We start from the raw sequence: 71,549 nt of genomic DNA, 5'->3' as shown, positions 1-71,549 counted from the left end.
ACTTAAGGTTAATAGCTTAAAAGGGTGTTATACTGTTTGTGTCACTATCTCCCTGAACACAGCTACTCAGTGTGTCCCTGGACTGGTACCAGTCTGCAAGCTAGTTATTGCCATTTCCTGATGAGGTACAAACAGAAATTGATAGTCAAGGTTTTTTTTTTGTTTTTGTTTTTTTTTTGTGTGGCACTGGGGTTTGAACTCAGGGCCTCACACTTACTAAGCAGGTACTCAACTGCTTGCACCACTCCACCAGCCCTACAAACAGAAATTGAAAGTCACTGCTTAGGGTTGGGGGTTCAGCTCAAGTGATAAAACACTTGTCTAGCAAGGCCCTGAGTTCAAACCCCAATACTGCTAAAAAAAAAAAAAAAAGTTACTGCTCAGTAACTCAATTTGAGTTAGATTAAATCTGTGGAATCTAATTTAAAGAAAGGGGACATATTTTTCTGTCTTTATAAAGTTTTGCTTTTATAATAATATAGTTTTAGCACATTTTGAAAAGCATCATTCCAAAATGGATTGGAATTTTAAACAAACCAAACTCTTCCTTTATTATAGGCATTTTCAGAAGTATTTCTCTAGAGATTTACAAGTAGATACTATAACCAGTACTTTAAAAGTGCTTTTGCTGAAAAACACTGACTCCTTGCTTGGGCCCGTGAATTAACGAAAAACTTGGCATTCCTGCCTATATTTTGTAACTGTCTTTGCTCTGAGACACTCACCTTGCAACCATCTTGGAACCTAGGACAGAGAATACTGATGGATAACAGAATAACATCTTTACAAGAAGGGATGGAAAAAACTCCCACACCCTACCTTCCCCACCCCCTGCAATGAAAAGGAACAGCAGAACCTCCACGAACAGGCCACCTACCAGGAAGTAATAACTTGTTTTTCCTGACAAGACATTGTTCCCCTCAAGTGATGACAGTGATAACAATTTCCCCAGATCCCCGCTCCAGGACCAGAACTGAGATAATGATCAACCAGGCCACACTGTGACTGTGACTGTTTAATAATTACACATACCTTCCCCCTACCACAGCCCAAAATTCTTTTTCTATTTAAACTTAAAACTCGTGCTTGTACCCTGAAGATGGGCTGAAATGCTTACTTTGCCTCTTCCTGTAGCTTGCCTGTGCCGTGTTAATAAACTCTTTCCCTGCCCTTCACCACGGCCCAATATTTGGCTTATTGGGGTGAGTGGCTGGAACTGACAGTGGTACCCCTGGAGTTCTCACTGTGGGAGACTAGATAACTCCATGGCATGATGAATGAAATGGAGCCAAGACTAGTGAAAAGATCACATTCTAGGCTTGGTTGTACTCTGTGTTCGCTGTAGGCCTCAGTTTCCCTGGCTGTAAAATTAGATCAGTGTATGTGCTTATTTGTCTGTCACTGCTGTTAAGACACAGACCTCTTTCCTCAAAGCACAGAACCTAATCCTACAAAGCTGCTCTCACGGGAAGTTGAGATGAATACATAGAGAGCCTGCAACTCTCTTGATCTCCCCGACTCTCTTTCCTGGCCTCCTCCTCCCCCAGTGATCAAAGCAGTCACTGACAGCTCTAGGGTTCAAAAGAACAATATAGTGAGGAAAGAAACCGGTCTACATAATCTCTAAAATCTCTCCCAGCTATGATTCAAAGATTGAGGTCAGATAATTAGTGCTATCTCTCAAGGATTAAAATGCCCATATTCTAAGCCCCAGTAATTCCACATGTGGTAATGGATCTTATAGGTATATATCCAAATATGTTTGCCCATCCAGGGGTCTTAGCAACACTGCTTTTAAAAACCTGGCAACAACTCCATGTCTATTATTAGGAAAGTCGTTAAGCAGGTTGAGGTTGCTGCTCAACATTCAATGAAGTTACATTCCAATAAACCCATTGAAAATTGCAAATATCCTAACTCAAAAATGCATTTAATGCAAGGTGCCAGTGGCTGATGCCTGTAATCCTAGCTATTTGAGAGGCTGAGACTGGGAGGATCACAGTTCAAGGCTAGCCCGAGCAAATAGCTCGAGAGACCCCATCTCCAAAATAACAGAAGCAAACTGGACTGGAAGTGTGGCTCAAGTGGCAGATTGCCTGCTTTGCAATGTCGAAGCTCTGATTCAAACCCTAATCCCCCACTCCATATCCCCAATGTCCAACTTCTGGAACATTCTAGCTTAGCAACACAGTATGCTGTAAAGTGTCAGTTGTTTTCCCCTCATGAACATGTGTTTGACTGAGGGCTGCATCTCAGTGCTACTGCCCAGCATTGTGAGAGAACAGTACTGCAGTATCACTAGCTAGGAAGAGATTCACATTCAAAGTACAGTTTCTACCAAATGTATATCACTTTCCACCATCATAAAGTTGAAAAATTGCAAGTAGAAACCTCATAAATTGGGAACTGTCTGTGCTTGAATTCAGGGACACTTTGCATTTTTTTTTCAGTAACAGGGCTATGTTTGTGCTGAGAGCAAAAGATGTCAAGATATGCAGTAAGTGAGAATATTGAGGCATAAAATAGAACCAGCACATTTGTTGAGGGTGGTGGTGGTGCAATATGTGTACTTTTTCTGAATACCTGGATGTCCATCGACATCCCAGGAAGGATGGTGTGAGTGTAGCTGCCTTGGGGAGGCTTGAATCATACCATGTAAGCCTTTCACTGTGCTCATGTTTTATTTTTGTTCACATTAAGTTTTCAATAAATAAATGAATATATATATATATATATATATATAGAAACAAACTTTCTTAGAAACTTTTTTTTTTCAGTGCTGGGAATGCAAACCAGGACCTCATATGTGCCAGGTGAGCACTCCACCACTGAGCCACACCCCTAGCTCCAGACATTTTTAGTGAAGTTGTACTGGTTCTGAAGCTATTTTCCCTGGGAGAGAAGGACACCAAGTTCCAGGACCTTCTTGACCACTTCCATGTTTTTGCTCCAAGGCCATCTGCCCTTGGCCTGGTTGCTCACTATACTCCCCAGCAGGCTGTAGACTCCTATGCTTGGCAGGCTGCCCTATGTGGGAATCACTGTGAGACTCTTTAGAAAGACTAGAAACAGACCTCTAAAAAAGCTCACAGGAGAATCAATTGCTTTCAAGAAAAGCAGCCAAAAAAATCAATGTGCTTTAAATACATAAGGCTTTTTCCTGCACACTGCAGCTTAGTTAAGTTGCTGTCAAAGCCCTATTCATGTATGAATTCACCAAACTCTGGAAAATCAAAACTGAGCACCTTTGTTAACTTCCAGTAAGCAGCTAACACAGGGTCTTTGTAAGAGCCACCAAAGAGCTGTAGTCAAACCACAGGACATGGAAATGCGACAGTTTTTTTTTTTTTTTCCATTTTTCTTTTATTATTCATATGTGCATACAAGGCTTGGTTCATTTCTCCCCCGTGCCCCCACCCACTCCCTTACCACCCACTCCACCCCCTCCCGCTCCCCCCCTCAATACCCAGCAGAAACTATTTTGCCCTTATCTCTAATTTTGTTGTAGAGAGAGTATAAGCAATAATAGGAAGGAACAAGGGTTTTGCTGGTTGAGATAAAGATAGCTATACAGGGCATTGACTCACATTGATTTCCTGTGCGTGGGTGTTACCTTCTAGGTTAATTCTTTTTGATCTAACCTTTTCTCTAGTTCCTGGTCCCTTTTTCCTATTGGCCTCAGTTGCTTTAAGGTATCTGCTTTAGTTTCTCTGCATTAAGGGCAACAAATGCTAGCTAGTTTTTTAGGTGTCTTACCTATCCTCACCCCTCCCTTGTGTGCTCTCGCTTTTATCATGTGCTCATAGTCCAATCCCCTTGTTGTATTTGCCCTTGATCTAATGTCCACATATGAGGGAGAACATACGATTTTTGGTCTTTTGGGCCAGGCTAACCTCACTCAGAATGATGTTCTCCAATTCCATCCATTTACCAGCGAATGATAACATTTCGTTCTTCTTCATGGCTGCATAAAATTCCATTGTGTATAGATACCACATTTTCTTAATCCATTCGTCAGTGCTGGGGCATCTTGGCTGTTTCCATAACTTGGCTATTGTGAATAGTGCCGCAATAAACATGGATGTGCAGGTGCCTCTGGAGTAACAGTCTTTTGGGTGTATCCCCAAGAGTGGTATTGCTGGATCAAATGGTAGATCGATGTCCAGCTTTTTAAGTAGCCTCCAAATTTTTTTCCAGAGTGGTTGTACTGGTCTACATTCCCACCAACAGTGTAAGAGGGTTCCTTTTTCCCCGCATCCTCGCCAACACCTGTTGTTGGTGGTGTTGCTGATGATGGCTATTCTAACAGGGGTGAGGTGGAATCTTAGTGTGGTTTTAATTTGCATTTCCTTTATTGCTAGAGATGGTGAGCATTTTTTCATGTGTTTTCTGGCCATTTGAATTTCTTCTTTTGAGAAAGTTCTGTTTAGTTCACTTGCCCATTTCTTTATTGGTTCATTGGTTTTGGGAGAATTTAGTTTTTTAAGTTCCCTGTATATTCTGGTTATCAGTCCTTTGTCTGATGTATAATTGGCAAATATTTTCTCCCACTCTGTGGGTGTTCTCTTCAGTTTAGAGACCATTTCTTTTGATGAACAGAAGCTTTTTAGTTTTATGAGGTCCCATTTATCTATGCTATCTCTTAGTTGCTGTGCGCTGGGGTTTCATTGAGAAAGTTCTTACCTATACCTACTAACTCCAGAGTATTTCCTACTCTTTCTTGTATCAACTTAAGAGTTTGGGGTCTGATATTAAGATCCTTGATCCATTTTGAGTTAATCTTGGTATAGGGTGATATACATGGATCTAGTTTCAGTTTTTTGCAGACTGCTAACCAGTTTTCCCAGCAGTTTTTGTTGAAGAGGCTACTATTTCTCCATCGTATATTTTTAGCTCCTTTGTCAAAGATAAGTTGCTCATAGTTGTGTGGCTTCATATCTGGGTCCTCTATTCTGTTCCACTGGTCTTCATGTCTGTTTTTGTGCCAGTACCATGCTGTTTTTATTGTTATTGCTTTGTAATATAGTTTGAAGTCAGGTATTGTGATACCTCCTACATTGTTCTTTTGACTGAGTATTGCCTTGGCTATTCGTGGCCTCTTGTGTTTCCATATAAATTTAACAGTAGATTTTTCAATCTCTTTAATGAATGTCATTGGAATTTTGATGGGAATTGCATTAAACATGTAGATTACTTTGGGGAGTATCGACATTTTTACTATGTTGATTCTACCAATCCATGAGCATGGGAGATCTCCCCACTTTCTATAGTCTTCCTCAATCTCTTTCTTCAGAAGTGTATAGTTTTCCTTGTAGAGGTCTTTCACATCTTTTGTTAGGTTTACACCTAGGTATTTGATTTTGTTTGAGGCTATTGTAAATGGAATTGTTTTCATACATTCTTTTTCCGTTTGCTCATTGTTAGTTTATAGAAATGCTAATGATTTTTCTATGTTGATTTTATATCCTGCTACCTTGCTATAGCTATTGATGATGTCTAGAAGCTTCTGAGTAGAGTTTTTTGGGTCTCTAAGGTATAGGATCATGTCGTCTGCAAATAGGGATATTTTGACAGTTTCTTTACCTATTTGTATTCCTTTTATTCCCTCTTCTTGCCTAATTGCTCTGGCTAGGAATTCCAGTACTATGTTGAATAGGAGTGGAGATAGTGGGCATCCTTGTTTGGTTCCTGATTTTAGAGGGAATGGTTTTAATTTTTCTCCGTTAAGTATAATGCTGGCTGTAGGTTTGTCATATATAGCTTTTATAATGTTGAGGAACTTTCCTTCTATTCCTAGTTTTCTTAGAGCTTTTATCATGAAATGATGTTGGATCTTATCAAAGGCTTTTTCTGCATCTATTGAGATGATCAAGTGGTTTTTGTCTTTGCTTCTGTTAATGTGGTTTATTACGTTTATTGATTTTCGTATGTTGAACCACCCCTGCATCCCTGGGATGAAGCCTACCTGGTCGTGGTGAATAATCTTTTTGATGTGTTGCTGAATTCGATTTGCCATTATTTTGTTGAGGATTTTTGCATCAATGTTCATTAAGGAGATTGGCCTATAGTTCTCCTTTTTGGAGGTGTCTTTGCCTGGTTTTGGGATAAGTGTAATACTGGCTTCATAAAATGTGTTTGGCAGTTTTCCTTCCCTTTCTATTTCATGGAACAGTTTAAGGAGGGTTGGTATCAGTTCTTCTTTAAAGGTCTGATAGAATTCAGCAGAGAATCCATCAGATCCTGGACTTTTCTTTTTGGGGAGACTCTTGATTGCTGCTTCAATTTCATTTTGTGATTCAGGTGATTAATTTCCTCTTGGTTCAGTTTTGGATGATCATATGTATCTAGAAATCTGTCCATTTCTTTTAGATTTTCAAATTTATTTGAATATAGGTTCTCAAAGTAGTCTCTGATGATTTCCTGGACTTCCATGGTGTTTGTTGTTATCTCCCCTTTTGCATTCCTAATTCTACTAATTTGGGTTTTTTCTCTCCTCATTTTAGTCAGGTTTGCCAGGGGTCTATCGATCTTGTTTATTTTTTCAAAGAACCAACTTTTTGTTTCATTAATTCTTTGTATGGTTTTTTTGGTTTCTATTTCGTTGATTTCAGCTCTTATTTTTATTATTTCTCTCCTTCTATTTGTTTTGGGATTTGCTTGTTCTTGTTTTTCTAGGAGTTTGAGATGTATCATTAGGTCATTGATTTGGGATCTTTCAATCTTTTTAATATATGCACTCATGGCTATAAACTTTCCTCTCAAGACTGCCTTAGCTGTGTCCCATAGGTTCCGGTAGGTTGTGTTTTCATTTTCATTGACTTCTAGGAACTTTTTAATTTCCTCTTTTATTGCATCGATGATCCATTCTTCATTAAGTAATGAGTTATTTAGTTTCCAGCTGTTTGCATGTTTTTTGTCTTTACTTTTGTTGTTGAGTTCTACTTTTACTGCATTGTGGTCAGATAGTATGCATGGTATTATTTCTATTTTCTTATATTTGTTGAGGCTTGCTTTGTGCCCTAGGATATGATCTATTTTGGAGAAGGTTCCATGGGCTGCTGAGAAGAATGTATATTGTGTAGAGGTTGGATGAAATGTTCTGTAGACATCTACTAGGTCCACTTGATCTATTGCATATTTTAGATCTTGGATTTCTTTATTGAGTTTTTGTTTGGATGACCTATCTATTGATGATAATGGAGTGTTAAAGTCTCCCACAACCACTGTGTTGGCGTTTATATATGCTTTTAGGTCTTTCAGGGTATGTTTGATGAAATTGGGTGCGTTGACATTGGGTGCGTACAGATTGATGATTATTATTTCCTTTTGGTCTATTTCCCCTTTTATTAGTATGGAATGTCCTTCTTTATCTCGTTTGATCAATGTAGGTTTGAAGTCTACTTTGTCAGAGATAAGTATTGCTACTCCTGCCTGTTTTCAGGGGCCATTGGCTTGGTAAATCTTCTTCCAGCCTTTCATCCTAAGCTTATGCTTATTTCTGTCGGTGAGATGAGTCTCCTGTAAGCAACAAATTGTTGGATCTTCTTTTTTAATCCATTTTGTCAAACGGTGTCTTTTGATGGGTGAATTAAGTCCATTAACATTAAGTGTTAGTACTGATAGGTATGTGGTGATTCCTGCCATTTAGTTATCTTAGTTGTTTGAAGGTTTGATTGTGTGTACCTAACTTGATGTTACTCTCTACTGTCTTGCTTTTTCTTATCCTGTGGTTTGGTGCTGCCTGCCTTTTCATGGTTAAGTTGGGTGTCACTTTCTGTGTGCAGGATCCCTTGCAGAATCTTTTGTAATGGTGTCTTTGTGGTCACATATTGTTTTAGTTTCTGCTTATCATGGAAGACTTTTATTGCTCCATCTATTTTGAATGATAGCTTTGCTGGGTAGAGTATCCTGGGGTTGAAGTTATTTTCATTCAGTGCCCGGAAGATCTCACCCCACGCTCTTCTTGCTTTTAATGTTTCTGTTGAGAAGTCTGCTGTTATTTTGATGGGTTTACCTTTGTATGTTACTTGTTTTTTCTCTCTTACAGCCTTCAATATTCTTTCCTTAGTTTCTGAACTTGTTGTTTTAATGATGATATGTCGTGGAGTAGTTCTATTTTGATCTGGTCTGTTTGGTGTCCTGGAGGCCTCTTGCATTTGTATGGGAATATCTTTCTCTAGATTTGGGAAATTTTCCGTTATTATTTTGTTGAATATATTACGCATTCCCTTCGCTTGCACCTCTTCTCCTTCTTCGATGCCCATGATTCTCAAGTTTGGTCTTTTGATGGAGTCAGTGAGTTCTTGCATTTTCTTTTCACAGGTCTTGAGTTGTTTAATTAATAGTTCTTCAGTTTTTCCTTTAATTACCATTTCATCTTCAAGTTCTGAGATTCTGTCTTCTGTTTGTTCTATTCTGCTGGATTGGCCTTCTGTTTTGTTTTGCAGTTCTGTTTCGTTCTTTTTTCTGAGGTTTTCCATATCCTGGCTGTTTTCTTCTTTATTGTTGTCTATTTTTGTCCTGAGTTCATTTATCCATTTATTCATTGTGTTCTCTCTTTCACTTTGGTGTTTATACAGTGCTTCTATGGTTTCCTTTATTTCTTCTTTTGCTTTTTCAAATTCTCTATTTTTATTGTCTTGGAATTTCTTGAGTGTCTCCTGTACATTTTGGTTGACCCTATCCAGTATCATCTCTATAAAATTCTCATTGAGTACTTGTAGTATGTCTTCTTTTAAATTATTCTTGTGGGCTTCATTGGGTCCTTTGGCATAGTTTATCTTCATTTTGTTGGAGTCTGGATCTGAGTTTCTGTTCTCTTCATTCCCCTCTGGTTCCTGTACTAATTTTTTGCTGTGGGGAAACTGGTTTCCTTGTTTTTTCTGTCTTCCTGTCATTGTCCTTGGTGTTGTTACTGTCCCTGTACTGTGTGTAATTAAGTATTTTCTAGCTTGTAATAATAACAATGGTAATATTGAGATTGGAAGAGTGAGCTGAGATGGAAAGCAAGAAGTTAAAGAAAAGGGGAAAACAAATATACAGACAAGAGGGAGAAAGCAGAACAAGGTATCAGACAAGAGAGTTTCAAAGGTATAAACAGGGAGTGTTAGTGTACTAATCGACAGTAAGCTGGTCCGCATCTTCCCAAGCCGTATGGGCGCCGGCCACTGGCGGCCCCGGGGGCCCTCCTCGTTTCTCCGTTTAACGTGAAGTGGGGATTCTCTGCACCGGCTGGAGATGTGGAGGGGTCAAAGTTATGTGTTTTCTCGGTGATTATGCCTGCAAAGTGTGTCTCCAGCGTCTCTCCAAGATTTCACTATAGGAGGGTCGCTTTCTGCTTCCTACCTCTAGCCGAAATGCGACAGTTTTAAGACAAGTGCTATTTCTTTTTTTATTTATTCCCATGAAGCCTGATTAGCCTATGTAACTTTTTCATAGTTAACACACACACACACACACACACACACACACACATACACACATACACATATCTCATTTAATTTTTAAAGGGAGATGAAGTGAGATACAGTTACTACAAGGGAGCCTTAGACCTAAGGTTTGGGGAGGTTAGCTAATCACAATCCAAACAAAAACTGTATTTCTGATGTGAATCTGGCAGATAAAATGTGAAAGTCTTGTTAAAAGGCACAAGGAAAAGTGATGAAGGCATGCTTGTAATGACAGTTACCAGAAAGAAGCATCTTGGGTTTGAATTTGTGCAAATGATTTGACCTCTCCAAGTCTCAGTATCTTCGAGTATCTAATGGGGAAAATAAGGATACCTCCTGCTTCAACCTATTCAGGAGAGTAAATGGCACAGTCCAGGTTAAGTGTCTGGCAGAGAGTGAGGCTCAACCCAGCTAGCGATGATTGCATACTGGAGTGCATGCCATGTGTCAGTGTGGCACTGGTCTTAGTGGCCACAGCCCTATGAGGTAAGCTTGATGTCCCCATTATGGTGCATGAGGAAGGGGAGGCTTGCAGAGGTGTCCCAAGGCCACACAACAAGCTGGTAGAGCCGGTGTTAGAACTCAGGTGTATTCTCATTATGTCCACATTCTTTCTAGATAAACCATCTCTGTGGATCTGTGTCAGGCCTGTTCATGTTTTCCTCATCACTGTCTCCTAGACTTTGTGTGTGGGTTCATGGACAACACCCAGTAGGTGGGAAAATCAGGGATCCAAGGGGTTATTTGATCAAGTTCACCATACAGGAGGGCAACCAACCAAAACCAAAATCCTTTGTCTTCTAGACCATGGACTTTTCCATCACAACTTTTTTCCTCATGCTCTTGCAAGAACTAAACCCTTGCTATCTGAGATGGGGAAAGAGTCAGGGAAAGAAAAGACTTTAAATATAATCTCATTTTTGTTAAGTTTTGAAGTTAATAGAAGGCTTATTAATAGCAGTTGAAGTATTTTTGCTTCTATGCATGAAGGCTAAAAATATCTTTTAAAAAAATAACATTTAAAAGCAACCAATTTCTCCATTGAATAAAAGTAAAAACTTGGATACTTTTTCAAATTAGTCCAAAATCGCATTTAGGAACTTCATTGTGTACTGTCATGCTCATGCTAAGACAAACCAAAGTTTAGGATTGGATTTCTTTTGTTTCTTCTTTTCAGTATCCAATGTTCATGGATTAAGTTCTGGAGACATTCTAATTGTGAGGCAGAGAGCTGTTTGGATTCTACCATGGGTATGATACTTGGGTTGGATACAGGAGGGTGAGGTACATTTTTTCAAACCCATATGGACTACATAGTAGTTTCCAAGGTAAAAAATTAATTACCTCCTCCTTGGTATTCCACTCCCTGGAGAACTACTCAGTACTGCAAAAAAACTCCAATTCTACCAAATCTTTCTACAAACTGGGGTCCTTCTGGTTACTTACCTGTGACATTTTTCAACATAGTTTCAAAAATTTTTATAGTCATTAGCAAACCATTCAAACGAGGCATGCTCTCAATCAGCTCAAATTCTTGTCCTGTCTCTTTGTAAAATGAGATTTATCCTTCTATTGTTCTGGAGTTAGATTATTTTCTCCTCTTCTATGCCTTAACAATGAAGGACACATCTCAACATACCCAAATTTTCATAGTGTTAGAAGTTCTACAGCTTCCATTTTCAAAGTTTTTAATGTATCTTCAAATCCAAAACAGTATTTGCCCATGTTCTGACTGATTTCATCAAAGTACTGTCTATTAATTTCTTTTCTTTAATGAATTTCAAATTGGAGAGGACTTCAGTAGACAACTCAATAGCTTGCTTGAATCTGTTTTCACCTCATAGAATTTATCAACTAATTTAAAAACTTTTGATTATAACCTGTGGTCAAACATGTCAGTTGACTTAGTTCAGTTTTAAAGTTAGATGGGTCAGATAAAACAGGACCAGCCACATTCACTTTGTCTTCAGAAACAAACATCTGTACAGCAATCTCTAAACATAATTATATAGTATTTCCATTCTTTAATGGGCAAAACACAAGGTTGATTGACCTCTGTTGTGTTTCTCTGAGAGTTCTACAATGGATTTGTGCAAGCCTTATCTTATTTCCTTAGGGCGTGCCAAAAAGTACATACTAAGCTGGGTGTGGTAGTGTATGCCTGTCATCCTAGTGATGGCCGGAAACCTAAAATGGGAGGTATGGTTCAAGTGGTAGAGAGCCTGCCTAGCAAGTGTAAAGCCCTGAGTTCAAACCCTAGTACCTGCTAAAAGAGGGGGAAGGGGCACACTGCCGTCTGTTTCAACAAAACTGCACTAAGCCATCACCTGGCTCAAGTGGTAGAGCCTTTGCAAAGTAAGCACAAGGTCCTAATTCAAAACCCAATGCCACCAAAAAATAATAAAACAATAAAACAGAAAAAATAAATGATAACTTGTATAGCTTCTATATGGAACTTCCTGTCACACAAACACAGTGATTGTTTAACTGGGTTGAGAGGTTCAAAGTCAATGTTGACTTTCCTTTCTTTCCTTCTTCTGTTACAGTTGCTCCATAGTAAACAACCAGAGCATTTGGAGGTCTTTGCTTTAAGCTTGAGCCCTTGTTACACAGGTATAATGGCTCTCAGGAGTGAGAGGCAGTTTACCCTGACTTAATGTTAGCTGTAGTTCCAATCTCATCTGATAACACTTTTCCACTAGTGAAATCTGGTCTTTGGGAGGAATGGTCAATAGTACACTGGAGCCTTTGTTCGGGCCACCTAGAAGCTCTTAAGGAGCTTCTGGATCTTCCAGATTTCTACATTCCTGTCAGCAGTACTGAAGCCTGCTATCTTCTCAGTCCTCCTTCCACCAGTCCTGAGTCTGACTCTCCAGCCCAGCTCCCTTTCTCCAGGTCCCTGCAAGTGATGCAATCCACTCACATGGGGCCTCAAAAGGAAAGTCTTAACCATGAGACCATGGGTGTGTCAGTCACCTTAATGACACCAAAACTACTACTACTTCTCCTTTCTTCTTTTTCTTCCTTCTCCTTTATTCTCCTTCTTCTTATTCTTCTTGGCAGTACTGGCAATTGCACCCTCCTCATTGTTTGCTAGGCAAGAGCTCTACCACTTGAGCCACACACCCCAGTTCCAAAACTGAATTGACCAAGTGATGGGCAGCTCTTTCCTGACCTGGTGCTCACTGAGAAAATGTCCTAATCAGTTCAGTCTCAAAGACTGGGACACTTAAGGGTGATGAGCCAGAGCAACTAGGGCCCAACATTTCTCTAACTGTCCAGGAGCTAAAGATAACTTCTGGCCTCTGACCTAAGGGCACAGCTCAGAGAGATGAATATTAAAGCAGCCAAAGAAATGAGAGCTAGTTGAAGTTGGTGGTGCCTGAAAACTTGTGTCATTTCTATTCTGGTTCCTCTTCGTCCAACTTTCCATAAGATACAGGTTCAGCTTGTATGTGAGCTGGAGAAAGAGTTCAGTGGGAAGATGTCAACCACGATAACATGAAAAGGCTGTACTTTAAAAAGGTGCCCTTCAACTGAAGGAGTGGCTCAAGCGGGAGAACACCTGCCTAACAAGCATGAGGCCCTGAGTTCAAGCCTCAGTACTCGGGGTAGGTAAGGGAGGGGGCAGGGGGAAGGGGGAGAAATGACCCAAACATCGTATGCACATATGAATAAAAGAAAAAAAAAAAAAGCCCCAGTACTGCCAAAATAGGAAAAGTGTCAAGCTGTCAGGCTATGGTTGTAGCTCAGTGGTAGTATGTTAGCATGTGCAAAGCCCTGGATTCTACTTCCAGGGGAGAGAGAGAAAGAGAGAGAGAGATTGAAGAGTGTTTCTGACAGCAGCATGTGATACAATCTTGAAAACTCACTCATAAAGTTGCCTGGGTGAAAGAGTAATGTGAGCGAGATGACAACAGGTTACAGTGGTCATTTTGGATAAAGCACAGCAGACAAAATAGATTCCAAGTTTGAAATCTTTCCTGGTATATAGAGGAAACTCACAGAAAAAGGTGTTAATTTTGAAATCCCAGAGTTTAAGACTGAAGTCTTATCATTCATTATCATACACACACATACACAGCCCTTTATTTTCAGGCCTCCTGGAGAAACTGATAGACTATTTCACAGTCTCAACCTTCTTACAGGGAAGGCACTGGGTTAAAACTTCATTTAGGACAGGATTGGTGTGCTAACTCATCCTGTGAGCCTTGGCTAAGGTCTGTTCAGTCATTTGACAGGTTCTGTAGGCCATTTGAGTGCCAAGTCTGTGTACTCTGCATCATATCCATATCCCTGACAGATCATTTCAGCATCTCAAAAGTGATCGTGCCTCATCTTTAGAATGAGACAACTGGATGAGATCAGAGATCAGAAACCAAATGCCTAGAGAGCAGGGTAGCACCATAAATGAGAGAACAGGGCCGGGTGAACAGAAGAACTCTGAGTGGTGGAGAGTATGGCAAACTAGAGAGCTCAAGCTGTGTCCCAAAGAGGCAGCTCTTTCTCAGCTCAATCAAATTTACCCTGTGGGGCGATATATACAGGCCTAAAGTACCAAGGAGAAATCCCCTTGGACCATCAATATACATTTAAAAAAATGAAGGGCAGGAGAGAAAAATAGAGTACCAGTGGGAGGTGGGTAGTCACAAGGAAAGAGACAGTGAGGGTGAAAATGGTGGATGTATTTTGTATCCACATATGAAAAAAGAGGAATGAAACCTGTTGAAATTGTTCTAACAAGAAAAGATGGAGAAAAATGGAGGTCAATCTAACTAAGATATATTGTAAGCACATTTGTAAATATCACCATGTATTCCCCTGTACAACTATTATATGCTAATGAAACATTTCTTTAAAATTTACCGTGTGTGATAGTGGGTCCAGTTTTGATTGATTGGGAATCCAAATATTTATGGGAAATTTTTGGTTATGTATTAGCTATCAATTCAATTTTTAAAGATACAAACAAAAAAGAAAATAACTATAAACTTATGCAGCCAAACAAGTGTATCTGTTGACTAGAATTGGCTATCAGATGGACCATTCCAGACTAGCTATGGAGGTTCTTTCTAGTTCTAGTTGCTTGTAACTTCCAGATGGACAAATATTTGAGCAGGTTTCTTGATCTCTCTTCGACTCTTTCCTCATCTGGGAAATGTAGATATTGATTCCTGCCTGGAATACCTATCAGGTTACTATAAAACACCAGCAAGGTATTAAAAACATTTTGCAAATAACAGGTTTGGCGATTGTGAAGAATTATTGTTACTCAAGGAAAAAACTTAATCTAGAGATAATGAAATGTCCTATTGTGTCTTTCATTGAGTTTTGTTAAATATTTGTTCACGTTGAAAAGGTCAGAGAGAGACTTACCCTTCCATCTGGAGTCCTGGGACCAGAGTAGGGTGGAACCTCACCCATTAGAACTGGCCACACATCAAAAAATTCCTAGGAGTGAAAAAAATAGAATTACATGTTTTGAAAATAGATCAAGGAAAAGAGATTAAGAAAAGAAGACCAGCTTATATGAGTCATCTATCACTGAAATTTGGAAGGTGAGAAGAGTTTACTGAGACCTAAGTATGGAAGGGCAGTAAGACCTTCTAGAGTTAGAGGATAGTCACATCTACCCTATAGAATCATTAGCCAAAACACAGGAACTGAGTTGGGGTACCCTCAGTGTTGTGGGATGTGAAAGCAAAAGTGGGGTGTTTATGGCTAAGAAATTTACCTTAAGGACATACTAGGCACATGGTTGATATTTTAGCTAAAAAAATGTCCCTTTGCAATATCATTTATAGCAGTGAAGAATCAAAAATAATCTAAGTGCCCAACCAGAGGGAACTTACTGGATCAATGAGCCCACATCTATTAACAGTGATTCTACAGATGTGTGGGTACTAATTGAAAAGGCATCCATGATAAAGTAATGAGTAAAAAATAGCAAGAAGTGTAAAAAAAAATACCATGTGCTGGGTGCCAATGGCTCACACCTGAAATCCTAGGTAGTACTGGGGAATCAAGCCCAGAGCCTTGTGCATACTAGGCAAATACTCCACCTCTGAGCTACTTCCCTAGCTCACCCCAGCTACTTGGGAAGCTAAAATGGAGGTTCCAGGCCAGCCTGGGGAAAAAACTTTGAGAGATATCATATGAACAGCTGTCATCCCAGCTATGATGGGCAGCCTAAAGTAGGAGGATCTCGGTCCTGACTGGCCTAGGCCAAAAAGTGAGACCCTCACTCCAAAATAACCAGAGCAAAAAGGGTTGGAAGTGTGGCTCAAGCAGAACACCTGCCTAGCAAGTGTGAAGCCCTGAGTTCAAACCCCAGTACCAAAACCAAAACATATATAAGCACAAATATATACTATTATAAAACAAATATATATTTATCATGTGACCCCCACTCTTCATTTGCAGAAAGTGTGAAAAAATTCACAAATCATTAAAAATTAGTTTTCTATGGTGATTGGAATGAGACTATAACTTGATTAGGCTCGTTATTGCTTTTGGAATCACATACAAAAAAAATGTTTCCCAAGTAAGAAAGAGGATAATAGATATCTGAGGCCTAACAAAAAAGGCCAACACCTGGAACACAGGAGCTTTTCAAACAATAAGCAGGCGACCATTAGCCTGAGGCTGCCTCTGTACTTTGAGTCCCCGTACAGCAATTTGTGTCCCTACATAGTAAGCTGCAACCTAACTTAGTGCGTGATCAAACAAAAAACCTAGGCTGGCGATGTAGCTCAGTTGTAGACCACTTGCATGTGCAAGGCTCTGGGTTCCATCATTGACACTGAAAAAAATCCAGGTTAAGGGTATGTTTTTATAGGGGAGCAGGCAATAGAGAAAAAGTAAGATTAATCTGATTAAAGCACAATATATACATCTGTAAAGTGCTGAAGGACAGGAGGGTAAAACAGGACCTGTCCAGGGGTGAGTACCACTGTGTGTGGGGGTGATAAGTGGAGAGGGTGAAGGAGGGCAAATCTGGTCGCTGTTCTCTGTTTTTTTGACAGGGTCTTGAACTTAGGGCTTTACACTTGCAAAGCAGGTGCTCTATTTCTTAAGCCACACCTCCAGCCCATTTTGCTCTGGTTATTTTGGAGATGGGGGTCTCACAAACTATTTCCTCAGGCTGGCCTTGAACCTTGATCCTTTGGATTTCAGCCTCATATGTGGTTGAGATTAAAGGCATCAGCCACTGGCATCCGGCTGATGGATGTACTTTGTATAAGAGTATGACAATAGAGCAATGAAACTGAAATTGTTCTAAGAAGGTGAGGAGGGGAAAGAGGGAGAATGATGGGAAAAGGAAAGAGGGTGACTCTAATTAAGATACTATAAGCACATATGTAAATGTCACAATGAATTCTCCCTATACAACTATTATATGCTAATAAATAAAAATGAACAATAAAAAAGAAAAAGAAAATAATTTTAAGACAAAAAAAGAGTATTTTGTAACAAGTAACAGAGTTTCAGCCAATCACGGGCAGCCAACTGATCAGATCACACCCAAATCAGGCAAATGTATAACTATAGCCAATCAAGTTACTTCTTTACTTTCTTTTCCCCAAGTTCATCCTAGAAAATATTATTGCCCACACTGTAGAGCAGAGCTTTCTGGACATCATCTAGGTTGGGTGCCAGTGGTTCATGCTTGTAATCCTAGGAGTCAGAGATGAGGAGTGATCATGGCTCAAAGCCATCCCAGGAAAGTGGTTCTTGAGACCCTGTCTCGAAAATACTGTACATAAAAAAGGGCTGGTGGAGTGACTCAAGTGGTAGAGCACCTGCCTAGCAAGCATAAGGCCCCAAGTTCAAGTTCAAACTCCAGTACTGCGGGGGGGTGGGGGGGGGTGGGGGTGGGGGTGGGGTGGACATCTGATCTTGAGTGCTGTATGATTCACAAATCATTCTTTGCTCAAGCAAGCTCTATTTAATTTATTTTGTCTTAAGTTTGTCTTTTAGCCTGGCCCAACATGTAGGCAGAAAAAAGAGCCAAGAAAGAAGCTGCCTCACCATGTAGAGAACCACTGAGACACACACAGGCTCTGGCCTGCTGCTTCTCCACCAGTTTCCTTTGCATGCAGAATGGCAAAGCTTGTGTTGATCCAAGTCTGAACCTAACAGAGAAGGCCTCTCTCCTCCAGGGCCTTCTTTGTTCTTCATTCAGCTGTTAATATTTAGGGACAAACAATCATCTATTGACACTGGGCTATTGTGGGTAGGATGCCAACCTTCTTCCTTTGCATGTCTCTCACCATGCTTTGCTTACCCTAATCTCATTCAGGGGACAAGCAGAAGGGAATCCCCATGAAATTCAACTCTTTGTCCTCAGTGTTCTGCCCAGTGGAATCTTTTTCTAGACTAGTAACAACAGGAAGAAATTCAGTTCTGGATGAAAAGTGAACTGGGGGCCTACCTGAGCCCTACATCCTGCTTACTACTAGATATACAGAGATGGAGAAGGCACAGTTCGAGGCCTAGAGGAAGGAGATAATCAAGTTCTCAAGTAAGGCAGATGAAGTAAGAACCAAAACAGGAATGGAAGGAGAGAATACATCTAAAGAGTCCAGAAGAACAAGTGTAGTGATTGATATCTTCTGTCACCAAACACTTAGTGGATCTGACGATTGTCCCAAAGAGAAGAGAAATCGTCAAACCAGGGGTTAGGTAGGAGATGGAGCATATTTATGACCTCTCCCTCTATTCCTTCTCCCTTCCCTTTGTTCCCTCTTTTCTCCCTTTGCAGTGCTGGAAATTAAACCAAAGACCTCAAGCATGATAGGCAAGTACTCTGCCATTGAGCTACACCTGGAGCCCCCTCTTCTCTTTCTTAATAGCTTCATTGAGATATAATTCATATATCAGATAGTATGATGTGGATATGGTTTGAATCTGTTCCCCCACCCAAGGTTCATGTGCTGGAAGCTGGTTCCCAGTGTGACATTGTAAAGGTGGTAGAACCTATCAGAGGTGGAGCCTCGTGAAAGGGGTTTAGATCATTGGGGATGTGGCCTTCAGAAGGGATTAAAGTAGTTTTGATGAACCCCATTAGTTAGTTTCCAAGAGAGAAGGTCGTTATGATGAGAGCAAACGTGGTCCCTGAAGCTCTCTGGCTTCCTGTCTCACCATGTGACGTTTTGTACACACATCTCCATCACTGTGATACCAGCCACCAGGCCTTCACCAGAGGCTGAACAGATGGAGCTGCCCAATCTTGGACTTTCAGTCTCCAAAAACTTATTTTGTTGTAGCAACAAGAAATGGAATAAGACACCATGCAATTAAGTCATTTAAAGTATACAGTTCAAAGGCTTTAAGGATTTTTTTCATAATGTCAATAGCTCAGGTAACAGCTTAGCTACCTGGGGGGCAGGTACTTAGAGTGATTGTAGGCAGCCTTGCCTACATCTAATTGCTAAGTTGTTCCATCTTCTGGGGATGACTAAATTCCACAGTTGCTTAACTGTGGTTTTAACTTGAGAGAGTTGAAAAGGATGAGAGGTTAGAACATTGCAGCATGGCGCAGGCTGAGCCTGGGGTCAGGTCCTGCTAACTGGGCACCTAGAAATGAATTCTCTTGAGTTTGAGTGCTCAGAAATTCTTTTGATGGGGCTGAGGATATAGCTCAGTAGTGGAATATCTCCTTAGCAGCACAAGGTCCTGTGTTTGATCCCTAGCACCGGAAAAAACAAAACAGCACAATGTCTCCCACCTGCAGTCCCATCTAGTTAGGAGACTGAAGCAAGAGCAATGCTGGAGCCCAGGAGTTTACGGCTAGCCTGAGCAAGGCAGAGACCCATCTCAAAGAGAGGGAGGGAGAAGAAGGAAGGAAAGAAGGAGGGAAGGAAGGACGGAAGGAGGGAGGGAGGGGGGAGAGAGGGGAGGAAGGAAGGAGGTGGGGACAGAGAGGAGGAAAGAAGGAAGGAAGGAGGAGGGGGGAAGGAAAGAAAGATTATTTTGGTTTAAAAAGAATCATTAATGTCCCAACTGCACCAGAATCGCTTAGGAAGCTATTTTAAAGGTAAAAAAATCAGAAAAATAGACCCATGTGTATATGGCACTATGATACATGATAAAGTGGTTTATCAAAATGGTGGCATTTATGAGCAGTGCATTCTGACTGTTATTAAAGTTAAGAAATACAGAGAAAAAAGTTATCCCATTTCACTTCATATACATACTTAATTTCAAGATACATAAAAATTAAACTAGCCAGGTGCCTGTGGCTTAGCCTATGATCCTAGCTTCTTGACAGGCTGAGATAGGGATGATTTTAGTTTAAGGCTAGTCCATCTTTGAAATAATCAGAGCAGCTGGTGGATGGCTCAAGGGTTAGAGCGCCTGCCCAGTACGCATGAGATCCTGAGTTCAATCACCAGTACCCCCAAAAGAAATTTAGTAAAACAAAATAAACAGAGCAAAAAAGGACTGGAGGTGTAGCTCAAGTGGTAGAGCACCTACTTTGCAAGCACAAAGCCCTGAGTTCAAATTCCAGTCCCACCAAAATAAATAAATAAATATTAAACTATATCAATCCAACTATGAAAAAAACTAAAAGATAACATGAGATTGTTTACGATTGGCAGCAAGAAAGACTTTACTAAATAAAGCCCAGAACTCAGAAGTCATAAAATAAAATTTAAATCTTCTGTATGATTAAAGATATCATAAACAAAGTTAAAATGTAATCCATAGACAGGGAAAAATGTTTGTAGCATACATTCTAGATATAAATCTCTATCCTATATTAAACACTTGTGATAGTTAATCTTGATTGTCAACTTGATGGATGAGAAGTGCCTAGGAGACTAGTAAAGCATGCCTCTGGGTGTGCCTGAGGGTTTTTCCAGTAACCTGGATGGAATAAGGGGAAAAAGAGAAAGCCAGCTGGTGAAGGCATTCTCTCTCTCTCTCTCTCTTTCTCCCCTACCCCTTTCCTAGCTACCATGAAGTAAACTACTCTGATCATCACCCCTTCCCACCACCTCTAAAACTGTGAGCCAAAATAAACCTTTCCTCCTTTGAATTACCTTGCTCAGGTATTTTGTTAAGTGATGAAAATTTGACGAATACAGCCCTCCTATGAATTAATAGGAAACAGACAATTCAATTTTAAAAATCAACAAGTGCCATGTTTACAAAACATGGAACAAGAAAATCACATTACAAATATAAAATTTTTACCCTCACTAATAATCAGCAAAAAAGAAAACTGGGAGAAAAAAAGATGTTACTTTTTGCGTACACACATATATATATACTTGCATATATATATACATATATATTGTCAAAAATTAGTATGAATTTCAGGAAATAAAATTTTCATGCAGTATGAGTGTGAATATAAAATTCTATAGTCTAAAATTAAAGGGCAATTTTTGGGAAACAGAAAATAAAAATTTGGGGGAAAACAAAATAACGATTAGTAATTCCACTTCTACAAGTCTGTTGTGTAAATATTTTGCTTAATGTAAAGACTCAACTCCAAATTTACTTTTCCAGCATTTTCTTTAATTGCAAAATTATTTATTTATTTATTTATTTATTGGTGGTAATAGGGCTTGAACTCAGGACCTTGCACTTGCTAGGCAAGTACTCTACCACTTGAGCCCCACCTCCAACCTTTTTTGCTTTAGTTTTTCTCTTCTTTTTTTTTCAGTACTGGAGTTTGGACTTAAGGCCTATACCTGGAGCCACTCCACCAGTCTCCTTTTTTGTGATAGGGTCTCATGAACTATTTGCCTGGTCAGGCTTTGAACTGTGATCCTCCTGATCTCTGCCTCCTGAGTAGCTACAATTAAAGGCATGAGCCACCAGTGCCCAGCTGCTTTAGTTATTTTCAAATAGTATCTTGTATTTTTTCCCAGAATGGCCTCAGAACACGATCCTCCTACCTATGCCTCCTGCATAACTGGGATTACAGGTGTTTGCAACCATGCCTGGTCCATAATTGCAAACATATTTAGAAATACTTTCAATGCCCAGCTGTAGAGGAAAGGATAAATTAAGTATCAAAAAATCACCCAGTATAATAATAATATGATAATAAAAAATTGGAGAAAAAATCAGAAAAATTCCATATAGACTATGGAACAAAGAAAGAGGATTTCCACTTCTATTTATGATGTTTATGTTGTTTTCACGTCAATCCTCCAACTAGAATAATCGTGAAATCTGGGTTGAGTGTATGTATATGTATAAGCATTTATTTAAAGGAATCGTAGAGCTAGCAAGGCAGCAAGGACTTAATGGGGCAAGATCCCAGAAAGAAGGGAAAGTCAGAGTCGTGAGCCAAACATCTGGTTGAGCTTTTCTTTTTGACTCACTTACTGATACCAAAGATGCTGCCAAGTAGCTAAGATGCTGAGTAAAGCTTACACACGACTCACTGAGCAAGAAGGACAAAATTAGAATTCAGGGCCTGCTAATGAAGTAGGAGCCTGGAAAACACCCTAAACTGGAATCCACACAACACTGCAAAGATTTATATCTTAGCAGTAAGGTGAACCCGAAGTAGAATGGCCCTAAAAAGACAGACCAGCTTCAAATCAGCTCATTCTTGACTGGATTAAGGTGTGCTGTCTTTGCTCTAACTTCGTCCAGAGGTAAAATAATCTACTTTCAAGGAAAATAGCATTCCTAGAATTCCAAATCATCTCTAGAATTTTTCATGCCTATCTCTAATATTCAAGTTTAAATAACTAAACACATGAAAGGTAAGAGTTAACTGGAAAATTAAGAGGGAAAATAGATAAGAGGAACAGGGCACAGATGAAATCTACAGATTCTATTACTCTCAGACATAGACTCTAAAATAACTGCAATTATGTCCAAGAGATCAAATACAAAATAGAGGACTGCAGCTCACTTGTAGAGCATTTGCCCAGCAAATGTGAGGCCCTGGGTTCAGTCCCTAGCACTACACTAATTAAATATATACATGTTTGAAACCAAAAGCCATAGTCTGACAAAGTCACTGTGGCTTAGCAGCATTCTGACAGGTTGGAATCTGCAGGTGCGCCATGTCTCCGTCATGGTGGGAAGGAACGCTAAATGGTTTCCCTTGACTAAAAAGAAGCTTATACTTAGTCAAGGACACAGGCAGTAAGAAGGCAGGGTGGAAAACACAGAAAGGTTGTAATTAGGTCAGACTGTTTTTGATGTTTAAGTCTCTTCCTCTCTTTTGTGTAAAGCTTGCTGAGAAAAATAAAATTTGCCAGTTGGTCATCAGCCTTCTGGCCCTCTCGGTATGTGTCTTGTCTGTCCATTCCTTCCCCGATTCCTTTTTTGTCAAGGACCTCTGAGATCCTGACATATACATATTTTTAAAAATTATAAAAATGTGAAATTGAGAGTTCAGTATATAGTTTAATAGCCAATTAGACATAGTTGAAGAAAGGATTTGTAATTAATGAAGATAGAGAAGAAATATTCAAACTGAAGTACAAAAATATGAAAGGATGGAAAATGCAAAAAAGAGTACAACAGTGTAAAACATACTGAAAGTCTTTGACCTAAAACAAACTTAGAAATCTTGTCACACTGCATATCAAGATATTTTCTAAACATACTGAAATTAAGGGAATATGGTATTGCAGAAGAATAGATAAACATACAATGGAAAAAAACAGAGACTCCAGACTGACCCACTCCACTTGATTGATATGTAGGTATAATAGGGAAAGTTGTCTTTTCAAAAGAACAGTGGGAAAAGAATGATTTTTCAATAAAAGGTACATTGTCAATTGGCTATCTGTATGGATACACTAGTATTTGCCCTACTTTACAATACATATAAAAAATTTAAATAGATTATATGGCTACACATAAAAGTTAAAGCTATAACACTGTTAAAAGTTGACATAGGTAAATATCTTTATCACCTTGGAGCCAGGAAAGATTTCTTAAATAGGGCACAAGAATCAATAACCATACAGAAAAGTTAAATTGCACTCTATTATAACTCAGAATTTATTTTCACTTATTTTATTAAAAGCATGAAAACAGAGAGTGGGAGAATCTATCTGCAATGCATGTATCAACAGAAGACTTGTGTCCAGAATGTGTAAAGAACTCCCACAAATCAGTAAGATGAAAATGACAATACAATTAAAAAGGAGAGAGGTAGATTTGAACAGTAAGTTCACAAAACAAGATATCCAAATGGCCAAAAACTATGTGAAAAGTTCAACTCCACCAGTCATGTTAATGTCAAAAGAGGTAACACCCCTTTGCAGAATGCCTGAGGCTAATAAGAATAATGATCCCAAGTGTTGGTGAAGAAATTTTTATACATTGCTGGTGGGAGTACAAAGTGGTACATTTTAAAAATCAAATAGGCAATAGCTACTAAAGCTATTACTCAAAAAATTTACTTCTAAGTAAATATCTAACACAAATAGTTATGACTGTTGCACATGGTGATGTAATCCCAGTACTTGGGAGGCTGAGGCACGAGGATCATGAGTTCCAGGCCAGCCTGGGCTACACAGTGAAGCCCTGAAGTGGGATAATGCAACACACATACTTTTCAGCATATTTCAGGACCCAAAACAAGTCTCAGCAATTTAAGAAAATTGAAATAACCCCCTGTACCATATCAGAGCACTACAGAATAAAACCAAAACTCAACAACACAAGAAATATCAGAAAATATTGGTGGGGGGAAGGGGGGAGTCATGACCCAATCATTGTATGCACATGTGAATAAAGGAAATAAAAAAAAAAAAGAAAATATTGAAACAAGTGGAGACTGAACAACACATTGCTGAACGACCAGTGGGTGACTGAAGAAATAAGGGAAGAAATCAAAAAGTTCCTAGAATCTAATAAAAATGAAAATATAACTTAACCAGAATCTGTGGGATACAGCAAAGGCCATCCTAAGGACAAAGTTTATAGCTATGAGTGCCTACATAAAAAAAAGAAAAAGACATCTCAAATAAACAATGATACATCTTAAGCTTCTAGAAAAACAAAAACACATCAAACCCAAAACTAGCAGACAGAGAGAAATAATAAAGATCAGGGCCGAGATCAATGAGATAGAGACCAAAAAAAAAAAATAACTATACAAAGAATTAATGAAACAAAGAGTTGGTTCTTTGAAAAGATTTAATAAGATCAACAAACCCTTAACCAACATGACAAGATGGAGGAGGGAAAAGACCCAAATTAATAAAATCAAAGATGACAAAGGGGACACAACCATGAATACTAATGAAACCCAGAAGATCATTAGGGAATACTTTGAAAATTTATATTCAAGAAAACTGGAAAATCTAGAAGAACTAGATAAATTTCTAGATTCATATAATAAACCAAAATTGAACCAGAGATATTAATCACCTAAATAGACCTGTAATAAGCAATGAAATTGAAGCAGTAGCAAAGAGTCTCCCTACAAAGAAGAGTCCAAGAAGCAGACCTTTAAAGAAGAACTAACACCACTACTCCTCAAACTTTTCTAGGAAACAGAGAGGAAAGGAACACTACCAAATGCATTCTATGAAGCCAGCATTACACTCATTCCAAAACCCAATAGAGTTAACAAAAAAAGAGAATTACAGACCAGTATCTTTAATGACTATAGACGCAAAAATTCACAACCAAAGACTAGCAAACTGAATTCCACAACACATCAAAAAGATCATACACCATGACCAAGTCAGTTTCATTTCAGGGATGGTTCAACATACACAAATCTATAAATGTAATGCAGCCCGTAAACAGAAGCACGAACAAAAATCACATGATCCTCTCAACAGATGCAGAAAAAAGCCTTTGACAAAATTCAGCACCCTTTCATGATAAAAGCTCTGAAGAATCTAGGAACAGAAGGAATGTTCCTCAACATAGTAAAAGCCATATATGACAAAACTATAGCCAACATTATACTAAACAGAGAACAACTGAAACCATACCTGCAAGTTAGGAATGAGACAGGGATTCCCGCTTTCCCCACTTCTATTCAATATAGTTTTGGAATTCCTAGCCAGAGCAACAAGACAAGAACAAGAAATAAAAGGGATTCAAATAGGGAAGGAAGAAGTCAAACTACCCCCTATTTGCAGATGACTTGGTCCTATATCTAAAAGACCCTAAGACCTCCATCAGGAGAGTTTACAAATCATAAACTCTCTTGGCAAAGTAGCAGGATACAAAATTAATATATAGAAATATATTAATATATAGAAATCAGTAGCCTTCCTGTGTACCAATTCACACATGAATATATACTTACTGCCAAAGACACGAAAGGACATACACCATAGTGTTAAGAGTGGTAATCTCTATGTGGTAGATAATGGTATTTCTCTTTTTTCCCCTTATATTTATATTTTCTGTCTTCAACATTTATGCTGTTTTTATAATAATAAAAGACCATTTTAAAATTAGTAATAATCCAAGACAGAGCTGTAAAATAGGTTTAGTACATGTAGGGGGTGGGTGAATGAAGGAGATTAATGTGAGGGCATGTGGTTGATGGACTTCAAATACTTATATGAAATACTTATAAGAAATCTCTTGCAATTGCTTTAAGTGGGGTGGGGAGAGGATCAAGGGGGAGAGATGGCAGGGGTATCTAAACAATGTACAATATAAGCCCATTTGGAATTGTCACAATGAATCCCCCCTGCATCATTTTTACATTTACTTACATGTGTATACATTATGTGGGCTGTCTCAATAAAAAATTTTAAAGGGCATGATTCAAGATGTAGAGTAAGTGTAAAGTCCTGAGTTCAAACCCTAGTTTTGCCAAAAAAAAGAAAGAAAATATAGGTACCACTATGTACCAAAAGACATATACTAGAATGGTCATACTCATAATATTCATCATAGTTAAAATCTGAAAAGTAAATATCCATTAACTGTAGAAATCAATAAATTCATTGTGGGATAGTCTGGAAGAATGAAAATGAGCTAATGCTACAGAGAGCAATAAGGATGACTCTTTCAACCGAATTCTTGAACAAAAAGCCACACATAAATGTGTGTTGTGTGAGTCCATTTTATGCACCTTAAAGAAGGCAAAACTGACGTGGTGCTAATGGTCCGATGGTGGTTGCCCTTTGGGAGGAGGTTGTAGGAGTTTCTGGAGAGTGTATGAAAGAGACTGCTGAGGTGTTTGTAACGTTCTATTTCTGAGTTTTGGTGGTGGTTACTGGGGATGTTCACTCTGTGATAATTCACTGAACTACAATACTGGGTACCTATAATTAGCACTAACAATTAGTGCTTCTTTCTGTGTCTGTGCTATGCTTCAGTATGAAGACTTACCAAAAGTAATACATCTGCACTGACATGAATGATATCAATAAAACATTAAGAAAAACAAAGCAGACTGTCAGAAAATGTGAGCCAGCTTTTTAATGGCAGCTTCTCAGAAGAGTCTAATGAACTGACTAAGGTCTTTTCCAGCCCCAGAGTCCGTGATCCACTCAGACCAACATTTGGAGGGTCTTCACTGGTCTGTGAACCACACTCAGCATGAGGAGCTCAGGACATGAAACTGACAAGATCCTACCTCTTGGATCTCTGGAATAAGAACCAATAAGTCTAGACAACTCTGAATCTCTTTTCCAATGCAGAAAATCATTAACTTCAGGAGGGAGAGACAGGTGAAGAAAGAGGCATGAGAGAGTTGGCTTGGAAAAACAAAACTAAAAAATATTTCTCAGGGATACATTGAACTGTCTGCTTAGCTGCCATATTTATTATAAATCTTGTTGCCATATTGGCTATAAATCTGGCCCTGAGCATCTGGCAGGACCAGATGAGTCATCTGTCTCCACTTCAATTGAGTCCTAGGCTAGACCAACTGTAGGTAGGGTTTATGCCCAACTTTCAGTACATTTCCTGAGAGCTTCTGAAGTTGGCAACTTTCTTGTGGACCTTGAACCTTCCTAGAAACTTCTTTATCACCCACCTTCAGCACCTCATAGCTTTCTCTTCCCTTCTGCTATTTTTTCCAAATGACTAAGGAATATACAGGTTGTGTCTACTCTCCTGACACCTGTCTTTGCTAAAGACCTGTGTAAAACTTTTAACCACTATCCAAATTTCCCCAGCCTCTTCCCTTTGCAACTGAATGTGTGACCAAATTCTGCACTCCCTTCAATGTCTGTTTAACCTTCTCTTGGAAATGTCTCTGCTGAGGTTTTCTCACCTTCTGCTTGGTCATGTCTAAGAGACCCACAGAGTATCTGTCACAGTTGAGGAAGGCACGGACTGTGTACAGGGCTTTGTGGAACTGTCTCTCGATGTCTGTGAGCTCTTCAAAGACTTTGCTCCCAGACCATAGCAGTATCTGAAGAAATACAAAAACATATTCAGAGCTCAAAGCCCTGAATTCAAACCCTAGTCCCCCTCCCCCCCACACACAAATTCAGAGTTCTTGAGGCACAAAACAGTAACTCACTCAGAGAATAATTACAGCTCTGTAAAGTTCTCTAGAGTTTATTTCATTTAATAATCTCAATAATCCACAGAAATAGATAAGATCATTATCCTTATTTTATAGGTGGAGAAACTGAGGCTCAAAGAAGTACAGTAATTGATTTACATTGGATCCACCTCTTTCCATTTCTTTTATCTCATATGTGGTTAATAAATATACGATAACAAGGGTCTGGGTGTGTAGCTCAGTGGTAGAGTGGTTGCCTAGCATTCACAAAGCCCTAGGTTTGATCTCCTGAACAAGAGCCATAAAAAACACAATAGCAAACATTATTGAGCACAGTGTTCTACAAACATTATTTCATTATTCATTATTTATTATTGATAGCAATCTTTTGGAGGTGGTACCACAATTATCACCATTTTTCAAACTGGGAGACTAAAACTTAGAGAGACTGGCTTGCTCATGATGTAAGAGCAATTTATTGATCAGGAGCGCAAATCCAGAGCCCAGCATTACAAACACTTACAAGCATCCACTACCCCATAATACTGGGGATACTAGCCAGACTACACAATGGTTCCCAGACACCTTCCTTACCACCTGCCTGACCACATCAATGCTTCAGTAAAAACACATGTCCAGTCCATCCCTGCAACCAAGCCACTTACCTGGCCACGTCGAGTCTCACAGTTGTGCAGGTAACTCAGGTGGAAAACCTTCATGATTAAATTTACAAAATTGAGGTACTTGAGAAGAATCTAAAAATGAAACAGCAGAGGGGAAGCAGATGAAAAGGAGAAATTCCTTCTCCAGCCACTTCTATCATCAGCAAATGTCTGAATATTTTAAAAGCTTCACTAGAGGCAATTTGAGCAGATGGATCATAGAACATATACTCATAAAATGTTGCATTACGAGTGGAAATTCTCAAAATGTAGAGTATGTACTAATGGGAGTGTATCAATAAAAAAATAAAGTGGTATTTATTGAACCTGATGTCACTGTGGTAAGTCACTCAGGTATGTTACAGAGTCACCACAAGTACTGCAGATACTGTAGAATCATCCCCATTTAAAAGGTAAGAAAACAGGTTCAGAGAGGTCAAATGCTTTATCCAAGTCAAATAGCTAGATATGGAAGAGCCAGAACAATTAAGCCTCCATTCCTGACTCTAAAACCCAATGTCTGGATGGATATCCCATCCTGCCTCCCTAAGACAGCATCAGATGAACCTCCTGTCTTACAGATGGGGAAACTGAGGCCAGGACAACTAGCAAGTTTCAGGGAGCTCCATGAGCCAGGAGGATGTACCACATGAGCAGTTTCTAAAGCAGACTTACCTCTTCGTCTGCCTTAGTAAAGTGGGGCCCATCTACTTTATTCACAGCCATGATTACGGCCACCACGTCTTTCCCATTCATTATAGGGGAAGCCAAGATGTTTTTGGTCTGGTACTCTGTGAGGTCATCCACAAAGTCACAAAAATGCTCATCCTGAAAGAAGCAGAGACAAGCATGGGCAGGCGAATGAAGAGCAAGGACACTAAAACTGCCCAGCACCCCTAGCTGCCAAGGGAATGAAGACACTTCCATCTACTTCCCTTCAACCAGGGCACGGCAACAGAGGTGATTTCTGCCATGGAAGACTCCAAAATCCAGCAGCAGAAGCAGACCCGCAGAACAACCTAGTAAGGCCCATGGAGGAGATGGATGCAAAGTGCCGCGGGGGCCCAGGGATGGGAGGGCGGATGGGAAGGGGGCTTGCCTGAAGAGGGAGGTGTGGAGAATGCTTTGATGAGCTCATGTCAATGAAACCCCAAATAGAGACATGAGTAAGACCTCGTGGTCTAGCAGGCATGGCACTTTCCTGCCTCTTTTCATTGTAATCCTCCCAATAATGTCTCAGCTAAGTACCATTAGCCTATCTTACAGAATGGGAACTGTAGCTCAAGGTTAATGTTACTTGTAGGTGTGGCTTTGTTTTTATGTTTTTATTTTTGGTAGTACTGGGGTTAAAATTCAGGGTCTTGTGCTTGTTAGGCAAGAGCTCTACCACTTGAGACATGTTTCCCGATCTTTTTGCTTTAGGCTATTTTTCAGATAGAGCCTCAGCCTTGTTTTGCCCAGGCCCAGTCTTGGATCCTTGTTTGTTGAGATGAAATCTCGATAACTTTTTCTTTGTGCTAGTCCTGATCTCCACCTCTAGAGTAACTGTGATTATAGGCGAGAGCTATATCTCTCTCCTGTGTGTGTGTGTGTGTGTGTGTGTGTGTGTGTGTGTGTGTGTGTGTGACTTTATAATCTGTCCTCAGCTATGCTGCCTCTCATAGAAGCCTGGATAAGGTTAGGCTGGGGTCCAGGTCATTGAACAAAAGGACTTGCTATTTTCATCTTTCTTTTCTTTTTTCTTTTTTTGCAGAACTGCAGTTTGAACTCAGGGCTTACACCTTGAGCCACTCCGCCAGCCCTTTTTTGTGATTTTTTTTTTTTTTTTTTTGAGATAAGGTCTTGAGAACTATTTGCCCAACTGGCTTCAAACTGCAATCCTCCTGATCTCTGCCTCCTTAGTAGGTAGGATTACAGGCACAAGCACTGGCACCTGGCTTCTTTTCTCCCTTCCTTCCTTCCTTTTTTCCTCTCTTCCTTCTTTTCTTCCTCCCTCTCTTCCTTTCTCTCTCTCTCTCTTCCTTTCTTTTTTTTTTTTTTTTAGAAGTTCTCACTTATGTAGCCCAGGCTGGCCTCAAACTTTCCATCCCCCTGCATCAGCCTCCCTAGTGCTGGGACTATAGGTATGCACACTCAGCTTATTTTCATCTTTTCTAACAATTCTCGCACCACACATCCAGTCTAGTGGATACCCCCATTCCACAAATCTCACTGGAAGCCCCACTCTGTGTCAGGCCTATGTCAAGCAGTGGGGATGCAGAATGACTAAGATTCAGGCCACTCATGGTACAAATCACTAATAGTAATTGTGATGGTTAATCCTGATTCTCAACTTGATTGGAGAAGCACCCAGGAGAAGCTCCTGTGTATGTCTGTGAAAATTAATTAAGAGGGAAAGACCTACCATGAACGTGGGCAGTACCATCTCCTAGTCTGGGAATCCAGACAGAGTAAAAGGCCCTGCCTGCCATGATGCTCTGCCTCACCAAGGGACCAGGACCATGGAGACAGGTAACCATGGACTGAACCCTCTGAAGCCATGAGCCAAAATAAATCCTTCCTTACTTTGTTTCTGTCAGGTATTTGGTCACAGCAACACAAAGAAACTAATGCAGCAATGAGGCAGGCTAGTAATGAGGAAAGTATCCAAACCAGGTCATTGGGAATAGGTAGCTTCCTTGAAGATCATCTCACAGGGAATAGGTAGTGATCCAGCTCGACCCAGAACCACCCACAAAATGCCCCTTTTGAAACAGGATTTTCATCTATATCCAAACTGGGGCATGCATACAAGGACCCCTAATTACAGCTCACTGAATTCACAGAAACAATCACCAAAATCACTCCAAAGTACTACCCAAATCTCCTCCCCTTGCTCAACCCTTGGAGTGTATAAATACCCATCCCACCCAAGGCACTGGTGCTCTTGAACTGCAGGTGCTGCTTTTAAGCCACCTCACTCAGAGCCTTCTCCCCCCACCCACTTCCTTGGGGAATATACTTTCCTGCTTTCACTTTCTCTCTCTCATTCTCAATAAAACTTTCCAGCTACTTTGCAATCTGTGTGTCTTTGTTTGGGTTGCCAAAGACCTGAGATCTTCTCAACCAGGGTCTTCTGAAACCACCCACTGGTAACAGAAATACAGGACAATAAAGGTTTGGCTAAACTGTGGGAATGCAGAAGAGTATACACCCACACCCCAACCTCACAAATGGCCTGGGAGGCCAGGATAGGCTGCTGTGCAGTCCATGTGGTCCAAATGAGAAAACTGAACCTTCATTGTCATCTTAAATTTGAAAGAATCCATTTTCCTGTTTTTATGGTACCTCAGTGAGTTTCCTGCCTGTCTATATTGCTTGGAACATGAACCAGCCCAAACATACACAGTGCACGCTGTTCTGAGAATATAAATGTGTTTCATAGGACCAATTCACAGAACTTTTCTAGAACTAAGTCTTCATCATCTTTCCCATGATTCAGAAATTCCAAGTGTGATGCACTGCATGTTTTAGATTTCTTCTAGAGTGGGATTCAGTAAAGAGACAACAGGGTTATTGTCAGTGAAGCTGTTTCAAACCAGGTGAAGGGTAAAGGAATTAAGAGAAGCCTATCATGTTCTACTTGAGCTAGCATCAGAGGATTAAGCAAAATCTCTAAAGAAGCATTAGTGAGGAAGAGTTTTCTGTGTCATTCTGTAAGGACACTGGTAAATTCTTGGCACATGTTGGTGTGAGGCATGGTCAGATTCATTCAGTTTTACAATGTTTACCTCCGTTGGGAAAAAACAAATGCTTAGGTCTCATCTGCCTCTGAGGAAGATGCTTCTAAATCTGCCAGAACACTCTTTCCCACTGAGTTCTTCCCTGGAACTCCCTTGCAAGCACTCCAGCTACCAATTGCTGGCATCTCTTTAATCATTATCATCCCTGTATTTTCAGCATAATCAAGTATTCTAAACCAATATGTCACAGAACCTCAGAGGATCAGAAGTGGAAGAGGACTTAGAAGCTACTCATCTCCAACTATTTCTTTTAAAGTCCAGGAATCAGAGACCCAGTGAAGGAGAGCCCAAAGCCATCATCATTTAGTCAGCGTTCTCAGAGTGCCTTCTGTACTCTAGACACTGCTCATGACCTTGGGGCTATAGCAGGGAACAAGAGGGATAGACTTCTTGCCTGTGTTGGACTTCTCGATTAAACAGAGGGTGGGGGAAGACAGACAAAAAGCAAGTACACAGGAAAACATTCTCCCTGCAGTTTGTGACAACGACTTTGAAGGAAATGAGCTGGGTGATGCCATAGAAAGTGATGGAAGGTATGGCAGGCTGAAGCTTCTTTAGTTACTCAGCTCTCTGAGCTGAAGGATCAAAGGAGCCATGCTTGGGAAGTGCATTCCAGGTAGGGGGCGCAGAAAATGGAAAGGCCAGGCAGTAGGAATGAAGTAGCAGACTTGAGGAAAGATAGATGAGTGCAGCTGAAACATACAGAGAGAGAGGGAGATTGGAGGGCAAGGAAGTTAGTGAGGAGAGCAGGAGCCAGATCTATCAGGTGCCTTGGAGGCTGTGGTCAAGAGTTTAGATTTTAAGGTGCAATGCAACACTGCTTGTCATTCCTGGTTCCCCAGTTACTGTTTTCAAACATTCACAGTGCCAAGCTCTATTGTACCCCATGAAGAAAACTACTATTTATTGAATAATTACGATGTACTAGGCTCAGAGCCAGACAATTTACATATATTATCTCTTTAAGTCATATCAGTCCTGCCATAAAGAACTATCTTCTTCCTCACTTATAGACAACTTCCTTGCTGGTAAGTAGCACAGCATCTCCACTCATTCATTAATTGACTTCTTGGTTTATTTACTGATTCACCAATTGATTCATTCATTCATATTTATCGAGCCCTGACTCTGTGTCAGGTCGTGAAGATGCCAAGAGCAGTAACAGGAGGTTTTTCTTATAGAGTTCTCGTAGTACAGTGAGGTCCCACGGTAAACATGAGCCCAAAACTCAAGCCATAATGTGAGTCAAGCCCTGATAGAATGGGTGATAACTTAGGACCCTGGAGAGGAAGGAGCTTGTCCTATGACTGGCTTCCAGGGCTACTCAGTACACTGTGAGTAGTTGCAACCTTTTTAGTCTCAATTTCCCCTTTGGTGAAGTCAGAATGATGGATCAGTTTCCCTGAGATTCTCTCTCTTGTCTAGTGTGCTGGATCCCAGGTCTCCAGGAAGGTAAGGAGAGCAGAGGCAGACTATATGTGACAGTCCCTAGGATGATGTTCTGAGAGGGATTGGTTGGCCACTGGAAGTGCTGGAGAAGGGCTGTCACTTATTCATTCACTCACTCAATCCACTGCAGTGAGTACTCATTCTGTCCCAGGCTCTGGGCTAGGAGCCAAGAACAGATAGTGAATAAGACAAACAGGGACAGTCAGACTCATGGCCGTTCCTGCTATGAGAAAGTTTAAGTATTGATATGCAAGTCAATATTGAATAGCAGTAGGTTTTCTAGATTTAATAAATAAAAATAAAACATGCAGTTGAGTGAGGTGACTCACATTTGTAATTCAAGATACTGAGGCAGGAGGCTCGCCAGTTCAAGACCAGTCCAGGCTACATAAGGAGAAGGGTCTTTAAAAATCCCAAAAAAACAAACACACAAACAAACAAAACGGACTGGGGTTGTGGCTCATGAGGTGAATCAGCTGCCTAGCAAGCATGAGGCTCTTAGTTCAAACCCCAGTGCTGTCAGAACAAAGAGAGAGAGAGAGAGAGAGAGAGAGAGAGAGAGGAGAAAAAATATAGGCTGTCCAGTTAAATTTGAATTTGGGGCAAATAAATAATTTTTGAGTTATAAGTATGTCCTAAACATTTCATGAGATATATTTATACTAAGATATTAGTCTTTGTTTAGCTAAAATTTGAACACAACTGGGCATCTTACATTTTATCTGGCACTCCTGAGCCTAAGTTTTTTAAGGAAATTCCTGGGACAAGTGAGAATTAGCTAGGGATGGACCCTGGAAAACTCCATTAGTGTCTTCACATTTCTACAATGCACTGATTGCAACCATTTCCCAGGTTTTTGAGAACACTGAAAGCTAAAAGTATGACTTGGTTGTGGTTTAGGGTCTGAGTTCAGACCCCAGTCCACACCATCTTCCTCTTCTTCCATTCAACTTCTAGTTACTGTTTGTCAGCAGACTGTGTCCTGCCAGAGCCAAGAATTAAGACTTTTCTCAAGGAGGACAGAAGCAAACAACACTTGAATACCAAGTACACACAAGGCTTACTGGCCTTGACAGACCTAACCTCACCCCCACGAATGAGTCACAGCCAGGGAGACTGCCCCAGGCCTGAAGGCTCTGGGGAAGGACATGGGGTGTGGCTGCAATGGTGAACTTGAGAGCTGAACAGGAAGCAACACGCCATCCCTCAGCACAAAGGCTCAGCAAACTGTTAGGCTTGAATCTTTCAGAATCCTAAATCCTCAATCCCATAATGCCAGGTCTACAAAAAACTTTCTGTTCTCTGTTTGCCAACAGACAGAATCTAAACTCGTTCTTCCCCATATTCCACACAGACCTGGTGCAACCTCCATCACTTAGAACAGGTCTTTAACAACAATGACAAAATAGTAATAACAGAGAAGAGGTTGCCGATATGAGCTATTACAATGTGCCAGGAATAGTGCTAGATGAGAAGTAATTCTCTTGTTTAATACATAGTGTTGTGAGGTGGCTATTTATCACTGTTTTGTAAATCAGGAAATGAACCGAGAAGGGTAAAATGATTTGCCCAGATCATATTCTTAGAAAGTGACTTGGGTCATACCAGATCTGACCTCAAAGCATGAAGTCTTTACTCCTGCTGTATGATCTGAAATGACCTTTCTTAAATGTCACTCAGTCCCAATCCCTCACTTTATAGATAAGGAGGAAGGATAGAAGCAGAGTGCTAAGATCATGAGATCGAGGCTGAGTCCTGGGTTTAAATTCTCTGCCACTTTCTATCTGTATGACCCTGAGCAAGTTATTTAACCTTTGTGGGTTTTAGTTTCATCATCTGCAAGACAAAGATAATAATTATGACATGAGACTGTTATGAAGGTAAAATGTGTAAACCAATCCATGTTGGCTGCAATTAAAGTCTGGAGAGAATTGAACAGACTCCCGACCAGTTGGATGAGTCCTCCCAACAGCCTAGAGTGCAGACCACTGCCCCCAACCCTGGCTGCCAAAAGGAGATGCAGAAAGAGATTAACCCCATGGGGGAGTCCATCTAACTTATTTCCCACAGATGCCCGAGTCTAGGCTTGATGAAGTCCTAGCTTGCCCTAACTCTCTGGCGACCATGGGCAAGCCCCTTCTCAACTTCTCCTGGATCCAGTTCCCTTAACTACTAAATAAGGAAGTTGGATAAGATGAGCTCTGAAGGCCCCTCACTCCTCACTTTTTTTCCTTAAGATCCTTAATCTGCAATAAGTCAGAGGCAGGGTGACGACAAAGTCACAAAATGTCCAGAGAACAGACCTTGGAAATGATTGAACACAGGCCACTGGTTTGGGCAGTGCAGCAATAAAGAAGACCCACGTGGGCCCTACTGTTATGGGGCAAACATTCTTCTGAGTGAGAGCTGGGTTAAAGGAAATTATTACAAAATTACATAACTGTGAGCTTTTTATGCTGTGTTTACTGACCTCCTGATTGTGCCAGACATAGTGCTAGATCCTGAGATAAATGCCTGTGAATGGTTCCTGGCTCCACTGCTCGTCTTGATCAATAATTTCAGGAAGGGGACTTTAACAGAAGGCCTCCCTGAGGATATAACTTTTAAGCTAAGATCTGAAGGATGAGTAGAGGTTGGCCCTGGACAGAGGACTATGTGGAGAACTTCATTATAGTTTTTAATGTCCAAAAAGGAGGAAGTGATTTGCCCATGGTGAGCAAAGAGGTCTTTGTCAGAACTGCCAGGAGAATCCTACAGACTGTTGGATTCTTAGAAGAGCCAAGTGTTTAATGTGTTAACATTTCCAATAATGGGACAATTAGCCATCACAACTCCTGAAGTAAACCTTGAAGAAAAACAATGTCCTCTCAGTGATATTCCTGCCAGGAACACACAACCTGAATCTAACTGTGAAGAAACTCCAGACAAGCTGAATGGAGGGACCTTTCTGCAAAACATTTGGTCTGTACCTTTCTAATACATCAACCTCACAGAAAACAAAGATGGGCTGAGGAGTTATTTCAGATTCAAGCAGGCTAAAAGAGAGTGGGCTACATAGGTAGTAGAGACAGTTGGCAAACATTGAACACCAACTGTTAGACAATGGCATTGTATCAATGTTACACTTCCTCAATTGGATCATTGAACTAGGAATATGTAAGAAATGTCCTGGTCTAGATATAGAGTGAAGTACTGAGGAACAGAATGTCATGATGGCTGCAACTTTCTCTCAAATGGGTCATAAAAATGGAGAAAGAAGGAAGATGTGGCAAGATATTAATTATTGGTGAATTTGAATGAAAGAGATACAGTTCTTTGTATTGTTTTAACCTCCTGCTAGTTTTGAATTTTTTTCAAAATAAAAAATTATAAGTAAATAAAGAGAAGTGGCATTGTTGTTACCAGCCTTGTCTTGGTGGCCAGATGCCCCAGTCCACTTGCACCCCAGGACCCTAGGAGATAGAGCCTCACTGCCCCTGGACTTATGGGGGAAGCACACCTCTTCTGTGTTGAGAACATTGGCGATCTTTTTAGAGTGTGCAACATGGCCCACGACGCCTAGGTCCAGGGGGAAGACAATCTCTGAGTCAGGCATCACCAGGCATTCCTCAAGGACAGCATCCTTGTGGACATTGAAGAGCCGGGTGGCTAGCTCTGCGGTGCCATTGCGGGTCCTGTACATGAACAGACTCATGCGGTCTGCCCGCAGGAGGAAGCACAGTTTCTTCATGACGTTGAAGGTGCACTTCTCAGCCTGTAAATTCTCCTGGAAGCCCCGCAGGAGATCAAAGATGATTTCACTCTCCTCCACGCTGCTCAGTGAGTGGTAGTTGCTGAAGTCCACTGCTGCCTCCTTGGCCCCCAGGAGGTCTGAGATGACCTTGGCCCGGTAGCGGAGATTGTAGTACTGTTTGGCAAAGCCAATATTTGAGTCCAAGAACTTCTCCACCTCCTCTGCTGTCACCTCACCCATGGCTGGGAGTCCCACTGGCTGCTTCCGTGGAGGGGCTGAGACTGTTGAGTCAGAATGTCTCCCACTCCGATCGCCACTTCTCTGGGTCTTGTCTGTAAATCTCACTGAGAGGCCACATAGGAGCAGGAACAAGCTGGGGGATTAAGTCATTACTATTTCCTGAGAACAAGGATTATGAGGATCAGTGTGTTCCATATGCTGCTGAGCCCCACCTCAGAGAATGTGATGCTCCATTTTCACCTTGGTAGTTGAGAGCTGAGAAGAGACCTCTGCACAGAGCAGGCAATGGACTTAACACCCCTCAAACAGAGGATGCAACAGATGACAGGTAGCACAGGACAACTGACTGTCCGCAGCTGGCTTCTCTCTGATTTCTATGGCAGTTCCTCAAACTTCTGATACAGAAGCCTAACACCAGCTAGGAGATTTACTTGACTTGTTGAATCAGAAGCTCTAACAACTCTGTTCACATTCCTCCATGGCTTGTCGGGAATGGCTGGAGCTGAGAGATGAGAGATGACTGCCAGCCACCCCTACCCTACTCTTTTTTTTTTTTTTTCCAGTTCTGGGGGTTGAACTCTGTGCCTTGCACTTGCTAGGCAGGCACTCTATCACTTGAGTGACTCTTCCAGCTCTTTTTGTTCTGGTAATTTGTACTGAGGGCCTCTACCTTGAGCCACTCGACCAGCCCATTTTTGTGATTGGTTTTATCTAGATAGGGTCTCTCGAACTTTTTCCAGGCTGATTTGAACCATGATCCAAATGCTCTCTGCTTCCTGAGTAGCCAGGATTACAGGCATGAGCCACCAGCACCTGGTTGTGTTGGTAATTTCTGAGATAGGGTCTTGCTTTATGCCCAGGAGGGCCTGGACCGTGATCCTCCTGTTTTTTCTTCCATACATAGCTGGGATGATGGGCTCACACCACTGTGCTACTCATTGGTTGAGATGGAGCCTCATGAACTTTTTGTCCAGGCTGGCTTTCTCCTGATCTCCGCTTACAGAGTAGCTAGGATTACAGCTTGAGCTACCATACTCGGCCCTTACCCCACTCTTTTTCCCTTCCTCAAAGTCTCCTTCCCTTGTGTATTCTGTGGGTCTGGCACCTCTTGACCCTGATCTCAGACTCTTTCTCAGCTTTAGATTTCCATAACTCTCTAATTTTAGCATTCTAAGGGTCCTTATAAAAACAACACGCCCCATAGTTCTTCTTTTATTACAAAAGTAACATGTGTTCTCTGTTGAAAATGATACACGACAGGCAATTAAAGTCACTCACAATCCTGCCGCCCAGAGGTAACCTGGAGTTAACACGTTGCTCTTCACATAGCTTTCAGATCTGTTTCCTTTCAACGCTCTTGATCTTTGTCTTGGCACTTTAATATGCTGCTTCTGGCTCTAGCCCGGACCCTCTTGTGGTGTCTGTCAGAAACACACACAATGGTCCATAGACTATCAACACCAACGAACCTCAAAATACCAGAATCCTCATTGACAGGCCCCTCCTGCACACCAGGAGGAGCACTTTTCTTTCTGGAGGAACCTGACTTTAACCTTGATGACATTCCTATGTTGGAAACACTGGCATCTCTTCTTGTCAACACAGTGGGGTGCTGGACCTTCGAACTTTGTAAAGGAACTTTATTGGAAAGTGGACTACTTCCTTTGCAGTGAAGTGTAATAAATTCTTGGGGCACGCACGCAGCAGCACTGTGTACAAAGGTGTCCCCCTGGCCAGTGGAAAGTGTTATGACCTCTAACACTGCAGATTAGTCTGTGAGACTTTGAATGCAGTACTGTTTGTGGCATTCATCTACACTGTTTTGTGTAGTTGATACTTTACTCATTCTTGTTGCTTTAGTATTCTCCTGGATGAATAAACCACCATTTATTTTTCCACTGTACCAAAAAAGAGAAACGAAAAAAGAAAATAAAGTGTGTTCCTTGGTCTGGCAGCCCACACAGCAACCTGAACTTATCAAAGCACTCCACCCACAAGTAACTAGAGCACTCTGAACAAAAGCTCTTTCCCAACCAGGTTTCAGCAGTGCCAGTCATCTCTGCTTATCTTAAGCCCCAACTATCCCTCCATTGCCTGCCTGGGAGGCACTATTTTTATCCTATCTATTTATTCCTATTACATTTATTCTATCAGAAATTATCTCATTTGTTTTTTGTTCCCTTGTCCTGTTGTCTGTCTTCCCCTTGATACAGTGAACTTCATAAGGCAAGGACCTGTCAGGGTTCGTTTCCTAGGCTTTGCAATGCTGCCGGGCACATCCTTGAGATTCAGAACTCACATTTTATTTTATTTTTTTGTGGTACTGGGATTTGAACTCAGGGCATTGTGCTTGCAAGTAGGTGCTCCACAGCTTGAACCACACCTCCAGTCCTCTTTGCTCTGATTATTTGAGATAGGGTCTCACTTTTTGCACAGGGCAGTCTGAACAGTGAACCTCCCCTGGGATGACAAGCAAGCAACATCACACTCATCTTTTTCCTGTTGAGATGGGGGTCTCACAATTTTTTTTTGCCCTCACTGGCCTTGAACCGATATCCTCCTGATTTCAGTCTTCCAAGTAGCTAGGATTACAGAAGTTGAGACACTGGTGCCTGGCTTGAGTTCATATGCTCTTGAATAAAATTTCGGTAATACAAGAAGACACAAAGGAGAAAATCAAAATTAGACATTGTCCCATGATTAATTTCTTTCGCGTATTTAAGTTTTGTTGAGAATACATATGAACAGCAGACTGTAACATGCTTTTACCCACTTTACAAAAGATCATGAACACCTTCAGTGGCGTCTCTCATTCATTGACTGCGCAGCCTTCCTCTGCACGGAGCTGCCATAATACCATGGTGCCACCTGCACATAGTGTCAACGTTGGCACTCTTGACATTGTGGACCCAGCAACTCTTTGTTGTGGGAGGCTGTCCTGAGAACCTAGAATGCTTTCTTTGACTCCCACCCACCAGATACCAGAAGCACCCCCTCAAGTTGTGACAAGTAAAAGTATTTGCAGATGTTTCCAAATGTCCCCTGGGAGGCAAAACCACTCCAATTGAGAACACTGGTCCCATAGTTATTTAGGTTGTTTCTAAATTTCTAGTATTATAAATAATTTTATAATTAATATCTTCATATTTCTTAGTGAAAGTACCTTCAAGTAAAATCCCTGGCCTGAGGAGCTTGCAGCTATCTCGGGGTTTAACAAATGATATAATTCTGTCCCCAGGCTGTGTCAGCATGTATGAGAGTGCCTGTCCCCATCCTTCAACACTTGCCTGCTGCTTATGAAATTAAGCAATTTTTTAAAAAATCAATATATCTCCAGAATTGGGCCCCAGCACTTTTTCACTTTGTTTTCTATAATTTCCCTACACATGTTGGAAGCTCCACGCCAGTTTGTTTTATTCTTTTTTGGGTTTTGCATCTCTTTTCTTGCAGGGCCTTCCACCCATGGCCAAGCCATGGCATTACCTCCATGGACTCTTCTTTCATGCCCCAAATAAACTCCTCTTTCTACTTGGAACCGCCAAACTATTGGTTTCTTTCCTTTCAAACTATATTCTAGTTTGTGTTATTTCTACACATCCATGCTTTCACCAAAGTCAAGTTCCTAGAGTAGAGAGTAAAATTTTACCCATTCTATTCCCTTTTGTTTTGTTTTATTTTGAAATGGGGTCTCACTGTGTTGCCCAGTTTGATCTCTAACTCTAACTAGTGATTCTCCTGCCTCAACTTCCCAAGTAAGCTGGGACTATGGACACATGCCTCTGGGCCTAGCTTATTCTAAAATATTTCCTGAAGAGCTCAGCCCAAGTCTTTTCCCATAGGATGTCCAATGTGCTTAGTTCTAAGATGAATATAAGCAACTGTTTCAAAAGATGGTCCACTTTTACCTCACTTTTCAATACCATGATGAGGAGGGCAAGACTAGTGAAAAGCTTGGTCTTCGGCATGGTGGGGTTAAGGTGGCAGAACCTGTAAGAGGTGGGGCTTCGTGGAAGGTAATCAGATCATGGGGCTCCACCCTCCTGAATGGATATGTCTAGAGAACAGGTCTTGGGCACTGCAGAGTTTCTGTAAGAATGGGTTATTATAAGCAAGCCTGGCAGCTACCCTGAATCCCTCTTTTTTTTTCAGTACTGGGGTTTTTCAGTATTCAGGGTCTATATCTTGAGCCACTCCACCAGCCCTTGATGCGTTTTTCAAGATAGGGTCTCTCAAACTATCACGGGCTGGCTTCTAACTGAGATCCTCCTGATCTCTGCCTCCTGAGTAGCTAGGATTATAGCCGTGAGCCACTGGCACCTAGCTCTGAATTCCTCTTCTGCATATTCTACTTACCACTCTTGCCTGTGCCTTGCCTATGTATGCAATCCAACATGAGCCCTCACCAGAACCAAGGAGACCAGTACCAGACTCTTAGATTTTCAGAAATGTGAACTAAAGGCTGCGGGCATGATGCAGGTGGTACAGTGCCTGCCTAGCAAGCATGAGGTCATGAGTTCAAATCCCAGTACTGCAAAAAAATAAAAAGTGAACTAAATAAACTTTTTTTCTTTACAAATTACCCAGATTCAGGTGTCTTACCATACAAACACAAAGCAGATCAAGACAGAGGGTATGAATAAGCTGGTGTTTTCAATGGGTTACCTCTTAAAATACCTATGAAATCGTTCTGATTTTAGATGTCAGGGAAAACACTGGATGTCTGAAATTTCTTTCATCGGAAACAGAAGCAACTGATAACACAAGGAAATCTGTTTTGTGTAATCTGGGTTAGAAAAGAGCTTGTACTGCTATGAAGAGGAATATAGGGTCTACATCCCAGCAATCCCACTGAAGCACTCTGTGACTTTGACAAAGCCCCGCCACCTGTCAAGTCCTCAATTTCCTGATCAACCAGCAAGTTTAATTTATCTCTAGCACTCCCAGCCCCATGACTGCAAGTGGGCTCAGGGTGAGGGAGGAATGACCAGGAAAGACTGATCCCTCCATTCCTGGCCTATGAGCTTTGCTGTAAGGATTCTCCTGGAATAGCTGCTATTTGTTTAGACTGACCTCTACTCCACAATCCAAATTTCACAGACAAGGAAACTGAAAAACTTTGAAAAGTTAGATGACTCAAACCACAGGTGATTAAAAATTTAAGTTGAGATATGATTTATATAACGTGAAATTCACCATTTAAATAATTCAGATGTTTTTCAATATATTTGCTATGTTGTGCAGCCATCGCCACTAATTGCAGAACATTCACCTTAACCAAGAGAGAAACCTCGTATCTGTTAGCAGTTAGTCTTAGATACTCTCTCCCCTCATCTCCTCGTAATCACTACGGTCATTCTGAACATTTCATGTAAATAAAATTAACATGATGTCAGTTTTTGTCTGACTTCTTTCAATTAGTGTAAAATTTTCATTTGTAGTGTGCTTCAGGGCTTCATTCCTTTTTATGGCTGAATAAGCTCCCATTGTATGGATATGTCACAGTGTGTTTGCCTGTTCACCATTTGATGGGCATTTGTCATTTCACTTTTTGATTATTATGAACATTTGTGTACAAGTCTTTCTGTGGACTTCTGCTTTCACTGCTATGGGACATATATGCAGGAGGGAAATCACTGGCTCCACAGGTGAATTTAAGATTCCATGTTTGGAGGTAAAGAAGATGGAATAAAAGAAAAGAATAGAACTAAACAAGGAACCAAATGGATCAAGGAAAGAACAGGACTCTGAAATTCAGGGTCTGCTTGAATGTGAATAAGCTAAGCAGCATATTATGGCCACCACAAATTCTAGGGTTGAGTGTAGAATTCTCTAGAGGGCGCTTGCCATTCCTCACTTCTGCTGATGACAATGGTGAAGAAACTGGAGGTGTTCAATGGGGAGGAAGCTCTGAAAAGCTGATGTATGTGGAGGGGTGCGTGTAGAGGGGGCGCATTGCTGGTTTGTTCAGGAAGGTTCTGGGAGCAGGACAAGCTACCAGGACAGAGATTATGTTATTATAAGAAAGATGAAGAAGCACTCAGGCAGCTCAGATGGGGATTTTTCAAGTTCCAGGCCAACCTGGTTGGTAGAGAGACCCTGTCTAAGAAAAGAAAAGAAGGGCTGTCAGAGTAGCTCAGAGCAGGCGTAGGAAAGATCCTGCATTGCAAGGCACCATCAAAAAAAAAAAAAAAAGAAAGAAAGAACCCAGCACTGATGGCTCATGACTGTAATCCTAGCAACTCAAGAGTCAGAGATCAAGAGGATCACGGTTAGAAGCCAGTCTGGGCAAATAGTTTGCAAGAGCCTCTTAAAAACAGCCATCACAAAAAAAAAGGGGTTGGTGGAATGGCTCAAGTCCCAGTACCACAAAAAAAAAAGAACTGGTGCTTGGTGTGGTGGAGTGGCTCAAGTGGTAGAGTGCCTGCCTAGCAAATCTGAGGTCCTGAGTTCAAAACCCCGGTCTTTCTGAAAGAAAGAGGAGCTTGATCTGAAGGTATGCTGATTCCACTACTTACTATCTGCGTGACTTTGCTTGCTCTGAGCCTCAGTTTCCCCATTGCTAAAATGGAGATAACAATAATAATAGCAATCCTTATTTTAAAAAAAAGAAAACAATGGAATTTGGAATTTGGAGTTAGACCTAGGACTGACTCTGGGTCTGTCATTTGCTCACTGTGTAAATTATTTAATTTTTCCCAGTTCTCACTTTGGCAATAGGTAAAATTAAAATTACGTCACATGACTGTTATGGAGATTAAATGAAATAATACAGTATATAATACAAAGCAAAGCACCTGGTGAACGTTAAATTGAACCTTATAAAACTGCCAATGACCATACATACTCCAAAGAGCAATTTTACACTGCTCAGTCTAATAATAGGTATTTAGTCATAATTAGTTATTTTGAATATAAAACCTTGTTAACTGGATTTGCATGGAAGATTTGTAGGAGAGCATGGCGAAGAAGAGTCAAGCATCGCCTTTATATAGGAAGATGAATCCAGGGCTAGTGAGTCAGTAAGGAGGTGGTTGTAAAACTCCTAGGGAAATGAGGAACTGGTTCGGTGATGGGCTGGGGGGTGGAAGGAATGGAGAAATGAGTCAGTGCAAAAGCGAGAAGTAGGACGGAGAAGACATGCTGGCTGATTGGCATTAAGTGCTGATTCAGCCTCCATTTCCTGATGGAAGGCCTTTCCTTCCTGGCTCGCCAAACCCCACCTCCTCTGTGAAGCCACAGCAGGGAAGATGGTTTCCCTCACTGCTCTGCTAGCCCTTAGAACTGCCAGACACCAGACAGCATTGCTAGTGTCCACCCTCATTTTATACACACCTTGGCTCACTCCTGTATATCATTCATTCCTACTCTTGACCTAGAGTTGATGTCAATTCCTGGTTGTCTAGCCAGCTCCTGACTTAATGACTTTATTCAGCTAGATGGATTTCCTGTTGGGAAATCTGGAAGTTTGACTATTTACCTTAAGGGTCTAACCTGGGTGCCTGAATTTGTTGTGTGAAAGTTTGTCCTTTATTTATTTTGGTGGGACTGGGGTTTGAACTCAGGGCTTTCATGCTTGCAAAGTTACACCTCTAATCTATTTTCCTCTGGTTGTTTTGGAGATAGGGTCTCATGAACTATTTGCCAAGCCTGGCCTCCAATAGCAATTCTCCCGATCTTAGACTCCCAAGTAGCTGGGATTACAAGAGTGAGCCACCAACACCCAGCAAAAGCTTGTCCTTATGTGTATTTTAACCTTTATGTATTTTCCTAAAGCTCAGATTCTCAATGGGATCTATAGCTCAAAAACAGTTGAGAACTTTGGGTGTGTCTTAGTCTATTTTCTGTTACTTTAACAAAATACTTAACACTGGAACACTTAGAAAGAGAAGAGGTTTGTTTAGCTCACAGTACTGGAAATTCAAGAACATGGTGCCGGTATCTCAGCTCTGGTGAGAGACTCTGGATAATGACAACATTGTGGAAGGCATGTGTTTGGGAGGGAGATTAAATGGCAAGGCATGAAGCCAGAGGGATTCAGGGGGCCTGGTTTTCTCTTTTTATAATAATCTTTTGTCTTAGGACACCTCAATAACTACATTAATCCCTTCCAAGGGCAGTGCACCCAGCTACCTAATTACCTTCCACTAGGCCCCATTTCTTAAAGATGCCACCATCTTAACTGTACCACACCAGCGATCAAGCTTTCAGCATATGAAACTTCAGGGGACACATTCATACCATATCCAAACCATAGTAGGGTAATCCTAAAAGTCAGGAAAAATCAGGTCTTAAATACATGATTTTGACAACAGTGTGGAATGGCAAACAGGCAGGGGTATACACATAGGCCTTGGAGCCAGAAAGAGCGGAGTTTCAATCCTAATCTTGCAATTTACAAACCTTATCTCTGGTCTCAATTTCCTCATTTGTAAATTGTGTGTGTGTGTGTGTGTGTGTAGTACTGGGGTTTGAACTCAGGGCCTATACCTTAAGCTACTCCACCAGCCCTTTTTTGTGATGGGTTTTTCAAGATAGGGTCTCTCAAACTATTTGCCCTGGCTGGCTTCTAACCGTGATCCTCCTAATCTCTGCCTCCTGAGTAGCTAGGATTACAGGCATGAGCTACCAGTGCCTGGCTTTTGGGGGAGGCGTGGGGGGAGACGTAGGGTCTTGTTATGTAACTCAGCTGGCCTCTACCTCTCAAGTGCTGGGATTATAGATGTATTCCACCACACCCAACTTTTTGTTTTGTTTTTTTCATTTGAACGTTTGTATAATGTATGGTACGAACATACTATGTATACTTGCTTGATTATTTTCTTATCTTAATAAAAATCTTGCTCAGAACAAGGACATTCCTAATTCCTTAAGATGTTGTCTTGGCCATTCAGCAATCTGAGTTTAAATAAAGAAATAATGGGAAAATCAATATTTTAATGCAAAGATCGTGTTTCATTTTGAGTGACCATCTCCCACAGTTTTTAGGCCATGTTCCTGAAAGAACAGATCTGGAATAATGGTCATGAAACCTCAAATAAAAGATCATTTTCTGTACCTAAATATTTGTAACAAGAGTGATTTATTCTTCTTCACCCTGGGTATAAGACTCACATTTCTTTTCTTTCTCCAAAGCAAATTTTATATGCTTTAAGCCCTCATCCCACAGTGCTGGCAGGATATTCAATATCAATAATTATCATGACTGGTGGCCTAACCTATCATCATGTGAGCGCCTGCTGCTCTTAGTCCCATAATACTCCTTTGGCTTTTAGTCCGCTCTGCTACCACAAATATACTCCCTTTCCAAGTTGACGTCTCCCAGAAGGTCAGCAGTTCTGCTCTCAGCTGGGGCTCAAAGGTCCTTACTGTGGGTAGGCCTTCCTAACCCCAGGCTCTGCCTCCCTGGGGTACCAATAGCCACCCATACCACCCGGGCTAGAGGCCCTTCTGTTTCTCCGGGGAAGGGAGAGGCCCAGGTTCTTTTCGTGAAAGAATTCTGCAAAGCCCAGTTCTGTTTCAACCCTGGGGGAGGCTTGCTTCCAAAAATCTTCTTCCTCCCTAGACACTTGGCCCTCCATTCTCTCTCACTCTGGAACGATTTCCCTCCAAGGTCAATAGTGAGAATGGTTGCTTTTGTGAGCCTGAGAATGGCTGCTTTCTTCCCTACCATACAGTAGCCCTGAGAGGTGAGTGATGATCATAAAGCACCAAGTCCCCTTAGGGACTGGGGAAAAGGGGTAAGAGGGAAAATAACTAGTTATGCAAATCACTATTCATCATATTAGCAGAATAGGACTGGGAGTGTTGGCTAACATGTGTGAGGCTCTGTGTGAGCCTCGTGTGTGAGATCTATCACCACACACTCACACACACACACACAAGCAAAAAATATTAATACCTGAACCTACTCTTACTCTCTCTGTCAGGTAAGTCATATATCTAAGGGTACATATCTAAGCTTTGGTATCTTTTAAAAGTTCCTCCAGGATATTCTGATGTGTAGCCACAATTAAGAACTGATGGGGCCTCCTAGTGCTGTGTTCTTATACTGACTTTATAAAGAGGAGGGAAAGTAAACCTACTCTATATACACTTCAATCTAGGCCCTGTGCCTGGTCTGTATTGTGAATGGGAAGACATGGGATGGGAGAAAAACAAACAAAAAACTGATGGTACAGAATAAATACGGAAGGCAACACAGAAAATAGCCGTTACGTTTGTCTCTAGAAAGGTATCATTGGGCAAGAAAAGATAGGGTGTAAGGGAATAAGAGAGATTTATTTTTCACTGTAAACATTTTAATCTTTTGGTTTTGTTTGTTTTGTGCTTGGGATTGAACCCAGGGCTTCGTGCATGCTATACCCCTCCCCCCTTGATCTTTTGAATTTATTTACCCGTCTTTGTGTTATGTATTTCTGAAATCAATGAAACTGAATTTTTTCAAAAAGTAAAACATCTATAACAGTGACAATGAATCCAGAATAGTGCATTAAATAATGGGAATAGAGCCTTAGGGGAAGTGGCCTGACCCATTTGGAAAAACAGGTGGTCTGGAAGTGCTGAAATGATGAATCCTCATTTGGTTCCTGATCTGAAATGATGTCTTTGCTGGTCCACAAAGCCAGCTAAGAAGTACTAATGCAATAGTACTTCCAGATAGTACATCATTAGTTAATCTCCGAAAAAGCTATTTGGGACAGAGTAATGGTGTAATATAGCCCTCAGGCTGCTGCCTATCCCTTATGAGCCCTGAGACCAACAAGAAGCCAAATGCTCAGGGTGAGCAGGAGGGAAAGAGACCTAGCTGCTGACTGACTAGCTATTATTGAGGAAAAGCAGATTATTAGTCAGCTCTCCATAAGCAGGAAGTTGGTTATCTGTTCCCCCCCTTATGTTGTTGCAGAGCTGGTAGAGAATCAATGAAGGTGAGATAGGTGTGGCTGACCAAAGTCCCTCTCCATAGGGCCCCTGGGGATGTTGGGGGTGGGGGCACAGAACATGAAACAGTAGTTGGGATGCTGAACTGGGAGGGAGAGGCACCAATGGCTGACCTAAAGCTCCTTTTCTAGCACCCTCCTCTGGCGCTAGGACACAGCCGAGTGTGGCAGCTCCCAGTTAGAAATCCTACTTCATCCCACCTCCACAGCCACTGCTTGTCAGCTGCATGACCTTGGTGAATAGCAATATCCCAAGCCTCAATTTCTTTATCTGTAATGCAGATTAATACGTATGCAATAAAAGGAAGAAAATTGTATCCATTATTAAATTTGACCGGGCTTTATTGGCATTGGTTATTTGCAGGGATGAGAGTAGATTCTTATATTTGAATAATACCTTGAATGTGGTGATTAGGAAAGTGGGCTTTGCAGTCAGAGGTAACTGGTTAAAATCACTGTTATTTATTGACTGTGGGACCTTGGGCAACTTAGCTAACATCTCGGAGTCGAATTTCCTTTCCTATGAAAGGTGAATCGTAATATAGCACCTCCTGTAAAACTGGGAGGATTAAATAAAATAATGACTGTGATAGGCTCTGTGCAGGAACATGATAAGCACCCAGAAATTGGCAACTGTTGCTATTCTGCTTGTTGGGCAATCCATAGGGAGTTACAAAGTACTTGCTTGATGTTCTCCAGGGTTCTGGGATCCAAGGCAAGAATAAAAGGCCAGGTGCCTGTGGCTCGCATCTGTAATCCTAGCTACTTGCAAGATTGAGAATGGGAGGACTGTGGTTCAAGGCCAGCCCAGGAAAATAGTCTCCAAAATAACCAAAGCAAAATTGACAGGAGGTGTGGCTCAAGTGGTAGAGCACCTACTTTGCAAGTGCAAAGTCCTGAGTTCAAACCCCAGTCCCACACACACACAAAAAAGTGAGAATATTAATGCCTTTTGGAAATGATTTGTCCCTAATCTTAAAGGAGGGGCAGCATCAAGAGCAGAACCCAAGTGTTCTGACTCCTGATATGGCTTATGACTATGAATCTGATGGGTGGCAGAATCTTCAGGATCAATAATCTCAGTATCTGTGAAGAAGTTCACTGGAAAGGGAAGGAAAGGACATTATTCATGTGTCCTTCACAGGGCTTCTTCTCCCAGAATCTGGGGGAGGAAACGAAATCTGCAAACAAGGTGAAGAATGAATGCAAACAAGGTGAGAATGTGGGTGCATTCTCCACCCACATCAGATAGGGCCACTTTGGGAAAGATAATTAGAACAAGACATCATGATAGGATGGAACTGGCTGGCTACTTTACATAGGGTTGGCCTTGCTGAGGAGAGGACAGGAATTGAGATCCGAGAGAGGTGAAGAAACCAGGTAGCAGCAACCGGGGTTCAGGTCCCAAGAGAGAGTAAGCTTGGCAGGCACAGGGCAGTATGGGTGGAGAGCACTTGAGGGAGGGACAGAGGGCACAGGGAAGGTTTGATTTTATCTGTAAAGGTTATGGGAAGCCAGGAGGGTTTTGTATTTTTACATTGCTGTTTTCATATTTAAAAGAACGTTCTGGTTATTGGGATCTTTGGTGGAGAGTGAGTTCTGGGCTGAGAGCTTTGACATTCTTAACCGGTCTTTACCCACTCAGGGCTTCAGTTTGCCCTTCTACAAAGGCGGGTGAGGGCAAAGGGGACCCAAGAAGTCAGGAATGAAGACCGAGCGGGTCACAATTACAGAGCACTCTACCGCTCTAGAGCGCTTCCACATCTCTCTGATACTTCAGCCTCCCTCCACCCTCCTAGCTGGGACCAAGGGCGGGTAAAGGCTCACTTAACAAACGATTCATCCATCGCCTTGGGCCGCGTGGCCCCTATGCCCAGGACAGCCAGTCGTGAGGAGGAGAATGGTCAGGGGGCGGCACCCTCGCTCTTCCGAGCAGATTCATTGGCTGTCAGCCGTGCCGCTCTTCGCAGCACCACGTGACTGCCGAGCTGCCGGCGTTCGCACGGGCTGTTCCTTCCGCACCTTTCGGTGGGCGCGTCCGCCCCGCGCCCCCTTGGACCCGCCAAGCCGGGTTCCACCTCCTCCGGGGGCTGGGCAATGGGCGGGGAAGGGGACACGCCGATTAAAGGGAGGCCAGCGCGGGGCCGGGCTGCTTGTGCCGGCGCCGCGTTGTCCCCAGCCTGGCCACGGTGGAGGACGCGCCGAGGGCCATGGTCCAGCGGCCCAGACCCCAGAGGTGAGGGGAAGGGACTCAGGGGAGGGGGCGGCGCTGGCTGCCTCGCTGTCACCAGGCCCCTGGTTAGGGTCATCCTGGTGGCATCGCAGGAGTAGTGGGAGGAGGCATTGATCAACGGTCGCCCGGGGCATCGTGGCTGGGAGGTGGGCGTATGTCTGGGTTATTCCTCAAGTCGGCACCGGAGGGAGCTGGGCAAGTGCCCCCTCCGCCCATAGCCCACACGTCTTGCAGATAGCGAGCTGCTGTTCCTGCCCAGTTCTCGCTGAGCGTCTGGAACGCAGGTATCCGGGAGCTGGTCTGATAAGGTAGGAGCCACCAATACCTTGGACAGATAGGGAAACAGGCCTGGGGAGGAGAGAGCCCTTGGTTATCTTGTTTATTAAAATCACACGCCTGGTAAGAACCAAATCAATACTGGTACTTCTTTCTGACTCACACTAAAGTTGGAATTGTTTTAGCGAGGAGACATGGAGAAGACACAGGGCCTTGTCTAAAATTATACAGCAAGTGATTTGCAGAGCACTTGTACCCAGCTCTCTCAAACTCCTAGAATATCAGGCTGGGACCTTTCCTTGACCAGATTGGGGACCTCAAGTGAGTTAGAAGTGTTCAGAACTTGGAGCTCCTTTCTGACATCTATTCTAATACTTTTTTCCTTCCTTGCTTCCATGGCTCTCTCTCTCTCTCTCTCTCTCTTTGGTGGGGGTTTACTGGAGATTGAACCCAATGCCTCTACAAGTGCTCAGTCACTGAGCTACACCCCAGCTCCTGACACCTTCCCCTTCCCCCCCCACCCCCACCTTTGGGGCAGTACTGGGGTTTTGGCTCTAACACTTGAGCCGTGCCCCAGCCCTTTTGTCTTTATTTTTCAGGTAGACTGCAGATTTTGCCCAGGTCAATCGTGGACAGTGATCCTCTTACTTCTGCCTCACACTTAGTTGGGATTACAGATAGGCCTGTGTCACCATGCCAGGCTCTCGTGGTTCTTTTTTTTTCCTCCCTACTGAGGTTGGAACTCAGGGCTTTGTATTTGCAAGGCAGGAACTCTACTGCTTGAGCCACACCTCCAGCCTGCTCTCATGGTTCTTTATATGAAATCTAAAATTTGTGTGAAATAAAGTATTGGATTAAGCAGAAATTCTTATTTTTGAAAATTGGATCAATAAGAAAGAGAGGATCAAAACTGCTGGAAAGAAATTAGTCTGATTCTTTTTTCTTTAGGATTCAGGATTACAAGAGACTGAGACTAATAACTATCATTTATTGAGTAAATGTTATATGCTAGATACTTTACTTGTGTTAGCCTTACAACAACCTTCAAGTTATTGGTAATGTTACCCCCATTTTGCAGGTCTGAAATTGATGGTGAGTATAAATTTTTACCCAGTGCTATGCAGCCACTGAACAGGGTAGATGAGTCTGAATAGAAATCTGATGTATCTGACCTCTAAGTGATTCTCCACGTGTGGCCCTAAGCTCACTAGTTCAGCAATACTGAGTGTACAGATTTGGATCTCATCCTTGGGCTTGTGGGGGCAGGCCTAAGAATCTGCATTTTAATAGCTTTCATTATTTTAAAATCATCGAGCAGTATTGTAATGTGCTGCCTCCTAGGGCAAAGTCTAGATGAACATATTCGAGGCTTTGAGATTTCCAAATTGTATTTATTAGAGATAAGTTTTGAAAATAGATGTTACACTTTTAGTGAGCCTGAACTCAAGGCAGATGCCTGTGAAACTGTAATTTCTTGACACAAGCTTGGTTATGGTGTGTGGAGGCAGTTGGGGAGAGAGTTTGTGAGTCAGATGAGAATGGGGAAAGTGACTCTTTTTATTTTCCTGCAAAGCTGTTAAATGATCATCTATTCACTGAGCAAATATTTGTGAAGCACTTAATGTCAGCCAGAGAGGCAGTCAAGATACAGCTTCACAAAACAACTTGTCACTGTCCTCATGAGAAAGAAAGTTGAGAAAGTGAATGTATATAGTATGGGATGGCATAAGGGCCATAGAGAAAAATTAAAGACAAAGGGGATAAGAGTGAAAATATGGAGATGGCAGTGATGCTATTTTATATATTGTGTCTAGGAACTGACTGGTGTGGTGTCACTTAAGGAAACTAAAAGGGAGCAAGGTATGAATATAGCTGTAGAAGGGCATTCAATGAGCGATTTCACTTACTAAAATTACTTAAAACTCAGAAAGAAAGCTGGGCAATCCCAGTTACTCAAGAGGTGGTGATCAGGAAGATTGAGGTTAAAGGCCAGTCCAGGCAAAAAATTAGCAGGATCCAGACTAGGGGCATGACTCAAGTGATAGAGCACCTGCTTAGCAAGTGTGAGGCCCTGTGTTCAAACTCTTAGTACCACAAAAACAGTTAGTGAGACCCCATCCCAGTGTGGTGGTACGTGTCTGTAATCTCAGCTATATAGGAGGAAAGGGTAGACCATATTCATGGTCTGAGGCCAGCCCTGGAAAAAAAAATGAGAGACCCTATCTGAAAAATAACCTAAGAGGAAAAAGGGCTGGAAGCATGACTCAAGTGGTAGAAGACCCTGAGTTCAAACCTCCCCACCCCCCAAAAAAAGAAAAAAAATGATTGGTTATAGATAAGTGCTTTGAACTAGCACCTAAATTTGGCTAGGAAACAAGTTTTGCGGTAGTGTGGTTTTGTAGAAAAAGCACTAAATGTGGAAATTGGAAGATGAGGTATAAGAATTTGGTCCTGCCAGTTGAGCAAGTGACTAAACCTCAATTTGTCTCATACTGGTGGATACAAATTCATACTCTGTTCTCAAATTTATTAAGGCAAATTTATTAAGGAGATGTCTATGAAATCTTCAAAAGTCATGAATTGCCAGGTGCTGGTGGCTCATACCTGTAATCCTAGCTACTTTGCAGACTGAGACTGGGAGGCTCTCAGCTCGAGGCCAACCTGGGCAAATGAGTTCAAGAGACCTCATTTCTAAAATAACCAGAGCAGAATGGACTGAAGGTGTGGCTCAAGTGATAGAGTACCTGCTTTGCAAGCAAGAAACACAGACTTCAAATCCAAGTCCCAGCAAAAACAAAAAGATGTGCAAGGAACTACATAGTTACCTGACTATAGTTTTATATTATTTTCCTCTTGGATATTTTATTATTTTGTCATAGATTTAATATTAGAAACAATACGTGATAATACTTAGCACTACTGATAAGGCTTCTGGTGGTTCTTTTGTATTACAGACAGACAAATGTTGTTAGTTGCTTAAGTAAGTAAATACAAATGTTGTTTATTTCAATAAACACAAATGTTGCCATGCATACCAAGGAGGAGGCACTAAGTTAAGTGCTAGGTTATAGAAACAGGATGACTTGCTGCTTGCCTATGAATGTGCTGGAGTTTGAGAGGCATGTTAATTTAATTTGAGTTCTAAATAGTTATAAGGAATATATTGGGGAAGGATAACCTAAGAAATTTTAAGTCCCCCTGGTCCTGTGGCATCTGAAGTGGACCGTGTAGGATTAGAAAAAGGACCAAGATAGATGGAGGGGCTGGCAGGGTGGCTCAGTGGTAGAGCAGCTTAGCATGTATGGGACCCTGGGTTCGATTCCCAGTACCAAAAAAAAAAAAAAAAGATAGACTGAGATAGCAGGAAAAGGCATCTGAGACCAAAGGCACAACTTGAGCAAAGACCCAGAGGCACAAAAGGTGCTTAATATTTTCATAGACTAGTGACTGGAACACAGGTGCATGGAAGGAAGCAAGAGAGAGGCAGTTGCACACTCATTCTTAGAGAGAAGACTATACTAAAGTGTTTAGATTTGGCAGGAGGTAGGGAGCCATTACAGACTTTTAAGGGGGCATATTCAAATGATTGACCACCTAGTGCTAATGATTGCTTCTTTTGAAGAAGAGTCAGATAGCACAGTGGTTAAAAAAAATGTAGGGTCAAAGTATTTAAGGCTAAAGTATGTCTGCAGCTTTCAAACAATTCCAAAAAATAAATCCCTATGTGTATGGAGTGTGTAAAAAAGCAGATGTAGTAAAACAATAATTGTCAGATCATTAAGTTGTTTACATAAGTGAATTGTGAGTATACGGGTGTTTCATGTATTGTTCTTTCATCTTTTCTGAAGATTTTTAAGAAGCTTCAGATAAGCAGTCAGGAGATAGAGTATGTTTAAATCAGACAGTTTGTGTTGAAATCATAGTTTCACTGCTTGTAAACAGTATGAGTACTGGAAAATTCCAAATTACGTAGTCACACCTATTCCAGCCTAGTTTAGATTTTTCCATGTAAGTGGGGAGCCTTATTTTCGCATTTGACTTTTTCACATTGGTATTGAGTTAATGTGAAAAAGACTTAAGGTTTTCCACAAGCTTTAGATCTATAGTTATTTTAGGGTTGACTATAGTTTTCCTGTAATATCAGAAATACACTAGTACAGAGACTAGCATAGATGTCTATTAGAAAAGAATGGTTAGGGTTCAGGATATTTAGGTTGTAGCTCCAGCTCTGTCTTATATTAAATTATTTCACTATTCTGAAGCTTTATTCCTTATCTACACAGTATGAGGATTGTATTGCATGAAATCTGTCAAGCTCTAAAGTCCTATGATCCAGAACCAGCTTGATTTTTTTTTCCTATTACTACTTGTGGTTTTAGATTGTGTTATGTGTTAAAAGCAGTTACTTAGAAACATGTAGAAACATGCATAACACTCAAAGTTCACAGTAGGGTGTCAAGATCTCCTATTTGTTTGTTTACTTATTTATTTAGACTCAGGGTCTCTTTGTAGCCCAGCCTGGACTTGAACTGGTGCTCCTCCTGCCTCAGCCTCCCATGTGCTGGGATTACAAGTGTTTGCCACCATGCCTGGCTTCAAGCTCAGTTTAAATGGCCTGCGTTTTTAGGAAACCCCATGTCTGAATGGCGTTGCATCATCTCATGTGTCCACTGAAGCTATCATGTTTTAAAACTAAATGCAACTTAGAAACATATAACAGAAGCAAAATGCTGGCTCAGAGACTCCCAAAGTAACTGTATTTGCTTCAAGACTTATGCGATACATTTCCCAAGGCTCCATATCCAGAATATGGGAACATTCTGTGAAGTTTTCCTTTGGAATTAATATAAACTGTAATTGAGTGTAACAGGGTATAGTCAAGCTAGTCTTTTTCCCGTCACATAAAAATCAGATTCTTTTTCAGCTTTATTGTATAATTGACAGGCAATAACCTATAATAATCAACACACAATAAACAGTTGTGTGTGTGTATTCGCTTACTTCTCTGTGTGTGCACATTACTGTCACTACAGTCAAGAGAGTGAACATACCCATGACTCTCCAACTCTTCTCATGCTCCTTTGTAGTTTCTCCTTTAGCAATCTCCTCTCCTCTTTATGTCCTGTCTTGAAAGAGCCACTGATTTGCTTTCTGTCACTATAGGTTAGTTGGCAGTTTCTAGAGTTTTATATACCTGGAATCATACAGTATGTACTCTTTTTTTTTTGGTCTGGTTTTCACTCAGCAAAACTTCTGGGCTTATCAATTTTGTCTCAATAGTTTATTCCGTTGCTGAATAGTATTCCATATAAGAATATAGCTCAAGTTGTTACCTATTCACCTATTGATGTCCTTTAGGTTGTTCCCAGTTTTGGGATATTACAGATAAAACTCATTTCTCTTTGATGTCTTTGAGTTTGTTATTAACTTTTCAAATATTTGGGAATTTTTCCAGTATCTTTCTTTCTCTTTTTTTTTTTTTTTTTTTTTAATGGAACTCAGGGCCTTCACCTGGAACCACTATACCAGCCCTACCAGCCCTATTTTTGTGATGTGTTTTTTTGAGATAGGATCTCATACAACTATTTGCTCAGGCTGGCTTTAAACCTGTATCCTCCTGATCTCTGCCTCCTGAGTAGGATTACAGATGTGAGCCACAGGTGCCTAACATACTTTGCATGAACTGTGTGTATCCTTACCTTAGTATATATCTCTTTGGTCCAAGTTGATCTATAACATTGTTCAAATCTTCTAAATTTTTAATGATTTTATCTTATTCTGTCACTATTGAGGCCATTGGATTTTCTGATGATAGTCATGAATACCTCTAATTCTCCTTGTATTTTTTAAATCAGTTTTTGTTTCATGTATTTTGAACTCTGTTATTATGTGCACAAATAATTAGAATTGTCTTCTTGTGGTGATATTCTTTTCCCTCCAATCTCCTTCATTTGATAATGCTACTCTTTTTTTTTTTTTTTTTTTTGCAGTGCTTGGGACACTGCTAGGCAAGCACTCTATCACTGAACCACACTCCTACTACTTTAGCTTTCTCTTGAGCATTGTTAGTGTGGTATATCTTTTTTCATCCTTTTACTTTTCCTATTTACATCTTTGTGCTTTAGTTTGTTTGCTTGTAGAATTGGAGCTTGAACTCCAGGCTTCATGCTTGCAAAGCAGGTGCTCTATTGCTTGAACCATGTCTCCAGTCCATTTTGCTCTGGTTATTTTGGAGATGGAGGTCTCTTGAACTATTTGCTGGGGCTGACTTCGAACTGAATCTCCTATTCTCAGCCTCCCAAGTAGCTAGGAGTGCAGGTGTGAACCTCTGGTGCCTGGCTAGTGTGTTTCCTGTAGGGTGCACATAATTGGGTCTTGTGCTTTTTTTAAATTTAATCTGACAGTTTCTGCCTTCATGGGATGTTTAGACCATTGTGTTTAATATAATTGTTAGCGTGATTATTATTGCTATGGTTGCTATTTATTTCCCCTTCTCTGTCTTCCTTTGAATTATTTAGTATTTTCTGCGATTCCTCCTTTTCTCTTGTTGGTTTATTAGCCCTAATTATTTGCTATTAGTGGGGTTACTTTAGAGTTTATAGTATGCATCTTTAACTTATCACTGTCTACTGTGATATACTGTTTCTTGTATGGGATGAGAGTCTTACGATAGTATGCAATTTGACTTCTCCCCTTTTGACTGTTATGTGTGTGTATGGTAGAATATGCTACATAAAATTGATGATTTTAACTTTTTTTTTTTTAATGGTACTGGGCTTGAACTCCGGGTCACATGCTTGCTAGGCAGGCACTCTACTACTTGAGCCACTCCACTGTTAACCAGTTTTTTAAGTGTATAATTCAGTGACATTTTAAGTACATTCACATTGTTGTGTAATTGTTACTACTGTCTGTTTCTGAAAGTTGAAATAAAACTGTGCAACCAATAACTCCCAATATCCTCCAGTACCTGGTAATTTCTAATCTTATTTTCTGCCTCTATAAATTTGCCTATCTAGATATTTCATATAACGGGAATAATACAATAGTTGTGTTTTTGTGCCTTCTTAGCATAATGGTTTCACAGTTCTTTATCTGTGTTGTAAATGAAGAGTATCAAAACGTTAATCCTTATTGGTGGCTGAATAATATCCAATGTGTATGTCTGTATCACGTTTTTATTTATCTCTTCATAGGTTGATGGGCAGTTGGATTGTTTCTACCTTTTGCCTTTTCTGGAAAATGCTCTTATGATCACTAATGTACAAGTTTTTGGTTTTTGGTTTTTTTTTGGTGTGCAAAGTTTTGTACATATAAATGGATCTTACATTTTTAACCATTCTGACAGTGTGTCTGGTTTTTGGTTTTTTTTTTTTTTTTTTTTTTGGTAGAACTGGGGTTTGAATTCAGGACTTCTCACTTGCCAAGCAGGTACTCTATCATTTGAGCCACACCTCCAAGTCCATTTTTCTCTGGTTATTTTGGAGATGAGGTCAGCCTAGGCTGACCTTGAACTGTGATCCTCAGTTCCTAAGTAGCCTCCCAAGTAGCAAGGATTACAGGTGTGAGCCACTGGTGTCCAGCTTGACTGTGTGTCTTTTAATTGGCATGTTTAGACTGCTAATATTTAATGTGAGTATATGTTTGAATTAGACTCTGCCATCTTGTGAGCTTTTTGCTTTTGGATTTTTTTTCTTTTGTCTACTTTCTCTTGGGTTGAGAATTTTTATGATTCCATTTTTTTTATCTCCACTATTGACTGACTTAGTATTTATATCTTTAGAAAACTTTAATGGTTACCCTTGAGTTTATAATGACATCTTTAATCAGAGCCTACCTTCAAATATTATACTAATTTTACATCTAATATATGCTCTTTACAATTCCCAATTCCCCCTACCATTTTTTGTGCTGTCTTTGTCACATACTTATTTTGTGTATAGAATCTGCCTGCCTGCCTGGGTTGCTGAAGTGGTAGCTGCTGACTCTGCCTGCTGTTTTCTTGCTACTGCTACCATTTCTGTTTCCCAGCTCCTCAATCCCTACTCCCCTTCCCCAGCTCCCATCCAGCACAGAGTAGGCAGCAGTAGGTAGCAGAAGTGGCAGCAGCAACAGGAGGTGAGGAGGGAGATGGCAGGACCCATGGTGGACTGTGGTATGGGATATACAAAACTAGGATATGCTGGAAATACAGAACCATAGTAGATGATTGGCTCAAAGAAGGGTGATGAAAGATATTAGTGACCTAGACTTTTTTTTTTTTTTTGTGGTACTGGGGTTTGAACTCAGGGTCTACACCTTGAGTCATTCTACCAGCCCTTTTTTTGTGAAGGGTTTTTTTGAGATAGGGTCTTGCAAACTGTTTGCCTGGGCTGGCTTCTAACCACGACCCTCCTCATCTCTGCCTCCTGAGTGGCTAGGATTATGAGCCTGAGCGACTGACACCTAGCCGACTTAGACTTCTTCACTGGTGGTGAAGAATTAAAAACCTGTATGTGGAACAAAGTGCTCAATCTGCCATTGGATGGTTGAAGATTAGGACTTGATGACAAGGTTTATGGAGCAAGTTAAATGTTCAGGGCAGAACATGAGAAAAATATTTTCTTTTAACTGAACCTCCAGTGAATACTACAGAAAATAGGGAATATACTCCAGAAATAATGTTTGAGTCCTTCAGTGTTCCAGACCTGTACATTTCTGTGCTTTTGTTGCATCCTGCCTTTGAGACAAATAGGAGAATGGACATTGGTAAGACAGTGGAGATGGTGTCACTGTGGCTGAAGGGTATGTGACTGGCAGTTGTATTAAACACATTCTGGTACAGGACAGTATATTTTATTCAGTAACTACTGAGAGACCAAGAAGTTGGAATTCCTTGAGAACAATCCCTGAAAATTGCTAAGGCAGTAAAGGAGAACTATAGTTAAGTCTGCTCAGATTTAGTAAATTACTTTCACAAGTATGACACAGATGGATCAAAGTAGATTAAACAGATTGCTGGAATCAATGCAATTTCAAAGAAAGAATTTTCCTTTGATGTTGGTTATGAGAGGTTCTTAGGACATGAAATCTTTTTTCATCCAGAGTTTGCTAATCCAGACTTTATACACCCTATTTCAGAACTTGTAGTCATAGTCTTTGCAAGTGCTTTCGGAACTAAAAAGAAATTCAGAATTGTCCTCTTGATGTCAGACTTTCTCTCTACAAGAATATTGTCCTCTCTGTAGGTTCAGCCGTGTTCAGGTACTCACTTGTAAATTGATTTGAAAAGAACGTGGATGCCAGGCTAAAGTTAAGTGAGGAATTGAGTGGTGATAAATTGATACCAAAGCCTATTGACATACAAATTACTATACACTACATAGCGTGATACATAGGTGGTTTGGAGGATCAATGCTGGTTTCCTCACCTGAGCTCTACCAAGTGTGCCACACCAAAAAGGATTTAGAAGAAACTGGACACAGCATTTGTTGTCACAACCCAGTATTTGGAGTCATGTCATAAAATTGAGTTCATGGTTTCTGGAGTTGGAGAGATGGAAAAGAGATAATCTTTCTGATTAACTTTTTTTTTCTTTTTTGATTAACTTTTGTCTGGATGGTTGGCTTTGAGGTTTTAAACCTGACTTAATAGTAAGACCAAACATTATTATACAGGAATATTTTAATAAGTGTATCAACATGAAGGTGTAGAAGAGAGTCAAAATGATCAAGTTTTTTTCTTCCTTAGGTTGAATATTTGAATCCTACATGTAACAAAAAGAAGTGAGTTTTGGTTCATTTTGTGCCCTGATATTTTGAATATTATTGAGTTATTCAAGATTTGATGATTGAATTATATACTTCTAAGTGTGTAATATAAGAGCTTTTATACATTTCATACATTTTATACTTTGAGGAAAAAAGTATCCAAGTAAAGGATAAATTTGAACAATAGCCTCATAAGACTTGGCATGTACACTCATGGGATTCTAGTTATTATGAATTGCTTCTATTTCCTCCTCTCTTACCCTCTTCTACTGGTTTTCTTTGCAAGTGCTTTTAGAACTGCAAAGCTAGTTTCTAATTGCTCTTGTTTCTCTTACATTAAAAGAAAAGACTATTACACTAGTATTGAAGTTCTGTAGTATAATTTCTTATTGAAAAAACAAACAAATCCAAATAATAACTTGATTGCCAAAACTGGTATACTTAAAACCTAACACCTTTTTTTTGGGGGGGTTGGGGGGTGCAGCACTGAGGTTTGAAGTCAGGGCTTGTTGCTTGCTATGCCCCAGCTAACACCATTCTCAAAAAGGCACAAATTCTTTTTAAAAAAAGAACATTTATTTATTACATATAAAATATATGTAATATTTTATAGAGAGAGTGGGGAACTGATCAGTGATATATTCTTTCAGTGTTTGAGAAACTATTTCTCCTTCATATTTTAAAAGGCTTTTTTTCCTAGGTATAGACTTCTGGGCTGAAAGTTACATTTCTGTGTTAAAAGTTATCACTCTAATCATCTCCTGGCCTCCACTGTTTCTAAGAAATCTGCTGTAGTTTTTAATCTTTGTTTCTGTGTAAGTAATGTGTATTTTTTTCCTTTGAAAGTGTTCAAGATTTTCTGTTTTTTGCTTGTAGCAGCTTGAAATGATATATTTAAGTTTGGAGTTTTATTTTGTTTTTATTGTATATTTATCCTTCTGAGTAGTCTTTGAGATTCTTAAACCTGTAGTTCAGTATCATTAAATTTGGAAAATTATTGGTGGTTATATCCTCAAATATTTTGTCTACCTATTTTGTCTCACTTCTTCTGGGATTCTAATTATGCATATGTATGGTATGTCACACAACTCTTGGCATTGGGTTTTGGTTTGTTATTTAAATTGTTTGAGCTTAGGCAATTTCTGTTGAAATGTCTTTGAGTTTATTGATTCTTTCTTTGCTCTGTCAAATTTATTGATGAGCCTGTTAAAGGCATTCTTCATTTCTTTTATTATGTTTTTCACTTTTAGCATTTTTTTAAATCTATTAATTCTTTCTTAGTTTGTGGCTCCTATTTTACTTACCTAATGTTAAGTTTTTATCTTTTCCCTTCTCAGCAGCAAGATTTGGATTTGGTTATCTTTTTCTTGTGTTTCTTTTTCTTACCTTAGACTTGGAAACACCTTTTTACCAGAAATCACCAAGAGCTGCTCCAAAATAGGACATAACAAGTTCACTCAAGCTAGCTCAAGAAATCAGGAGGTAAGAAGATAGTTGCATACTGTGTTGAAGAACATAGAGCTGCTGTGTATGTCCACCAGTCTGATTGACTTGCTTAGGTTTAATAGTCATCTAAATCTAGTCTTTTTTTTTCTCTGTATTTCACAAGACCATCAAAATAACTTATTTTACTCTTGTTCAAGCTAAATAAAATAAAGATGGGTTAGTTTTATATAGCTTCTTAACTAGGTCATAGGGTCTTAGATTGTGGTACCTTGGTAATGTTGGTGTATAGAACCTCATAAGGTTCATTTTTCTGTCAATTCCAAAACAGAAAACTTCCTAGTCCTCCATTATTTTTTGTCTCTGTCTGGCCAGAGTCAAAATTTGTTTCATTTTTTTCACTTAAACATTTTGTAAGCCTGCTGTCTTGGAGTTCACTCCGTGATGATTACACTGGTGAACAAGATGCCCTTTCCTGCAGGATAGAGAGATTCCTGCTTGCACAGTACAAAGTGTTAGTACTGTAACACAAGTGCAAAATGTCATGGGATTCACAGGATGTAGTGATACATTTGGAGTAGGGCAGATTGGTTAATGCTTTGTAGTACAGATAACATTTTAACTGGGTTAAAAAAATGATTAAGATCTTGATAGGCAGAGAGATGAATGGCCATTCTAAGCTCAGCACACAGCTTATTGCAAAGGCACTAATCTGTGAAGTATGTACTAAATAATTTATGTCCTACTCTTTGAGAGCCTGGTTCTTTTTTCCTCTTTTGCTCTTTTGTTGTCCCTTCTCTCTTTTTTTTTTTTGGGGGGGGGGTACCGAGGTTTGAACTCATAACCTCGCACTTGCTAGGTAGGCATTCTACCACTTGAGCCACTCTGCCAGCCCCCTTTTTGGTTATATTTACCTCCTTTGTTTCCTGTAGTTCCCAGTGGTAGATCTTTCGGCACTGGTTCTGTAGATTAGGACCCAGCTGAGTGGATTAGTATCACCTCAGTATCCTCCAAATGGAAGAACAGGGAAATATTTTTCTCTATTCAGCCTGTGTTTCAGAGTGTATATTTAGCATAACCAAGAGAATCTTTCTTTGCATGAATTTGTGCCCTGTCATAGGGCAGATGATGCCATATTAGAACCAATGGAATGGATCAAAGCCTTTTATAGTATGCAGTAGTCACTTGCCCCATCAAGTGACTTGAACTTGTTCTTGATACTTGTTAAACTTCAACACCTTCTTACCTGTTTCTCTCCCCTCTGAAGCAAGGGAATGCTGTTGAAAGATCCAAATACTTACTGCCCTAGTATCTTTTCATTTGCAAAATCATTTTTCTTTTACTCTGTCATATACTATTCTATTTATTTTCAACATTAGTGGATTATTGAGAATTTAGAAGATGTACGTAAAGAACCATCTTCCTTTTTTTTTTTAGGGATTGGTGGGTAGGGGTAAGGGTTTAAGACTATACTGCAGTGTGCCTGAGAGGTGAAAAACTTGGGAAGAAGACCATTGGTAGCATTCGAAAAGGAGACAGGCTGCCCTGATACCTTTCCTGGAGAAAAAACTGCAGGGGGTGCTAGGCATATATTGAGAAGAATCCTTACTGGCTTATACTTTTGGGAAGTCCTGTAGCAACCAATGAATTGCTTTGCTTAGCTGTTTATGGTTTGGTCTGTTCTTTTTGTCCCCCTTACCAAAACAAATGAGGCTCAGTTAAGGAAAATAGAAGGGCTGGTGGAGCAGCTCAAGAGGTAGAGTGACTGCTTTGTGAGTGTTTGGCCCTGAGTTCAAACCCCAGTACTGCAACTCAGGAGGCAGAAATTAGGAGGATTATGGTTTGAAGCCAGCCTGGGAAAATAGCTCGCAAGGCTGGTGGAGTGGCTGAGGGTGTAGGCCCTGAGTTCAAACCCCAGCACTGCATTAAAAAAAAAAAGTAGATACAAGATGCCCACTACAAAACTGAATTCCTCTTAACTGGCATGAATGATAAGTAGGACTGTTAATATATGTGAGCACCAAGAATTGCTTTATAAGTTTAATACTCATATATTTTCTCTGGGTTGATAGGAAGCTGAACCATCTATCTCTAGAAATGTCTTCAGAAAGTAAAGAGCAACATGACTCTTCATCCAGAGACACAGATGAAGGAAATGACAGTCTTTCATCTGGGGTCCCCCTGGAGACTCAAAAGGAACGAAGTACTGACTTCAAGCAAGTTGAGACCAATGATCAATGCAGACTTTATCGTAGGATCCATGTGGAGCCTCAAGAGAAATCAAATACTAACATCAAGCAGCTTGTTATCAGAAAGCTACAGAAGAGTTGCCAGTGTAGCCCAACTAAAGCAAAAAATATGATTTTTGATTTCCTTCCTGTTTTGCGGTGGTTCCCAAAATATGATCTAAAGAAAAACATTTTAGGAGATGTGATGTCTGGTTTGATTGTGGGCATCTTATTGGTGCCCCAGTCCATTGCTTATTCCCTCTTGGCTGGCCAAGAACCTATCTATGGTCTGTATACATCTTTTTTTGCCAGCATCATTTATTTCCTGTTTGGTACCTCCCGTCACATCTCTGTGGGCATTTTTGGAGTGCTGTGCCTTATGATTGGTGAGGTAGTTGACCGAGAAGTACACAAAGCTGGCTACGACACTGCTGATACTGCTCCTTCTTTAGGAATAGTTTCTAATGGGAGCATATTAATGAATCACACATCAGAAGGGATATGTGACAAAAGTTGCTATGCAATTAAAATTGGCAGCACTGTGACCTTTATGGCTGGAATTTATCAGGTAAGAAATGTGGGAAACAACTGGGTATTTTTGGCAAAAGTGATCCCTATACCTGAAGTTGCTGATCTGCAAGGGATTCTTAGGGTTTGTAACAATTAAAGCTGTTGTTTACTGGGTGCTCAGTAGCACCAAAATTCAAATCCTTGACTCCACAGGTAAGATAAGGCTGTTTTTCTTTGCTGTTAGTAGGCTGCCTCTCACCCAATGAATTTCAGACAGGTTTTAATTATTTGATTGAAAAAAGGTCCTCAAAATACCTAGTACAACTCCTTCATTTTACATGTCTGAAAACATTGGTGTTGCTTGAGGTTATCTGTGGCAGAAGCAGTTGAGCAAGAAGTAATGGAATGGGAGTTGGGAGAGGAGGAGTGTAGGAGTTTTTCAAATTGTAGGTGTCTCTGACCCTTTCTTAGATCAATGCTCTAGTGAGTAAGTCTTACTAAAGACAGTAGTTCTCTTGGATTGTTGGGAAGGGAGGGAAAAAGTTGAGGGCTACTAAATATTATAAACTGAGAAAGGATTAAAAATGAAATTCTTCTTGAGTTTCCCATAGAATTCACTAATCTGCTGTTATGATCAGATGCTGGATGCCTGTTAGCATGGAACGGTCAGGGCCAGTATTAAACCTCTGCTATTGCAGGCATTTGGAACCAGCTAAGGAAGGGGAACAGTGGTTGTATCTGGTGCTTAGATGAGGTGGGGGAAGCAGAAGGAAGGTAGTGTGCAGATGAGTTGTACTCCTCAGAGTCTACTTTAGCTTTTTTCTTACACACCTCACCAAAGAATGAGCAAAGTGTAATAGAATTCTGAGAAATCGGAGGCGGAAGAGAGACACTTAGAAGATATATCTTTAAGGATACAGCATTATTAACATGGGAGACAGTATGGCATAAGCACATACATACTGGATTAGAACAGTTTCACAATATAAGGTTAAAGAGTTCAATCTTTTTTTGTTGTTGTTTTTTGGTGGTGCTGGGGTTTGAACTCAGGACTTATCACTTGCCAAGCAGGCACTACCACTTGAGCCACTCCACCGACAAGAGTTCAGTAATTTTTAAAGTGTGAATCTATTCTAATGTGAATGTAACTTTTTTTTACCAGTTAAATTTTCTTTTTTGTTGTTGTTTTTGGTTTTTTGGTAGTACTGGGGCCAGGTAGGTGCTTTACTACCTGAGCCATGCCCCAGCCCTTTTTCTTTCAGTATTTTTCAAATAGGGCCTCACTTTTATGTCTGGGCTGGGCTGGCCTGGACAATGAGCCTACTTTTTATATTTCCCATGTAGCTGGTGTGATAGATGCATGCTACCATGCTCAGCTTTGGGTCTTGAGGACTTTTGTCTGGATTGTTCTCGAACTACGATCCTTACTATCCCTGCCTCCTGAGTAGTTTAGATTATAGGCGGGAGCCACTATGCCTGGCTCAAAACTTCACTTTTAAGAATTTTTTTTTCCTTTTCTTATTTGTTCTTTGTTTCTAGGAGTGATTTATAATTTAGAGAAAACTACATGGTTTCTGGATTTTTTTGTTTTGTTTTTAACAGTACTGGGGATTTGAACTCAGGGTTTCATGCTTGCTACACAGGTGTTCTACCACTTGAGCCATACCGCCAGGTCTGTTTGCTTTAGTTATTTTTTGGATAGGGTCTCCAGTTTCTGCCTAGGGCCGTCCGTGGACCACAGTCCTCCTTCCCTACTACCTATGCCTCCAGTGTACTTGGGAAGGCAGGCATAGGCAGGTTTGTTGGTTGAGATGAGTTCTTACTAACTTTTTGCCCAGAGTGGCCTGGAACTGTGATCATCCCGATCTCTGCCTCCTGAATAGCTGAGATTATAGCTTAGCCCTATACGTGGTTTCTTAAGATATTTTTGGCAGCACTGGGGTTTGAACTGAGGGCCTCATGATTGCTAGACAGGTGCTCTTACCATTTGAGTCACTCCACGGCTACATGGTTTCTTAATTAGAAGAATTTTTCAAACTGGGCACCAGTGGCTTAGGCCTGTAATCCTAGTTACTCAAGAGGCAGAGATCAGGAAGATCGCCGTTCAAAGCCAGCCCCTGGCAAATACCCTGGCATGAAACCCTATTTCAAAAAATACCCAACCAAAAGTGGGCTGGTGGAGTGGCTCAAGAGGTAAAAGCACCTGTCTACCAAGAGTGAGACCCTGAGTTCAAACCCCAGTACTGCTAAAAAAGCAATAAAAATAAAAAAGGTTTCAGATTTGAGGTTTTCTTGTGGAACCTTAAGAATTTTCTTTTTAAAAGAGGTCTGAACCTTATTCAAGTTTTAAGAAACATTGCATGAGAAGATAGAAGTCCTGAGTTCCTAATGAGTAACAGTGTGACCTTTGGCAAGTTTCCTCTCCTTATAATATGAAAAGATTGATGTATTGTTGCATATATTCTAGCTCTGATATTCTGTGATGCTCTGACAGTTGTCACCATGTAAGAGTAAGACAAAATTTAGAAGCTCTTTTCCATTTAAATTTAATGCTTGTGTGTCCTCCCTTCCAGGTAGCGATGGGCTTCTTTCAAGTGGGCTTTATTTCTGTCTACCTCTCAGATGCCTTGCTGAGTGGATTTGTCACTGGTGCCTCCTTCACTATTCTTACATCTCAGGCCAAGTATCTCCTTGGACTAAGCCTTCCTCGGAGTAATGGCGCGGGCTCACTCATCACTACATGGATACATATCTTCAGAAACATCCATAAGACCAATCTCTGTGATCTCATCACCAGCCTTCTGTGTCTTTTGGTCCTTTTGCCAACCAAAGAACTCAATGAGCACTTCAAGTCCAAGCTCAAGGCACCAATTCCTACTGAACTCATTGTTGTTGTGGCAGCCACACTAGCATCTCATTTTGGAAAACTAAATGAGAATTACAATTCCAGTATTTCTGGACATATTCCCACTGGGTTTATGCCACCCAGAGCTCCAGACTGGAACCTAATACCTAACGTGGCTATAGATGCAATAGCTATTTCTATCATTGGTTTTGCTATCACTGTATCACTTTCTGAGATGTTTGCCAAGAAGCATGGCTACACAGTCAAAGCAAATCAGGAAATGTATGCCATTGGCTTCTGCAATATTATCCCTTCCTTCTTTCACTGCATTACTACTAGTGCAGCTCTCGCAAAAACACTGGTTAAAGAATCAACAGGTTGCCAAACTCAGCTATCAGCTGTGGTGACAGCTTTGGTTCTTCTGTTGGTCCTTCTGGTAATAGCTCCTTTATTCTTTTCACTTCAGAAGTGTGTCCTTGGTGTGATCACTATTGTAAATCTTCGGGGAGCCCTTTGTAAATTTAGAGATCTGCCCAAGATGTGGAGGGTTAGCAGAATGGATACAGTTATATGGTTTGTTACTATGCTGTCCTCTGCTCTGATAAGCACTGAAATAGGCCTGCTTGTTGGGGTTTGTTTTTCTATGTTTTGTGTCATACTCCGCACACAGAAGCCAAAGATTTCATTGCTTGGTTTGGTGGAAGAGTCTGAAATCTTTGAATGCATGACTGATTACAAGAACCTTCAGACTACACCAGGCATCAAGATTTTCCGCTTCATAGCCCCTCTCTACTACATAAACAAAGAATGCTTTAAATCTGCTTTATACAAAAAAACTTTAAACCCAATCTTAGTAAAGGCAGCTCGGAAGAAGGCAGCAAAGAGAAAACTCAAAGAGGAAACAGTGACTTTCAGTGGAATCCAGGATGAAGTTTCAGTGCAACTTTCCCATGATCCCCTGGAGCTGCACACAATAGTGATTGACTGCGGCTCAGTACAGTTTTTAGATACAGCAGGGATCCATGTACTGAAAGAAGTCCGAAGAGATTATGAAGCCATTGGCATTCAGGTTCTGCTGGCTCAGTGCAATCCCTCTGTGAAGGATTCCTTGGCCAGAGGAGAATACTGCAAAAAGGAAGAAGAAAACCTTCTCTTCTACACTGTGTATGAAGCAGTGGCTTTTGCTGTAGAATCTCAAAACCAGAAAGGAATTTGTGTTCTCAATGGTCTGAGTTTTTCCAGTGATTGACAAAGTAAATGAAAGGAAGAATACAGTCTAGCCAATAGGCTAAAATTTCAATGTGCAACATTTTCCACTGTGGAACTAGAAAATGTTGCAGACTTGAAATTAATTCTTCCTTTACAGCTAATGACTTTTTTATATTTTCAAACGTAACAGAGCTTATGGGTGGACAGAATCAAAAAGAAGATGTTGTGGTTTCAAGCTTTCATGCAGATACGAAGTATTTTTGGGTGCAGTAGTTATTTATTGAACTTAGTAGCCCGTGCTTAATTACCACCTTGCTTTAGAGACTATACATTTGGACTCTTCCTCCTCCAGGAGGTAAAAGGGTGAAGTAGAGGTGCACAATAGAAATGCTAGAACCTTTGTATGGCTCTGGAGAGGGGAGGAAAGAAGGCAGAGAATGTTGTACCTGCTCTTCCTGTGGCAGCAGGATGAAAGGCTCGTGGAGCATGAGGTCCTAACCAGACAGGTTTATTCTTACAGTGCTTCTCTGTTCCCAGCCTTTACTCCCCAGACAGCAGTAGGATATTTGGCATTTAGTAGGAAAACATCCTCCTTTCCTTAAGGCAGAGAATAGTCTGTGAGCACAGTGTTGTTTGGAGTCTGGTGGCAGGTTTGTGACATCCTGATAACCAGCCTGACATTAGACAGAGCACACTTTGTAACATCTGACACCATTTTATTTAGGATAAGTAGGTAAGCAAAGAGTTCTTCAAAATTGGGAAAAAAACAAGAGTCCTCTGTCTTTTCTGTGGTCTTTGTTCTTGTTTCTGAGAAGTTAGTTATCATTAAGCTGTTTTAGCTTTTAGTTTTCCTAGAGCTTTCCCATGAAATGTGTTCAAAACTGCTATTTCTGAATATTAGTGATCGTATTGCCAGATAAAACAGGATACTAACTCAACATTTTCTTACAAAATTTTAAATGAGCTTGTGGCAAACTGTCAAGGACAGATTTTAGAAAAGGACAGTTTCTCTTAAGAACTGTGGTCCTTCCCCTCTACTCCATGGCATTTTGGCGAGGTCTGCTGGGGACTGACAGTCTTTCTGAAATAGAAGCTGCTGTTCATGGGAAGGATGTACAGAAGTAATAGAATGTTTCCATGTATGGGAGTTTTTTTGCTTGCGATTGTTAGCGCCATAAACTGCCAGTGTTTCTCCTGTTTGTTTACATTTTTTTGTTGGTTTAGTTTGAAACAGGTCTCACTATGTAACCCAGTCTCACTTTGAACTTGTTATTTAGTTTAGGCTAGCCTCAAACTCACGATCCTCCTCCTTCAACTTCCTGACTGCTGGGAGTACGTGCAGGCCACTAATCCTTGCAGGAAAATACTTTTCTATCATCCCAGCAAAGCAGTTGCTGATGGGAAAAAAAAAAAAAAACCCACATTTCTAGCTTCTAGTTGATTGTATTATTATTATGGTTAAATGTAACATCCTGATTTTTTTTTTTTTTTTTTGGAGACAGGGTCTTGCCATGTAATCCAGGCTGGCCTGGAACTCTTGATCTGCTTGCCTCAGCCTCCCTAGTGTGGTGAGATTGTAGATGTGTCCCACCATGCCTGGGTCAACCTTAATTTTAACATCTCTTTAGAACTTAGGTCTACAGTTTTGGAAATGTCAGCTGCTGCTTATATTTGTGATTTTTTTGTTTTTGTTTTTCTAATGTTTATCCTTCCCAACCTTATTAATAATTATAAAATTATAGTATCTTAGTCATTTGTTTTTAATCCCTCTTGCCCTTTTCTCAAGCCAGGTTGAATCCAGTCTATTATAGATGTCTAATATTTTGTCGCAGAGTGTTTTAAGACAACTCTATAATTCATCCAACACCAGCATAACTAAAGAATTTTAGTACATTAGTATTTGGGAAATACTTAGAAGTTTGGATAGCAGAATTTGCTCTTTACCTCACAGTTTAGTCCTCATGTGGATGTAAACAGTTCTGGAGCTTTACACAGTTACCAAATTCTTGAATAAGTTCTGGTTTGTGCCTGTCCCTCCTAAACAAAGAAGAGATTCTGCTTTTAGTAGCCATTAAACTATTGAGATTTCAATAGGGGTGGGAGATATGGCTCAAGTGATAGCAAGTGTAAAGCCCCAGTTCAAACCCCAGTATCATTTAAAAAAAAGATTTCAATAGAATTGGATTGAGGTCTGGCTGTAATGACATTGATAACATTTTGTGAGGGGGGCTGGCAGAGTGGCTCAAGTGTAGAGCACCAGCCTAGCAATCATGAGGCCTTTGAGTTCAACGCCCTCCCACCCCGTTTGGTTTTGTTTTTTTTTTTGATTACTGATATTTAAAGGAATCAAACCTGGAACCAAAGCCTAATTTGCAAC

The 71,549-nt window shown here is 40.7% G+C and overlaps 2 protein-coding genes and 3 pseudogenes across 10 annotated transcripts in view; 3 read left to right on the top strand and 2 right to left on the bottom strand.

Annotated features, from left to right (window-relative positions):
* Pde6a (phosphodiesterase 6A) overlaps nucleotides 1-37,742 on the bottom strand; it is an 89,258-nt gene extending 51,516 nt beyond the window's left edge. For 2 of the 3 annotated variants that reach the window (XM_020158863.2, XM_020158862.2), the window contains exons 1-5: nucleotides 37,269-37,742; nucleotides 29,214-29,366; nucleotides 28,542-28,631; nucleotides 27,640-27,780; nucleotides 14,826-14,900 (exon numbers count right to left, since the gene is read on the bottom strand). In XM_020158863.2, the coding sequence (XP_020014452.1) occupies nucleotides 14,826-14,900; nucleotides 27,640-27,780; nucleotides 28,542-28,631; nucleotides 29,214-29,366; nucleotides 37,269-37,742 (933 nt within the window). The remainder of the gene's footprint in view (nucleotides 1-14,825; nucleotides 14,901-27,639; nucleotides 27,781-28,541; nucleotides 28,632-29,213; nucleotides 29,367-37,268) is intronic. The other variant, XM_074076669.1, reaches the window with a different exon arrangement.
* Nucleotides 10,786-12,402, bottom strand: LOC109683163 (eukaryotic peptide chain release factor subunit 1 pseudogene; annotated as a pseudogene).
* Nucleotides 37,743-47,765: 10,023 nt separating the features above from the next.
* Nucleotides 47,766-47,884, top strand: LOC141424529 (small nucleolar RNA SNORA51; annotated as a pseudogene).
* A 2,776-nt stretch (nucleotides 47,885-50,660) lies between these two features.
* Nucleotides 50,661-70,789, top strand: Slc26a2 (solute carrier family 26 member 2). Of its 7 annotated transcripts, XM_074076665.1 has the most exons (7): nucleotides 50,661-50,915; nucleotides 51,147-51,220; nucleotides 60,918-60,952; nucleotides 61,638-61,752; nucleotides 62,329-62,419; nucleotides 64,453-65,176; nucleotides 67,692-70,789. In XM_074076665.1, exons 6-7 carry the CDS (start codon nucleotides 64,478-64,480, stop codon nucleotides 69,210-69,212), a joined length of 2,220 nt encoding a protein of 739 aa, XP_073932766.1. In that variant the 5' UTR covers nucleotides 50,661-50,915; nucleotides 51,147-51,220; nucleotides 60,918-60,952; nucleotides 61,638-61,752; nucleotides 62,329-62,419; nucleotides 64,453-64,477; the 3' UTR covers nucleotides 69,213-70,789. The 7 variants fall into 7 exon arrangements, with proteins under 7 accessions (XP_073932766.1, XP_073932767.1, XP_020014446.2 ...); XM_074076666.1 differs by lacking the exon at nucleotides 51,147-51,220; XM_020158857.2 differs by lacking the exon at nucleotides 60,918-60,952.
* Nucleotides 51,231-60,896, top strand: LOC109683167 (actin-related protein 3-like; annotated as a pseudogene).
* Nucleotides 70,790-71,549: the final 760 nt, after the last annotated feature.

Source organism: Castor canadensis, chromosome 6 (genome assembly GCF_047511655.1).
Source record: "Castor canadensis chromosome 6, mCasCan1.hap1v2, whole genome shotgun sequence".
In the NCBI taxonomy this organism is placed as follows: domain Eukaryota; kingdom Metazoa; phylum Chordata; class Mammalia; order Rodentia; family Castoridae; genus Castor; species Castor canadensis.
The sequence above is the reverse complement of the archived record's forward strand: the minus strand, read 5'-3'. Positions and strand labels throughout refer to the sequence as shown.

Bases quoted from the DNA above. Each gene is read 5' to 3' on its own strand.
- Slc26a2 (XM_020158859.2), top strand. From the start codon at position 64,478: ATGTCTTCAGAAAGTAAAGAGCAACATGACTCTTCATCCAGAGACACA. The intron at 65,177-67,691 runs GTAAGAAATGTG...CCTCCCTTCCAG, and splicing joins TTATGGCTGGAATTTATCAG to GTAGCGATGGGCTTCTTTCA.